We start from the raw sequence: 72,089 nt of genomic DNA on the forward strand, positions 1-72,089 counted from the left end.
TAAGTGTTATCCTAAATAATGTTTTGATTGCCATCTTGGAGTTTAAAAGGGAGATTTCAATAACAACATGAATATTTATATTTTTTGTCACTCACTTCAATATGAAAATGATAGCAACATTTTTGTATTGATTTCAGTAATATATTTCCAATAAATGTTAAGATTGTGTCTTATCAATGACCTGATGCAAAAAATAAAGGTTTGGAAAAATGCCATAAAATCAAAGTTACTTCACTAGTTTTTTTATTTGTCCTAGATGTGATTTAATAAGAAAAACCCAAGCCCACGTTTTGCATTAGGCAATTACGTAACTTCTGTTCCTATGTAAGATGTAAATATACATCCGCCACAAGAAATAAAGCCAATCAAAAGCGAGCCTTGGATTATTGACACATGCGTTATCCTATCAGAGAGCTGTACTTTAGGGAGTAGGCGGGACAAACACTGAAACGCTCACTGAAAACAAAGGAATGAACATCACGCTAGTAAGCTACTGAAACACTGACATCGGCTTGGTGGCGCAGCAAATACAGTGATTTACAGACAGCTGGAAACCGAGTCAGTCTGAAAGATGACTAATCGGCTTCAAAACTACTAACAGTTTTTTTTTTTGGTCCTGCTGAATGGCCTGTTATCTGAGCTCTACAGTGATACACTTGACCTTAATAAAGTCTGAGGAAGTAAATTAAGGAAACGCAAATGAGGAAATTCTTCATCAAAGATATTCTGAGAATAGTTTTAAAAATCCCCATCAAGGTAAAAACTTAACTGTGACTACAAATGCATGCATATTTAATAAGGTAATCGCTGAGTCAGTTTCTGATTGGTTGTCTGTTGCTCACCAATTGGCCGATACATTTTAGCAACCACGTCGAATACTGTACACCTTTAGCATCTTAATTCGCGGTTAAATTATAACCACAGGTTAAAAGCGGCGAGAACGTATTGGTAGCCTAATAGGCCCTAACCCGGAATTAAAAAGGTTACCACAGGGTTGTAGGTATAAATTACTATCAAAAGCTCTGCTATAAATAGTGTAACGCAAGAATGAAGCGATACCTGCAATACCTGAGCGCTGGGTACACCGTGTACGTCATGCGTGAGGGGCGGGGCTTATGAGATCTCCCAAACAGTACACTCAGGAGCTAGAGCGACGCGCGGCAGACATCCAGCGGGCTAGACCGAGCGAAAGAATATACTTTTCGTCCTGGTTGCTTTCACTGAGAATGTCTTTGGGTGACCAGCAGTGGTATCCCACTAGCGTTCAGGTAACGGTACTCAAAGCGCGAAACCTGCGGATCAAGGGCAAGAATGGCACGAACGACGCCTATGCCATCATCCAGGTGGGCAAGGACAAGTTTTCCACCTCGGTAGCGGAGAAATGCGTCTCGCCCGAATGGAAGGAGGAGGCGACCTTCGATCTGCCGCCGAACTATCAGGGGGACGCGGAGCGGTGCACGCTCTACATCATCGCCATGCACAGAGCCCTGGTGGGGCTGGACAAGTTTTTGGGACAGGCTGTCATCAATTTAGTGGACCTCCACGCCAACAGATCACGCAAAAAAACCGAGTGAGTGTCATTTTGTTCTATGGGGAGTTGGAGTTGTGTCATAAAAATATTATATTATGACTCTAAAGTGATAAGCTCCCAAACAGTTAATCATAGTATGTTTTGGTGCATTTTGCATGGACTGGTTTCAGTACTCCGCCTTTGTGAAATAATATTGAGCAAACAAAAGTATGCTTCTCCTGGGAGTTCCTTATATTATAACTAGTGATGGTGTTTAAAAACTGAGGGGGAAAATATAAAGGAGTTATTTTTAACTAAGCTTATCCTAGTTTAAAGTTATGCTTGGGAGCAGTCTCCTTTAGTTGTTTGTTTGTTTGTTTTACTTTAAGTTTTACTTTTTTTGGAAAAAAGAGAGAGTTTTTCCCACTCGGTATATTAAGCATGAATAGGGTCAGAAAAAATGAGCCAAATATGAATTTTGTAAATATTTACAAATTACTCAATTCATTGGATGAATGAATGAACACAACAGGATCGTTCCAAACGTATTTTTTCATTGAATTCACAAATACTACTGTTTTTGCTTTTCTTTACCTTATAACAAATTCTAAAAACAAAAAATATAATTTTCAATATCCGTGACATAGTAGTTGTAATTAAGGAAATGACAATTGTGATAAGATTTATCTTGATAAATAATCTAATGGCAGGAAAATCATGAAATGGTTTGTCCCATGTGTAAATAATCAGTGGCAGAAATATACACTAGTCAACATTTGAAGTGGATCAAAATCTTTCATCAAAGTTGTCTTAAAACATAATACCAAAATGCATTCTTGTCTTAGGACAACTTTTTGATCCACTTCAAATGTTGACTACTGTGTGTGTGTGTGTGTGTATATATATATATATATATATATATATATATATATATACAGTACAGACCAAAAGTTTGAAACATTACTATTTTTAATGTTTTTGAAAGAAGTTTCTTCTGCTCATCAAGCCTGCATTTATTTGATCAAAAATACAGAAAAAACGGTAATATTGTGAAATATTATTAAAACTTAAAACAATAGTTTTCTATTTGAATATACTTAAAAAAAATAATTTATTCCTGTGATGCAAAGCTGAATTTTCAGCATCATTACTCCAGCCTTCAGTGTCACATGTAACATCCAGTCTATCACATGATCATTTAGAAATTTGTTATTACAAAATATTTATATTTTAAAAACACTTCTTCTTTTTTTTTTATTCATCAAAGTATCCTTAAAAAGTATCACATGTTCTGAAAAAATATTAAGCAGCAGAACTGTTTCCAACTTTGATAATGAATCATCATATTAGAATGATTTCTAAAGGATCATGTGATAATGATCCTAAAAATTCAGCTTTGCATCACAGAAATAAATGATAATTTAAAGTATAATAAATTTAAAAACAATTATTTTAAATTGTAATAATATATCACAATATTACATTTTTTTCTGTATTTTTGATCAAATAAATGCAGGCTTGATGAGCAGAAGAAACTTCTTTCAAAAACATTAAAAATAGTAATGTTTCCAAACTTTTGGTCTGTACTGTATATTGTCATACGTGTCTCGTCAGTAAAGCTGGTTCTGTGATTAGTGGTTAATGTCCATCACCTGCTTTCAAATGGAGCCGCACTTACTACACAGACGAACTACGGCTCTGTATATGAAGTGCCGCTTCAGTTGAAAGCAGGTGATGGATTTTTAGTACTAATCACAGAACCAGCTTTACTGACGAGACCCGTATGACAATCGCATGCGTTTAATCGTACAGCCCTAATAAATACTGTTCAGATTCTTGCACAGACCGATCGTTTTGTGTCTTTACACATACTACTAGTATTTAATTTTTTTAAAACCTCTGATTCACGCAATGTCTGAACTGTTTGAACTCTACTGAGCACATCCTCTAATGCGTGTTCTCGGCAGCAGGAGCATGAGGAGTCGTCGTCTTGCGTTTTTTTATTTATTTGGTTTTGTTTTAGCCGTGATTCCCATCCACTTACATTGTAAAACTGACAGACTGCAACAGTTTGAGCTAAAAATCTCTGTTTGTGTTCTACTGGAGAAAGTAACCTACATCTCGGATACTCTGAGGATAAGCAGATAAACATCACATTTTCATTTTTGGGTGAACTATCCCTTTAATTTAGAAGTTGCTTGAGCTTAATTTTTCTTTAGCTCTTTGGAAATGAGTGCTGCTCATATTCCAAAACAGAAGGGGTGTGAGTTTCACTTGATTTGCATATCAGGCCGGCTTGCTGTTTTGTCCAGTCGACTTTCTGTTCTGGCCTTAGAGAGAATGAAAGGAAAGTGTAAAAGCTGTGTTTTTGCTTTGGGTTTGGTCATGGGGCATTTTGCGGTTTGCCAGCTGTGGCCATCAGTGTTCAAGGTTCTGCCGTTTGTCCTTGTTGTGTGGCATTGCTGCTTCATATTGTTGGGCCAGTTTGATTCATTGATCCACCAGGGTCTACGTGTTTGGACTTTTTTATTGTTCCACTCATACTCATTCTGTTTGGGCTAGTGGATCACACACATGACTTGACCATGACCATGTTTGGTTTACTTGTTTTGCATTTGAATGCTTTGAAAAGCCCCCTCAAGAACCGAAATAGTTCAGTATAAAATAACCTGTTGTTTTATTAGAATTATCGTTGCTGTTGTTTTTACTATTATTACCTGAATCACAAGACCCATCGTGGTCATGTGATTTAAAAAATGCCAGCATTGATGAGCGTGAGTTTAACTTCATGCATTTTTTTTTCTTAATCTAGGATTAATACTATCATAATTAGGCTGAGATAAAAATATGTCCCATGAGCCCTTTTAAGTCATTATAGTTTTATTTATAACTGCTGCAGAACAATTATTAAAATCAGGAGCAACTGGTTATTAACTTCATCAGATGATCCTTTACTTTTTCTCGTGTCAGTTCATGTTTTTTTTCCTCAGATGTGTTCTGACTACTAGAGTAAAACGGTCCAGCACAATCTCACATAACCAGTCTAACTGTATTACAAATAATGATGTTTTTACATTCCTCTCCACCCATCCCAGCCCAGTGTAACAAAACTTTGCTAGTCACTAACTGACACGCATGAGTGACACAAGGTTTGGCAAATGGTGTGTAACTATGTACATTAGTGTTTACTTTCCATAACCTATAAGAATAATATGTGTGTGTGTGTGTGTGTGTGTGTGAGAAAGAGAGAGTACACCATGTTCTTTTTCCTTTGGTAGATCGGGTTTATGCAGTTTAGTATCTGAAATCGCAGTTAACACTGAAGATTAAGGCTGCACGATTAATCGCATGCTACACGAGCTACGCAATATCGCGTTCATAACCAAATGCGATTAATCTGTGAACTACTGCTCTGTATGTTAAGTGCCGCTCCATTTGAAAGCAGGTGATGGATATTTAGTAATCACAGAACCAGCTTTACTAAAGAGACACGCATGACAATCACATGCGATTAATCGTGCAGTCCTAATTAAGATACAAGTCAACTCGCCTTTATTTATTTTGTGTTTTTTAGAAGTGCTTTTAACCGTACAGATTGTGTCAAAGCAGCTTCACAGTATTTAATAGAATATTAGAAAATAATGTGTCAAAGGCAGTTCATCATTGAATTCAGTTCATAAACAGTTAGCCAAATTAAAACCAAAAGCATATTATGTCCTCTTGCAAAGAAAAGGTGTTCAAAATAATTGTTTAAATGAAGCTTGTTTCCACTACCGAATGAAAAATCAAAACGGTAATTGCGACTTTTTAACGGAAAATTCTGAGTTTATATCTTGCAATTCTTAAAACAAAAAAAAATTGTGAAAAAATAGAATTGTGAGATATAAACTCAGTTGCGAGGACAAAAAGAGTCAGAGTGCTTGGAACATAAAATCTCAAATTATACATTATTATTTTTCATAGCTTTGCAGTGTATAAGAGTGAGTAAATAATGATAGAAATTTGTAACAACTGTATGAAAAATCCAATGTTCAAAATAATAATGCATTAACGTATTATGATAAGATATTATATATTCTTTTTTTTTTTACGAAATTTTTTTTTTGTGTTTGTACTCCAATGAAAATGAGGGCTGCTCTTTATTCAAATACAGAGCTTATTATTTGCCTTTTAGTTTGACTTCCTATTATGGTTCAGAACAGAGAGAGAAAGCGACATGTAATACCTGTCTATTTGCCTTGGGTTTGCCCCAGTTTTCATGGTTGTCATTTCAAGCAGGTGTGTACTGTGCTCGAGACTCACGTAATTGAGAAGTATGTTAATGGTTATGACGTGACTTTAAACCTATTTGGATACACTCAAAGAAAGTAAAAGTGGAATGCAGAGCTTCCTTATGTAATGGTATAATGTAAATAATGAATGGGATTATGGGATTAATGCAAACACTTAATATGAGTGATTATTTCAAGCAGGTGTTTTTTGATTCAGATCTTTGCTTAAGTATCGCTGAATGACTTGGTTTATTATCTCCCACAGGTCTGATCAGACTATCAGTAATGTGTTAGTGCTTGTGTGTCCTGAAGGTTTTGTTCTTTCTTTTCCTGCTGTTTCTGTCTGTCTTTGTGATCCAAACTAAATTTCTCAAATATGCATACAAAGAAGTAAACATAATGTATATTTGCCGTTTTATTTTCATGAAGACCAATATCTATGGTGGTAATAGGTATGTATGTGAATTTTGAATTGTGCTTGAGAGGCTTAAAGTTCAGCCAAAAATGCAAATTTGCTGAAAATGTACTCCCCTTCAGGCCATCCAGTATGTAGATGAGTTTGTTTTTCCTTTGGAACAGATTTGAAGAAATTTAGCATAACATCACATGCTCACCAATGGATCCTCTGCAGTGAATGGGTGCCGTCAGAATGAGAGTCCAAACAGCTGATAAAAAACCTCAAAATAATCCACAAGTAACCACTTAAGCTCTTGTTTGACTTTAAACTGTCACTTTTGGTCAAAATTTGAGTCAGTAATCCATGATAATGTTTCCTCCAGTGAAAAGTCCATCCCCTGTTGTCCTCTCACGTCAAAATCCACTGACATATTCGTTTAGAACTGTTTTCATGTAAGCAGCCCTTGATTTGTGCTGATTTTTCTCCTGATTCAGGCAAGAAGACTTTTTCACTGGAGAAAGGTCTTATTTTTGAAGGTTTGAAGTAAAAAAAAAATAAAAAAAATTGTGTCGTTGTCTGGATTATTGTTATGTTTTTATCAGCTGTTTGGAATCTTATTCTGATGGCACCCATTCAATGCATAGGAGCAAATGTGATGATGTATTGCTAATTTTCTCCAAATCTGAGAGTGAGTACATTTTAAGCAAATAAGTATTTTTGTGTGAACTGTTACTTTAAAAAGTACCTAGGTATCAGATAATACTGACAGTCTGAATCATTATAATATTGTGCACTGCAAGCAGTTTGTAATGTTTTGCACATAAAACAAAAGGCATGTCTCTGTCTTTGTCGTTCTTTCTCCCTCTCATATACGTTGACACGAGGGATTGAATTTTGCCTCCTTTTTTCTTCGAGCTTGCTGGTGTCATGTTACTGTCCTACTTCAGGGTAATGGTGATATGGCAGCTTTGACACTGAGCTGGGGGCCAGCTGATCACTGTCTCCAGTAAAGGAGTTTAATAGAGTATTAATAGAAATACTATATTATCCTAAGGCTGTCACGTTTTTGCACCTCTCCAGTGTTCGACTCTCTGATATCAGTTACTGAACCCATATTTTTTCGTGTTAGTCCAGGTCCATGTGGACTAAGGTGTGGTTAATTTCTGTACCTCTGTGGATCAGTTTTCTAATTATTTAGCTGTGCCTTTATCTAGGCCGACTTTTCCCATGTCATATGACCTCTAAATCCATTTATTAAATCAATTGTTATCCCATAAATAAAAGAGCAGATGAAACTTACTGCACCAGTTTGTTTTGCAGCCTCCGAGTGGCTGGGTCCGTGGTTTAGTGTTTCTCTGTAAAAATGGGTTTGAGTTAGAGCCCGACCGATATATCGGCCGGCCGATATTATCGGCCGATATAAGCTAATTGCATTTAAATCGGCATCTGCATTTATAACGGCCGATGAAACATGAGAAACAGAGTCTCATGCTTCACTCATGTTATGAGTGTTGCATAGTGTGCCCACCAGAGGGAGCTCTGCAGCTCCAGAGTTAACAACAGCGCCAGAAGTCCACTACAGAAGAAAGCGATCAACTGTTTTGACGGTGAGTCTGTCGTTCGTCATGTGAAATGATTGTAGATTTAGTTCATACCCTGTATATAAAAACTGTGTGGTAGTTCTAGCTAACGGTCCTATCATTATTACTTCTAAATATTCTGTAACATCACTTACAGCCGCTAATGCATTGCTATATTAGATTAGCCACAAAGCTAATACCATGTTTATCAGTGGAAGAGCGCGAACGTTAATAGGAGGTCAAACTATAACGTTAGCGTTTCACTTATTCTTATTCTATTGCGGTGTGTTTCCCACATAATGACCGCGTAATTGGGCCTTTCACACAGTACGCGGTATGCACGGCGCTTGCCGCTGGGCTCAGCGTTGCCCTTCAGATACAACGCGATTTGCGCTGCCCTATGGCATAGGCGGAGTTTTAAAAACGTTTAGCGGGAACTCTTTCATAGTCTGTTCCTCCTCCTTTCGGTCAGCAGCAAACATGTACCTGTCCCGTTGTAAGAAGCGAGCGATAGCGCTAGTCCTGCTGATGAGAATTAAGAGAGAAGCAAGGAAGAAGAGGCTACCCTCAGGTCCAGAGAACAATTTGGTGAATTCAGGCTGGTTACGTTACTCTAACGCTAATAGCTTCCTTTTTAGCAGGCCCCTTAAATGCTTGCTATTAACTTGTTTGAAGGTGGTTCTTCTCAAAATTGACAGCGGTGTGTTCATGACACTAACGTTAACCATTCAACTTCGAATTGATTCCGTAATCTTCCGGTAATAGTAGGCAAGATGATGTTTTGATTCAGACTGCACAAAGAGAAGAGGAGAAGATATACGGGTGTGTTGTGAATGTGTCTGTGAGAGCAAATATAGTGTAGTTACAGTAACTACAGTAGGTGCGTCAGAAATGATTAAACCAGAGGGGACATGTAAATAAATGTGAGCTGAACAAGCGCTTTTTTTTTTTTTACATATTGTTTCAAAGCAGCTTTACAGACATAACAGGAAAATGTTGAAATAATATTGTTAAATATAAGTAGGTAATACCTATTGCTTGACAAATAAAAAAAAATATATATATTTCTCATTTTTGCCTATGTAGGAGATCCCAGTTTATTATTATTATAATTCTAATGATGACATGAGTAATGATACATGGTGATATTATTAATACACATGCTTTTTCTTTCTCTGTCTCTCTTTCTGCCTACAGATGGCTGAAAAAGGTGAATGCTGTAGCAGCAAAGTGTGGGACTACTTCTGCAAATACTTTAACTTTAGTATTATAATTTATTTACAGTAAACACACAGACTGTTAAAACCAGCTTCAACTGGAAGAAAGTAAAAGTGTTAAATGTTTAAAACCAGACTGTTTTTTGATCATTAAAAAATATATACTTTTGATGTGCAATTGTTTAGTCATTGAGACTGTAATCTAAGGCTTTTTTTTTTACATAGTCCATTCTGGAAAATGGTTTATACAGCCCACATACATAGAACAGGCAGATATTTTGCTATTGAATGTTGTGTAAATGCAGTTTATAGGAAATGGGTCTAATATCCAGATTATTTTTAAAATCAAAATATCGGCTTATAAATCGGCTCTTTTCGAGTTAATATCGGCATCGGCCCCCAAAAATCCATATCGGTCGGGCTCTAGTTTGAGTACCTGATACAAAAAAAGGAATCGGTGAGAACTAATGGTTCCTTTTAACCCCTATGTTCTCAATTCACACCCAGGTTAGGCTAGTTTAATTAATATAATAATAATAATTTAAATTTAAACCATCATTAAGTCTAAACCAATGTCATCTTTATTATAAACTGTTTTGTATTTTGTTTTTTTTTCTTCTCACAATTGAAATTTCTCACAAGTTTGCATCTCAACCTCTAATTTCTTTTCTTTTTTTTCTGCCAATGCATAAAAAAGTACAAGTTAATTGTGACTTTTTAAATCACAATAATTCATTATAAACTTGTTAGTTAAAAAATTGTATGCAACTCTGTTTGATTAATATTATACCTAAATATAAATTACATTTGGACTCTGTTAATTTTAATATTTAATAGTAATGTATGGTTTCATGTAGCTTACAGCTTTAGTTGAGAGATTTTCTTTCCTTAAGAAAAATTGAGACATACTATACCTGTTTTATATCCGAATCAATCCATATCGGAATCAAATTTAATTAAGCTTATGAATCAATCAAATTGAATGGTGAAAGCAGATATTATTTACATTTGTATTGAAACTGAATTCTGACCCCCTAGTAACCTTGCTGATAATAGATAATAGTGTTTATCTCTGAGGAGGAATAGCAGGCTGTTCCTGATGGTTCCCTTCTCTGACCGCATTAATGATTGCAGCTCAAGTCGGATTAAGAGCAGCACTTGTTTAATTTTGTTTTTCTCTGTGTGAAGAGATGAAGCCTCAAGCGTTGGCATGTGTGAGGGTGTTAGCGTAGCTCAGAGGACTGCGTAGGATGAAGCACATTCATCAAGATTTTAAATGTCGCCTCTGAGAACTCTCAGGCATGACCATTTGAATCGATTCCTGAGAGCTGTGAGAGAATGATGGATTAAAGATATTACTGCATGTCAATGTGACTATAAAATAGCTTTTACTGCAAGGTGACCTATTCAAAGATATACTGTAGGTCAAATTGTAGTTTTAGATGAGATGTTCTGTACTGAGTTTGCCAGGCGTCTGTGGTTCAAACAAACTTCAGAGCAGAAGATAATGTAAAGAGACCTGAGATATCTTGAAAGAACTTTCCTTATCTATTCCCTTGAGCTTCGATTGCTGATAGGCACGATTTCCCGTTAGTCTTCCTCCACCTTGAAACTACAGATTTGAGTTTCCTGCTGTGGTTTGAGTGTAAGGTCCACTAACAGACTGATAGTCTGTGTTTCCTGGCCTTGGGCTTCTCTAGTCTCTCCTATTTTGATGTGGTTCCAAGCATCCTAATAACAGTTTTTTTTTATTTTATTATTATTATTTTTTTTACTACAGTTAGTGCTGTTCTTTTAGAAAACTGCACTTTAAGATTGAAAATTATACCCACATTCTGGGCTCGAATTATTCATTTATAACATTTCATTTTTTGAGTGAACTATATTTGGAAATGCAACAAAATAAATGCTGCCATAAAACCAGGTTTTCATTAGGTTAAATAATATAATATATTTAAATCTAAGCTAAGTTTTGTTTTGTTCTGCAAGTTCTAAATGGCAAGTATTTATTTATTTTTGGCCAAATTAGATAAAAAAAAGATAATTAATTAATAAAAACCTTTGGAACAGATTTTACTCAGAAATTGTTACATACATATTATGTTATATTTCATTAAATGTAAATATTTTTCTTCACTTTTTCTTTACAAAGATAAAATTGTCATTCTTTACAAATAATAAAAAACAACAACATTGCAACATGCTGGAAATTATGCAGCTATAATATAACTCCATGAATTTATAAACACACTTTGGTTGGAAAATAATTGCATATAGTGCACAACCAAAGGGGGAAAATGCTTTCATGAGTTTTTCATTAAAATTGTAGTAGAAGTCTGTCCAAAAGTTTCATCTGTGGGGGTCCAAACAGAAATGCTTGGAATTCTACTGCAGCCGCTTGCTCTGATCACATTCCATGTTTAATCAGATTGGTCTGTGGGAGCCGCTGTTGGTGTCAGTGTGACCGTACACTACCCATGATCCCTGTGTTCAGGAGTCTATTATGACAACAGTGTGAGTGGATAATGGCATGTTCATGATCACACACTGAACGGAACACACTGCCGCTCTGCTGAACAAGAGGGGACAAGCAAACGCTGCTTCATCAGTAGGCAGGCTTCTGTGTTTTGTATCATTTACTGGTACAGGGTTCAGTTCCCAAGGGAAATTCCAGCCTTTCTATTCATACAGTAATTTAGTTTTGAACCTGCTACTATTTGAAACATTGAATGAAACTGCTATTGTTAAAAATGGATAGAAAATTACATCAAAGTATTGTGAAACTACAAAAGGCATCATACCCTTTACCCCTTTAATCACAGATGTGCGCATTTGGGGGAAAGTTAGATTTATGTATTACATGACTCTCCAAGAATATTTAGATCTAAACTGACAATGGCAGCATGGTGTTTTTTTTTTATGTTCTCACATAATAATCTGTTTATTTACTTGTTTGGGAAGTAGCCATGTAATAATCTACAACCAGCCAAGGATTACAGGGTTATTCAAAAAAAAATTTTAAGGTCCACAAAAATTATTTTTGTCTTTTTAAAAAATGTATGCAACATTTTTATTTAATTTTATTTTACAAAAGAAAGTTTTCTTCAAGGCATATGTGAAATGTTCCCAAAAACACTTAAATCACATTTGTGATCTAATGCAGTCAGTGTCATTTTAGTATACTTTTTTATACTGTACAGTTTTATAATGTATTTATTAATATTTTGAATTGGCTGTTTTATATTTTCAGTATTTATTTTCATTTTAGTCTGTGCTTTCTTCTTTATTATTATTTTTATTTCTATTTAGCTTTATTTACCATAGTTAGTTGCCAAAGCAACACTTTTTTTAAGAGACAGTTTTTAAAGTTTAAAATCCTCTTCTAATATTTATATTTTATTTCAGCTTTATTTCAATAAAACAGAAAACCGTTTACCGCATAAATTAATATTAAAACCGCATAAATTAATATTAAAATAATTGTGTTGAAAGTAAGGCTTTCATTATTAATTAATTAAATACGCATAAAATAAGTGATTCTCCTTATCTAATGAGAAGGTTTGGTTCTCCTTGCAGCTGGTACAAGCTTGTGGATAAGAACGGGAAACAAGAGAAGGACCGAGGGGGAGTTCTTTTGGACATTCAGTTCATGCGGAATAACCTGACAGCCAGCATGTTTGACCTCTCCATGGCAGACAAACCTCGCTCTGGCATTGGCAAACTCAAGGATAAAATTCGTGGTAAGAAGAAGGAAGGCCTGTCAGATTCTGCCTCTGCGATCGTGCCCTCTTCAGTGGGAATAGACAGTGAAGAGGAAGGAGAGGGCGGTTCAGACAATCCTAAGAAGAAATCAAAATTCAAATCCTTGTTTGGACCAAAGACAAATCTCCAAAGGAATGTGTCCCAGTCGATGTCAACCCTGGGCACCCTGCCTGAGAAGAACAGTTCACTCAGCAGCAGCAGATCATCTGGCCTTAATGTGGACTCTCCTGATGGTAAGGTCATAGGTCATCTTGTTGTAGTACAAATATTTACGATTTTAACAAATGTTTTTGAATGAGGTCTCTTATGTTCACCAAGGCTACATTCATTTGATAAAAAATACAATAAAAAAAAAAGTGATATTGTGAAATATTATTACAATTTAAAACTAATGTTTTCTAGTTTATTATATTTTAAAATTTTATTTATTTTATTTATCCTTTGAGGAAAAGCTGCATTTTCAGTTTCATTACTCCAGTCTTCAGTGTCACATGATCCTTCAGAAATCTTTCTAATATGCTGAATGGCTGCTTCATATTTTTTTGGAAACCATGATAAGATAGAAAGATAGATTGAATACTTGCGTATACATATACACATGTACCTTTACACACACACACATATATATAATATTAGGGCTATCAGTTTGACACGTTAATTAATTATGAAAAAATAACACAATTAAAATCCCAAATTCTAAGTCCCATTCATAAAGTGAGGGGGAAAAAAATAAAATAAATAAAAGATTTCACCATTTACTCAAACCTAAATGACTTACTTTTTTGTGGAACATAAAAGAAGGTATTTTGAAGACTGTTGGTAACTAAGCTCTTTCGTTTCCAATGATATCCATTGCATGAATAAAAAAAACACAGATGTTTCTCAAGTAATCTTCTTTTATGTTCAGTTGTTTATGTTAGACACTTGTAGCCTAAATGTTTGTGTAATAAATTTTATGTTGTCAAATAAAATATTTTTTTCTAAAGCTACTGTTTGTAATCTCTACTTAATACTTTCTCATTTAACACAAAAATAGCTTCAAATAATCTTCTGGGGGTATCTTCACATCCAAATGTAATTTACGATTTAATTATATCTATAATTGATAATATATAAATATTCATTTTTAAGTGCATTTTTAACATTTGTACAGATTTTTGATAAGTAGTACTAGTTATTGCTCCAGAGGGTCTGCTATGACAAGTTTTGCTTATGTATAAAAAGTATAAGAAGTAACTTAAGCTGTAGTTAATATTCACCTTGACACATCAAAAAGTCAACAAACAAAAGTCACTGAAAATCTTTTTGTTGTTGTTGTTTATAAAACAGTTAGTGCCTTAGGTTTCTGACAGTGTTCAAATATATTTTGGCCCTCATCTACATTGCAGTTTTAATACATATTGTCCTCTTCTCTTGCAGTGAAAAAGAAGTTTAAAATACTGGGACACAAGCGCACTGAGAGCTCAGATAGCAAAGTGTCTCTTGGCCCGTTTTCTCTTCTGAGCCGCTCTAAACAAAACATCCAGGAGCAGAATAACCTCTGTATCAACGGCAGCCATGTTTATGCCGAGGAGCAAGAATCTAAAGCTAATTTTGGCTCCTCACTCAGTCTAAACAGCTCAGGAAAGGGTTCAGTAGAGGATGTTCGTAAATACCACCAACGAAATACATCCGACATCTCCATCGACTCACTTAAAGGCCTGACTATCCCCTCATACAAACCTGAAGTGCAAGACAAAGCTTCTCTTGTCCCACAGCGCCCTCTAGAGGACAGGAGTCATGTAGAGGTGGAGGAGAAGGGTAAGAAACACGAAGGAAGAAGCCTGCAAGAGATGCTGGACCGACAGGAAGAACAAGAGCAGAGGAGGCAACAGGAACGAGAGAGAAAACAAGAGGAAGAGAGGAAAAGCAGGCTTGAAGAGCAGGAGAAGAAGCGCAAGGAAGAGGAAGAGCTGCAGAGGAAGCAGCGTGAGGAGGAGACGCAGCGAGCTGAGGATCAGCTGCACCAGGAGGAGACCAGAGTAACCGAACGGCTCTCTTCTCTCTTTGGCATTGGAAAGAAGGAGGAGAAGAGCGAGGAAGCTTTGAATGAACCCAAACATCTGGATGTGCCAGCCTCTACAAAACCATTCGAAGACATTCCCCTCACCCCAGATACTCCGTCTTCTATCCCAAAAGAGAGGTCCACGGACCCACAGAGGGCCGTCAGGACCACCCTCACCCCGACGCCACCCGCTAGTGCTTTCCCCAGCCGCACAGCAAAAGTGTCCGCGGTCAAGCCAAGGTGAGTGCTCTGGTGCTTGAATAAATTCCTCTATACAAGATTGCTATTTAGGGCTGGGAGATTTTTTGCATATTTACTATATTATAGGCACTGATTTTGCTAGAAATGTTGTGATTGATTTTTATCCACATTTGATTGACAAATACATCTCCTGTAGGATGTTGTAGACTAGTTTAACTAGAGTACTGCATGGGTTTTGTTTGGTAATTGCCCAACCACGCTATCTACCAGAACACCTGAGCTGTTTATCCAAAGCAACATTAAAGGAATAATTCATCCCACAATTAAAATTTGCTGTTAATTTACTCACCCTCAGACCATTCAAGATGTAGGTAGTTTGTTCTTCAGTAGAACAGTAAAGAAGATTTTTAGCTGAAACTGTGGTCCTTGGTGATTCACAAAATGCAAGTCAGTGGCTGCCGTCAATTTGAGAGTTAAAAAAGCATATCAGGAAATGCAAAATTAATACCTGGTGCTCCTGATGATATTTAGTTCTTATGAAGTGAAGCGGTCTGTGCAAGAAACTTATTTACCACATTATTACCTGTAATCTGTAACTTTAATTTAATTCTGTAGCCAACTTGTTTAAAAACACAAAGGCTGCAATCCAAACCACATCCACATTTAAAAAAAATCTAAAAACTGATATCAGCAAGGCAGTTTTGGAGCACTACTGCCAGGCTTGGCCATTATGTGGGTCATTATGGCACGCAGAAGTGACGTGTATAAAATATGAACAATGAACATTATTTGAGATTCAAAATTAGTCATGGCTGTTTAACCCTCAGTACATCTGTGTCTGTTGATTCAGTCATTGTAATAACAAATTCAGAAGCAAAAAAAAAAGGCATTAGAGCTGGTAAGTTTGATTTCATTAAAATAAATATAAGTAGATAATTCGTTTCACAACTGTGCATTATATTGGTGCCTATAAAATTATTATATATATTTGACCTTTTATTCAAGAAAATGAAAAAAACAACAATTATTATTAGAATTCTTGTATTATACACTACTGTTCAAAAGTTTGGGTCATTCATATTTATTTAAATTAATTAATGCTTTTATTCAGCGAGGATACTTGGGTATGGAGAATATATAATATGTATATGTATATATGTGATGCACTCTCGCATTTATTAAGATAATTTAATTGAGGAATTGTTTTTAAGCAAAACACTTGAATGTTTTGTCTTTTATGCTATTTTTGGAAAGATGGGACTTCCCTTCAGTTATGTATATATTGGTTTTTTCAACCAGCTCGAATGGTTCCCAAGGGAAATGTCTGAGTAATGAGCTATCCTTGAAATCCAAGTTTGTTGCTTTACTTTTAAGCATTGTAATTTTTAGCATTCTTATTCAGGATAACGCTAAAGAACTAAGGATGTAGAGGTTTGTTAGCTGCATTGTATTCAGCATAGTTCATGCTGAGGACGCATGCTAAATGATAAGTCAGGCTGCTCTGTAATGCAGTCAGCATCTTGCCACCTGAGAGCTGAGGAAAACCCAGGCTGAAACTCGACTCCTCTCACCTCTGTCTGCTCCACTGCTCTTAAAGGGGAACTCCTTTATTTATACAAAGCCTCCTTGTAAAAATAGGTGCAGCAGATAGTTAATAACAGAAGAGCTTAAATTGCAAACACTTACAGGTCAAAAGAATAAATGCACAAAAATTGTTACATTTTCCACACCGAGGTCATTACGGAAAGTGTTGCACATTCAAATCTCCATTAGCTATTAGTATATTCGTTCTCATCTCTCGGCACAACTGTATCCCATTGTGAAAATGTGTGTGTGGGATGGGGTGGAGGGGGTGTCTGTCAGGATGGGATGAGATCATTGTTTTTCTACTAGACATGGGAGTTCAGGTATCGCTTACTTTCATACCCTTGGGTGAAAGTGGAACATGTTGAATCACAGTAATTTTAGTCTGTCTTTAATGTTAAATTGGTCTGGCCATCATTTATTCACTTTTTTTAACAGCAGTTCATACCTCTTTGATTCGTAAGGGAACTTACAAATAAACTGCTCTTCTTTCAGTCTTTAGTTGAGTGTTCATAATGTGAACGAAAATAGGCAAAGTAGACAGATTGTGCAGAATTGCACCTGATCCACTTTCTTCAAATGCATATAAGATATAGCCTAATATATAAATACTTTAGGCATATATATATATATATTTTTCTTCATAAAGTGTACTCCGGATAGGTTTTATTGTATTGAATGGCTTGCATTTTGACCTTATGCAACTTACTTAACCTGTTTGGCCGAAGGCATATGATTGGTTAACGGAGGAAGGAATGTGTACTGGATCGTCAAGTGCTGATCTTCTGGTTTAGTGAAACAAGTTGTAAAAGATGATGATCTTGTAGTCTTCCAGACAGTGACTAAGCAACATTGTCTTAGGAAACAAGTCGTTGGATCACCTTTTTTGTACTGGGAGTTTTGGAACTCAGGATTTTAGGAACTTGTGTCTTATGATTAACTAATATGGTGAGTAACTCATTTTCCAAAAGCTGAGAATAAAAAGAGACCGGAATATGTTTTAGTTGTGTTTGTTTGCATAGAAGTTAAGGGTACATTTTCTTCTATCAAGCTGTGTTTAAAGACTTTTTTTTTAACAGCCTCTTTTTTTTTTTGGCACAAGATTTTAAGAAATTCTTAAAGTAACCAAGCAAAATTATGACCTTTTTGATGTAGTTTAATAGCAAGAAAGATATTGTTTCTATTATGCGATGAATGCTCAGTTGTACATATAAAGTGTGAAGGTCAGGCATTAAGTTAAGATAATATATTTAGGCTGGGGATTCATGTGCTGTTTGTGTTAAATGGGTTTTAGTTGCATGTAATGCCCAGCAGAAGTATATTGGAAAAAATATTGGTTGTAAGCTCTGTTTTAGCCGTAAATTGATCATTTTATGTTTTTGCTCTTTGGCAGATTGGCTCTGAGTGTACTGCCTGAAACCGAAAATAGCCATTTCCAATCCCCCTCAGACTCTATAGACACACAGACCACTTCTCACCTTTCCCCATCCCTCTCTACTGATCCGTTTAAGTTTTTTGGTATGTTTTCTGATCTTCATTCTTCTTTGGCACCTGCTAAACCTCCGAGAACTTTCAGTGAGTCCAGCATGGAAAACCTCTCAGCTTCCAAATCTGACAAGAAGCGAAAGGCTCCTCTTCCCCCTGGTCATCTAGGGGGCTCGTCTAAGTCTGAAAACAATCCTGATAATGGGGGACAAGTGCATACCCAAAACTCCAAAGATAGGCCTGTTCTTCCTCTCCCAGACTATGAAACCCTCTTTCCTAAGAAGAGGCATGGGGTGATGGGTCAAACACGTTGGGACCATCTTGTTGCGGAGGTAAACCAAAGAAACTGGGATTTCTCAGAAGAAATGAGTGTAGATGGACCTGAGAGGCTGATGCCAAATAAATCTTCAATCTTAAAAGACAGAACCTCTGTGAACCTTAACCAGCACCCAAAAAATCATGAGGCACCTCCCCCTGCCCCCGCAAGGCACAAAGAGGCACTCCTTCCACCCAGAGCTCCTGTGACCCCAGAACCATCGGTCGAGACAAATGACCAATATGGTCATATCAAAGAGTCTTTATATGCCACTGTCAATAAGCCTAGAAACTCTGCTTCCAAGAACTTGGAAAACCATCCAACTCAAGCTGTGCATAGTAGACATGTACCTCAGGATATGGAAGGGAAGTCTCTGACTCCAGATGCCCTTAACCATCAACTCTCCCAGTCAAAAGAGAAGCCTACACCAACTGCCAGATCCATACAAAGTATTAATTCAAAGATTGATGGTGTGGTTAAAGAGATGCCTTTAGTCAAACCCAGACAAGAGTCATTAGTGAAAAACCCAGTCAGGCAAGTCCAACCAGACAAGCAGGTAACCAATCAACCCATGACATCAGAAAACAACAAAACTGAGAAACAGCACAAGGGCCAGAATGGAAGTATTTCTACAGATGGGTTTGTTGATGTAGACCTCCTCAAAGCTGCTGAAAGTCCAGAAGAACTGCATTTGGGGAAACCGGCTACTGAATTTGAGGGGAGGGGAATGATTGCTCTTGACCCATTCCCAAGTGATAACCTGCTATCTAAAGATCCCTGGGCTTTACCAGAGCATACCACCAATGAAGATGACCTGTTCCCTAAGGGCCCAAAGCAAATGGGAAATCTTGAAGATCAGACTTCAACCTTTGATAAGAAAGATAAGTCTGCAAACAAAGGAACAAATGATCCATTCAAAAAGTCTTCAGAGAAAAGCAAATCACAGAAATCAGAGAGTGGAAACCAATCACCCAGCTTCACTGAACAAGCCAGAGCCTCATTTAAAAGAAATTTTTCGCTTAGAAAGAAAAATTCATCTCGCCAATACACAACTACTGTAAAAGCTGGTACAGAGAATACAAGTCTGGCTAGATCAGTTTCTCAGTCTTCACAAGATGCAGAAGATGTTGAGCTGACTGTAACCAGTGTTGCTCCACCCAGCAGAACTAATTCCACTGTAGTAACATCTGAATCCCCTATAGGGGGCAAGGCGACTCTTCGCGCTTGGGTCCCGCCATCAGAGGCTCAGACAGTTGCTCTGCAGAATGGTAGTGGAAGTGCAGTTTCTAAATCAAGAAGGTGAGAAACAATCTCCCGATCCCTACTAACCACTCCTTGAACTCATCTAACAGTCTGTCACCTCTGTTGTGTTAAACCCATCGGCTTTCAAATCAACAGCTGCTGTTTACCGTGAAACTACCTGAATTAATCTCTGGTATTGCTAGTTTAAAGAGATTTTTTTCTTCAAGGTTTGTTTGATTGGTTGCTTAATGGTTGGTTACTCCTTCATGGGATCTTGAGGGTCAGGATTGTAGGCTTGGGGTTTTGCTACTGATTGCTGGTCTTGGTTGTTCAAAATGTCATGGTCTTGAAGGACTAGTGTAAATGGAACAAAGGCAGTATCTCAAATAATACAGGGACTTTGTAATTGTTGGCCATATTAGATTGTCTTCACAATTTTCAAAAACTGGTTCCATATGAGAGTCTGTTGATGTGGGATTTGATGACATACACATTAGAATTTACATAAATTTGATGTATACAAGACTAGTTCCATGTTCAAGGCATGAGTGGTAGGCATGAGTTTGAGTTTGTTCCAGAGATCATGTTGTTTTGTGGGATATTTGCATTATACATGATTCTTGATTGCTTTGCCACAGGTGCTTGTGTTTGGATTTTACATTTTATTTCTCTGTTGTACTGTTATTGATCTTTTGGTTTTGTTTTGGAATTACACATTGGGTGAGTTTGGGATGGTTCATTATCTCATGCTGATGGAATGACCTCCCAATCTCAATTCGAACAGCTGAGTCTTTACTTATTTTCAAAAATACATCTAAAGACTCATCTTTTTCGCCAGCACTTAACCAATACTAGCACTTACCTTTTCTTTTCTTGTCTGTCATATTCTTGAGAAAAAAACCCCTAGCTACGTGTTCTGTGCTAGACTAACTGAGACTTGTCATGGCACTTGTATACTACTGTTTTTCTCTTGTTGGTCTGATTGCTTCTGTTGTTCTCATTTGTAAGTCGCTTTGGATCAAAGAATCCGCTAAATGATAAATGTAAATGTGATGCCAAGAACTGCTTACTGCATATCAGAAAGAATATAAAATATGCAACATTTAAAAAATAATTTAAAATACACTTCATAATATTCTACATTTGTCACATGACACATTAATTTTATCACTACATCATGTTTACATCAGCAAGAGGTGTCTAGTCATCACTCAGGTAAAATACATCGCTTTGACTTTTTTTTTTTTCACCTTAAAATGCCCTTTGGCCCTCATGGGTCAATGTAAGCTCTCCAAGTCAAACACATTATATTGTGGAATGCAGTATCCTATGCATTTTGCTCTGGTTGTATACTGTACCTTTTTCCAAATGTAGATCCAGAAATTTGCATACACCGTACTGAATTTCTAGTATGAGTTGAATAATAAGGTATGCCTTTTCAAACATACCCATGTCTCCTTAATCGAATACTATCTTCAAGGACCCTTGTTCACTTCATTTGAGCATTTTCTAATGTTTTTTTTTATTGTTAAAAGTGTGCAGTTCATCCTCCTCTTGGAATAAGGAACATACTGTTGCCAGCAGTCAAGTGTTATGTTCATTGCATTAATATACCCGTCTCTTGCTTGCCTTTCTCAGGCCTCACCCAGTGAAACCCATGAGCACCGAGAGCCAGTCTTCCAGTGTTATCGCTGTGGGGAAAGACCCAAAGACTATCACCATCAAGGAAATGGCTGAGATGTCAAAAGTACAAGTAATTTTCCTACTTATTTCCTACATTTTTTTTTGCACATTGAAGAGTTGAAAGTAAATCTACGAAGTAACACATTTTAAAATATGGGAGTAAAACGTTTTGTACATAAAATCATTTGTAGGCATAATTTATGTCTACTCTAATTTTTATGTTTTTGTCTACTCCAATTTTTAAAAACTAGTACTGACTAATATTGAATATTAGTCATGCATGCTTATTTCCTCCTATTTTTATTTTAAGATTAGATTTAGCAAGACACTTTCCAAGGCGCTTAATATGTTTTAATTATGGTAATATTCTATTAATGCTGAAAAATTGATATTCATTCATTCTACAATCAACATACTCGATACTATAATATTGTGATGCCTGCTTAGCATTTAAAAATGTATTTTAGTTTACTTTTACTGTTTTATTTTCCACTTATGTAGACAAATTGGTACAGAATTTTAATGTTGGCTCATCCATAGTTCATCCAAAGAATATGAAAAGCATCCATTAAGTGTATCCAGACTTCTCATTGGTACTGTACATGAGTTGACAACTTTTTTTCTCTCTTCCTTCATTTCACTGCATATTATCCAGAATGTAGATAGCGGTCCGTACACTCAGCTCACACAGGAGGAACTGATCACACTGGTGGTAAAGCAACAGGCCGAACTCTCCAAAAAAGATGCCAGGATCATGGAGTTAGAGGACTATATTGATAACCTGCTAGTTCGCGTCATGGAGGAGAAACCAGCCATCCTGCTTTCACTTCAATCCAAGTGTTAGGGTTTAATCCTAACATCTGAATAACTGTGCCCAGATCACTATACTGAGACGCTTCAATATTGTAGGACTTGGCTGATACAGCCAAAAGGATTGTAAACGCAATATCACATCTCATAATCAGTTGCTTTGCTTGACTATATTACGCATGTAGAGTTGCTGTGCGTTCTGATTTAATCACCAATATCATACAAAGAACGCATTTTTCCAGTGTGGATCTGTATAGTATATCGAAGCCTACAAGAATTCTGCAGTCTGTCAGATCACACACAACTGGATGCTGGGATATTGTTTTTTGTTTTGTTGGATCATGCTACAATATCCTCCTGAGAAGCTTTCCATCGTAGTTTTTGATAATCTCATAAATTTTCTGTGCATCTTTCCATTTAAGAGAAGGCTTTTTAATGCATTATTTATTGCAGTCTTAAGCTTGTATTTGAAGGTTTCCCTTCTTCCTTAAGCGATTTGTGTTTAGATCCTGACTGCTGCCTTGAGTCTTGATCAGAACGCTTCATTAGTGTTAATGCAGCCTTGTGTCTTTTGCGGCTCAAATCAAGGTAACGATCCTCTTACTTTTTAGAAATTACAACAATAAGCACTTTGTATTTGTACCGGGTGTTTCATTTATGAAAGATAGTGTTTTTATATTAAGTAATTATCTAAAATACCCTGTAGAATTTCCTCTAATGAAGAAATCTTCGCCTGTTACGCACACTTCTGCATATGTAAAGCTCTGCTGGTGTTCGAACACTGCAATTCTACTGATATTTCCCTGGTCAATATTGACTACATATTTAAATGTTTCTTTTTGCCAGCTGTTGAATCAGGCAAAATATTTTATGCTACATGTCAAACTGCATGTTTGTTTTATATTGTAGCGATTTAGACCAAGGATTATTAAGCGTTTTTTGAAGCACAATGTACATACTGTGACATTCTGAAGTTCTGTAACGAACTAGCAATAACTTTTTTGCAGGATTTTGTTTCCTGAATGGCAGGTAATGCGGTACTTTCATCAAACCGGGATCTTTTGCAACGTATCATGTAGCCTGTTGAGGTCAGTGTTTGTCTGTTGTAAAACCAAAGATCTGTGATGTAAACCTGAAGTCTTACCTGACAGTGCTCAAAACCTACTTCCGAATCCAAGCTCCATTTTTCTTCTCATTGTTTTAATCAGTGAGTAAACAATTTTGTTTAACCATTTAAATGCCTATGGGGAGAGAATAGTCTCTATGACAAGGATGGAGGAATTAACTGTATGTCTTGTTGAATCTGTTGTCAGTCTCAGTTTTCTGTGTTGCGGTTACATATTCAGTCATGAAGACCTTCAGAAGATCTTCGGCTGTGTTCATTCAAGTGTTGTCAATCAGTTTGAGTGAGTTTCACTGTCATTAGGTTCTGCAGACTCTAAACACTCCTTTATGTCTGGATTTGAATGAAAAGCTTTATTAATTATTGCTGATGCTATGCATATATGCACAAGATATATTTTCTAGACCTGTGCCTTCTCTATGACATTAAGACATGAATATATTGGTTTGTTCCTTTACTTCAATAATTACAGAAATTTAATTTTGTTTATGCCTCAATTCATTGAATAAACTTGGCTGAACCCATATACAGTAGCATGTGATCTTTATTTAATACTATGATGATTTTTTTTTGTTTGTTTGTTATAATGTTTAAAGAGACGTAGTTCATGCACAAGGCTTCATGGCAATTCTATTGTAATGTGCATTAATAGGGATAGTTCTAAATTCTGTCGTCATTTATTATGTTCCAAAATGAGTTTTGTCCAGTAGATGGCAGTAGGATCCAGCACACTATGCTCACTATTGCTAGACTGGCAGCTCAAGGGGATGTCATGGCCTTCATCATTATATGTGCGCTGTGTTGAAATGGTACATGGCTGCTATTTTAATTGACTTTTATATGCAAATAGTATGAGCCTCGTGTCATTCACAACAATTATCAAAATATCTTTAGCTAATTATATTGCCTTATTCAATGTTTAAAGGTTATGCTGTCGACAGTATCTACAGTTGGCTAATTAGTAGCTTGAAACAAGAGATAATTAGCGGGCATAAAAAACTGAGATTGACAGATTTAGTGTCCTCGGTAAATCCAAATTCAGTCAAAGTGGAGTATAATGCATGCACACTTAATGAGCAGATAATATGAAAATGCATGATCCTAGTTTCGTGCTGACATATTTATGACGTGTGAATATACGGTGCGTGCAGTGCTGTTATATTTTGTGTATAATTAAAAATTGTGTAAAACCAAAGTGATGGGGGATTATTATTATTATTTAAATGGCTGAAAATTTTATATTTTTGCATTATTTGTATAATGAATTGCTGTGATTTGGTTTTAATATTCAATTAATTTCTTCCTGAAACAACTTCCTGTAGCCTACTGTAGCTTTCAGTTTTCCAGCACAGTAGGAAGCAGCTTTAAGGGAATAACCCATGAGGATGAATACACATGAGAGCGGCAAACGTGGAGCACTGCTGCTGACCACCTCTGTCTGATTGATAATGAAAAAAGCACACTTAATAGAAAAACAATCCACACACAAAAGAGCTGCTTTCATTCCATGCTGTTATTTCAACTCACAATCAGGAATATTCTGACTTATCTGCTCTATTCTGTTGTCTATCAGCATTCACAGATTTTCAGTCAACAATTGCTTAACAATGCTTTTCTTTCAGTTTAATTCATTCAGAGATCTATTGATTTTTTTTATCTTTATCTTGCTAAATATGAAGGGGTCTTCAACAGAAGGTCTGCTATAGTGCAGGGAGTCCACTAATGATTGTTTCTCAGAAAAGTATTTCACTTTAAAAGTTAAATAATTCACTCTTAAAGTGAATGTGAAGTTATGTAATTCTGTTTGGATAAATCAGCAAGATCAAACAGTCAAGGCTGCTGTTATGAATACAGTTATTGTGGTGTTTTTTTTTTTTCTCAATTCAATGAACAGGAAATTAATAATCCGTAACTTACATTTTAGACACATTATTAATAGACTATTTTGCTCCACTAAGGACAATAGTTTCAAATTAATCAAGTAATGGTTGCATTTTGCAGTAATGGTTTCATTCCAGAATTAATTGTGTTTGCGCAAATTGGTTGAATGAATAATTCAATGAATGACTCATGAAGACAGTCACATATTTTGTTGCTAAATGAAAGCAACATACTCTTTCCGCAATTCATAAATACAGTATTATCCATTTTGGCAAATTGGTGGGTAATTTGTATGAATTTGCATGATCTACTAATGCCCCATCTGCTTATTGTTAGGTTTAACCTTCTTTCATGCTCATGTTTTTTTCTTTTTCTAAAAATGCACATCAATCACATCATACAAAATGAGCATCTTGTAAATTAGTTAACTTTTCTCATGAGATTGGGATGAATTAATTCATTTTTGAATGAACTGGTTGAATTAAAGGTGCAATAGGAGATCTTGGAAAATGCTAACATTAGCCTGATAGCACTGAAAATGAGCGTCCCACCCTCCCTGTAATCGCTGTCCAAAGCCACACCACCTGAATGCATTTATGCTCACAGACCAGAATACCAGAGACAACATTACTACAATAGGCTACATCAACGGTTCCCAATTCCAGTCCATGTTCCAAAGTGAAGTAAAGCCTTTAAAAGTACTACAATACCAGGAAGGAAGACCAGGTTGTTGATGTTTGTCTGCCATTCTAGCTCTGTCTGTACAGCGTGTGTGAATGTGCTAATGATGTATTCTGTCTGCGGGAACAGGGTGCGCAGAGGTATGCAGATACTTACGTTGACAGGCAAGTAAGCTATGACCGAGCGTTTTGATTGGATGTACAATTCTTGGTTCTACACCTTCCACAGAATTTATAAACACAGATTAATAAATTTAAACCACTTAACTTAATGATTGCTATCGGGATGTGAAGAGACTTTCAACCAGTATAACAAAAAATGTTTCTGAAGACAATCACCTGTTGCACCTTTAATGATTCAGCGACTCACTTTTCACCACCTATTGGCGATGTAACCTATAGAAAGCGATACTGAAAACCCCCCAGCGCTAATACACTATTTTACAGAGACAAGAGGTGTGATGGAAACACTGACATGTCTCATTGCTGATGCACTGTTGTAGCAGCCTGTAAATGCTGCTCAACCTGTTGAATGTGAGGACTGAAAACAATTTTGCATAATGAATTTGCCACAAATGGAAATTATTTCTTTGCAGTACACGTCATGAACCAGTGTTATTTCAATATCATTTAGATACTGTTATAATATTTTGTAATAGTTTCTTTTTATACAATTTTTTACTTAAATTTTATTTTTATTATAATAATAATTCATTACATTTATATAGCCGTTTTCTGCTGTTCTAAGCACTCAAAGCGTTCTACATAGTGAGGGTGATTCTCCTCGTCCACCAATATTATTTTAATCTTTTTTATTTATTTATTTATTTTTTCGTTTTAGTTATAATTATTTTAGTACATCAAGTCAAACTAAAAGAAAATGAGAAGAACTGGCAACTAGCTAAAGTATATATATATTTCATTTTCAAGTTTGTATGGTTTTTGTTTGAGTTACAATAACCCTGTTATGAACTCATTTTTATTCAGTGTGTAACGGGGTCTCTGCTCCATCACTTGGCCTAAAAGAAAGTTCGAAGACTCATAAAAACATCCGCTTGGTGTTGTCACTACTATTTCTCCATATAATAAACCTTGTAGCCTGGCAGACCCCTGAACATTAGAAACAAAAGATAGCTGATCAATCGAGCCATTTTCAGTCCAGGTGTAATACTGCCATGGCAGTGTGTCTGCGGACTGAGCAGCATATTCTATTATGTTTGCACAATAGATCTGAGACTTTGAGCCTAACCTGGGTCTGCAGCCTGCAGCTTGAGGAAAGTGTGTTAGTTAGTCATTTGTAGGATGCAGCTCGTTTGTCTTTCACATTTCTGTCATCCTCCTTGTGAATCACTGCTCTATTATCGAAGCTGTGTTTGTGTAGTGGCTGTCTTTGATGTATTAGGATGACAGACCGTTGAAAACATGACTATCTATCATAGAAAGAGATTTAGTGGAGAGGGGGGAGAAAGAGAAAAACTCAAACGATGTACTGAGTTGGTCACCATAGAAACGCTTTCTCCTTTTTATTGGTTTGTCTTTTGTTGCTGTAGCTCATTTTCATTTTGGGCTGTTGTGTTGAGGATATTAACATGCCCAGACCATTTCAAAGGTTACTGACTGAAGTCGTTTCATCTATTCATCAGTTTATTTTTCTACTGTCCATATACATTGATGTTTCTTTGAATTAGCGAATATACTGGTGGAATCTTAAGCAATTTGAATTAAAGTTAGCGGTAATATGATGCCGTTAACTAGATTTTAGTGGTATTTGTTTATGCAAATATTTATTTTCATGTGTTGACATGTGAAGTAATTATATAGTATTTTATATAAAGTGTGTATAAAGATGTACTTAAAGGGATAGTTCACCCAAAAATGTTTGTCATTAATTACTCACCCTCATGTCGTTCCAAACCGTTAGACCATCGTTCATTTTGGAACACAAGTTAAGATATTTCTGATAATTTCCAAAAGCCCTCTGACCCATAGACAGCAGGAATCCTACAATGTTTTAATTTTTTGGGTGAAGTATCCCTTTAAGTCCTACTTATGTGGGTGGAAAACACTCTTAATCTCGGCTATTTGCATTTAATATAAATTTTAATATATTACATTTACATATGATTGTAAATAACATGCAATTGTTTTCAAAACATTACATTCTGTGCTTCACTTCATTTACAGCACTATTAGCACAAACAGTAATATTTGGAGGTTTGTACAGATCATTAAACCAATCTTTGAGCAATAATCCTTGGTTTGGTCTTGGAAAACATAATGTTACAGAGATATTCACACTGTATGCATTTACCTGAACAACAAAGTTGAAATTGTTTTGTTTACCAAGTAATATGTCTTCGTGTATAAAAAATCCGCCAGTCCAGACACTGTTTATTAATGCAACATTATGAAACGTTTCATGAATTTATACAAAATTGTACAGCTATAATCACACGAATGAAACTTTATGTCACCTGACACATTTTGGAACTTTCAGAACAGAGAAGATACTGGATTTTTGGTTCAATAATGAACAAATTCAACTACAATACAACATCCAGAGTCATATTATTGGCTGTAAAATAAAAATGTTTTGCTTGTGCAGACAAAACCTTTTTTTGTATATAATGACGGTAAGTTTTGTATTCTTGCACTTTATTATGAGCACAAAAAACATTATAGGCCTGAAAAGTTTTAAAAATATTTAATTAGTAAAAGGTTTTAATATTTCATACAGTATTTCTAGGCCATGTGCTCTTTTTGAATATTTTATCTGTTTGATGTTAATATATATTCATTGACATCTTGTATAAACATGCAATTTAAACATTTTTAATCCTACAGTGTGAAAGGCATTAAAATAAGCTGCAATTCACTTTTAAAGCTAAAGCAGTTGCTTTCTAAAAGCTGGGTATCTGTATGTTTCTGTTGCAGTATTGTTAGGGACTGTTTCTCTGTAATGTGACCAACATGCAGCTTCCTTCCTAGAAAATCCATATCCAAATCACAGACAGCATGGTGAAATCTTGTGGCTAAATCCAACAGCTTTCTCAAATGGCTTGTACATCCAAGAAAGACCATCTGTGTCCATCTAAACCAAGATGCATGTGGGAGAACCTTACAGATGGTATAGTTCCAGCCAGGACCAATGTGAACACTTTCTCTTTTCCAAAAGTATGTAACTCAAGTGTTCTTCTAGCCTCAGTAGTCTTTGAGCTAACTCGATGCCCTCTTTTTCTGTCAGAGAACCACACTAGCAGTGGCGCAGTTGTGTGCAGGAATCCCGATGGCAATCCGTCGATGGCAGGTGAACATCTTTCGCAATTCCGCCCTGAAACGATCGTGCAGCCATGCATATAAAAACGGGTTACAACAAGAGGAACTCATTCCACACAAATGACACAATAGCTGGATCAGCAGGAAGTAGCGCTTGTCGATCAGGTCTATATCAATATCCCGAAGAACATTGAAGACACTTATCGGCAGCCAGCAGATCCCAAAAGCAGCGACGACTAAAGACACCAGACGAAACGTCTTGCGTTTCCGAGCCCGCTGGGCTTCCGCTTGGCTCTGGGTGCGATGACCTGGCACCACACAATTGCGAAGCTTCACTGAAATACACAAGTAGGAGATGCAAAGTGCGGACAGAGGAAGAACATAGGTGATGAAGAGTGTGCTGTAAGCATAGGCTAGACGCTCTTTCTCTTGACCCATCCAGAACTCCTCACAGATGGTGAAACCTTCCTCCTTGAACTCCACATGGTACGTGTGGGCCACAGCAGGAGCCACCAGACCACACGACAGAATCCAGATCCCTGACAGAAGATATGTGCAGGCCAGAACTGAGATGCGCTTCTTCAGCGGATGAACCGTAGCGTAGTATCTAGAAGTTAAAATGACAGCTTTAGGCAACAAGTTACAGTAGTGATCACACACCTGTATCAGGTAAATGTTGAGACAATTATAATTTTTGGGTGGAGTTTTTCTTTAAAATGCTTTTTGATTGAAAACTTGATTGAAAAAGGATGTCAAGGTGATACATACAGTATTAATGAAGAACAAATCTTAAAATGAGGAACTGCTAGAAAGAAAACATTAATTGCAATAAATATAGTTCTGCTAAAATGTCATTGATTACAGTCTTAGAATTTAGTCTCGATTTCATAAGGAATTGATCCTTCAATTGTGAGGGAATCGAGCACTGAAAAGAGCCATTTAGTTCGGTAGCAGCGCTAAAATGCTATTTGATCTTTCCCAAATGCTAATGAGTAACGACGAGATCTGTTAACAAAGCGCAGCTGAATGTCAAAAAGTTAAAGGTCTTCTTGATCTTATAAAAGTTAAATTTAAGATAGTCTTTTAAAAACATGTTGATCACGAAACGCTGTCAAGCCTAGCGCATGTTTACGAAACTGTAACGAGGACCATGGAAACCAAAAACACATTCTGTGTGTTAAGTCAGTTTAGTTTAAAGGATTTGATTGGTCAAGGTTTATGTACTGTCTTGCTTAAAATTATTCTCTATCTGACTGATCTATTATTATAATTGACACTATAATTTGAAATTGGTCATCTTTTTCAGCACAAAATGTACAAACTGAAAGATGGTAGTTCTAGGAAAGTGCTTCAAGCTAGGATTTTAAAAGAAGCTCTTGTATGTCATTGACCTTGGAGATGCCAGTTGACTAGTGGCCCCAATTTGAGTTTGAGAACTATGTGTTAAGATATAAAGACAACGTTATAAGCTGAAGCAAATGCAAAATTTTGCATGCTGATTTTGTAAAGATATAATCAGTGGGCTATAAGAAATTGGATCAAAACAAGACCTCTAAATGAACTCTTTTCATTCGCTTTAATGTGAGAGAAACCTTTGGGATCTTTTGATGCAAAAGCTTGCTCATCAATTGATGCACATTTCCTTGCCTCCGATCCAGCCTAGATGAATGGGTCTGCATCCAAACACCTACGATCATATCAAAAGCTTTTAAAGACAGTATTCATGTAGGCTCCATCACGTGTAAAAGCACAGGAGATGAACCACCAGACGATGTACGGGAGATGACGGCCTTCACTGTAAGGTAAATGGATTCTTAATGCACCTATTATAAACCACCAATTTTTCATTTTCTTTGACTATAGCTCAGCACCATCATCCATCACTGACTCACATGCCTACGCAAGGAGGGAAGTGTGAAGGTTAAAGGCTGTACGAAGCCACAAAGTTAAACAAAGAAGATCCACTTTGAATTTCTTTTCAGATTTGTGGATAAGAAGTCCTGGTTTATTTTTGATGTCCTTGGTATTTTACATATGGCAGTATGTTGACATTACTTTAGCCTTCCAGCTTTCTGTAGAATGTGTCGTTATACAATTGTGTCACATAATAGCATGGCTTTTTTGTGTACCATAAGAACTTACAGGCTCCTCTGGCCCCCAGAAAAAGAGCCGTTTATATTACTCTTGATTATTATTTCACTTTATCTATTTTAAAGGTGGCATATCATGGAAATGTACATTTTTCCGTGTTTAAGTGCCATAATCGGTTCCCCAGTGCACGTACCAACCCAGAAAATGTGGAAAGAATGACCCAGTAATTTTGTTTTTGGTAAGCCTTTCTCTGCAAGCTTATGAAAAGCAAGCCGCTCAGATTTCAGTCCCCCGTGATGTAGAAAAGGGAATTTAATATATTATTACCTCCCCTTAATCTGCAAGTTTCCACCCATGGCGACACCCTGTTTTAGCAGGCAATGGCGAAAATTTGAGCAACACATGCTAACAGTTACCGTTCTGTTTTATGCTGCACAGATGAGCACAGAACACTATTTAGAGTCCCAGTCTCAGAGGACACAACAGAGCAGTGGATTTATAGATTTATTTACTGTATTTTACGCTGATGCCACACAGATCTAATATAAACATGCAATTTCTTTCCCAGTGGTTTACCTTCACAGACATGACAGGCCTTTTTTGTAACTCAGGTGTGTTTTTTAACATAAACTGTTTGACAGTTTAAGTGCAATAAGAGATGAAAGAGAAATTAGAGATGAAAGAGAACTCAGTTTAGTACTGTGCATGCGCTCAGAAAACAAAAGTGTAAACTGATGGCTTTAAAATGCATGATTTCAGCAGTTTTTTTTCAAAGAAATGAATACCTTTATTCAGCAAGGATGCATTAACTTTTTTATATAAAAAATGTGATCTTACAAATGTCACAAAATATATTTTTATTTCAAATAAATTCTTTTAAAATATTTGAAAATAAAAAAAGTTATTTATTTTAATTGTAATAATATTTCACATCACATTTTTGTAATTAAATAAAATGAATATAAGAGACTTTTTGAAACTATGTGATGAATCCACTAAATCAATCTGGTACGTAACCATGCTTCACAAAAGCCCCAAAATGCTAATAAAACTTTGATGCAATGATGAATTACTCACACTGTCAAGAGACACAACGCTCGCATGCATCACTCACCTGTCCACCCCAATAGCTGTCAGTGTGAAAACCGACACGTACACAGTCACAGGCTGAATGAGGAACACCAGGTAGCACATGAATCTTCCAAAAACCCACCCGCGAGGGTTAAAAGCATATGCCAGGGTAAAGGGCACGCAGGTAGCACACATCAGCATGTCAGAAAACGCCAGGTTACCGATGAAGAAGTTGGTCACGTTGTGCATTTTTTTGGTGTGGCAGATGACGTAAAGCAGCAGGTAGTTCCCGAAAACTCCAACAAGGACCACGAGAGCGTAGCACGGGATGATGAGGGGTTTAAAAGACTGAAGGAGCTCCACACCAACAAACTGCGGATTACGTTTAGTCGTGTTCGTCGACTGCAGGACGACTTCATAGATTTGGCCCCTGCTGGAATTTTCCATGGTGAAGTTTTCCAGGCAAGACGAGGGCACTTGCGTGCTGAGCCATTCGCCACTACTGCCATCCATGCTTACGGCTGGAATACTGCTCGTAGAGACCTAAAAAGTAGCTGTTTTGGCATAATAACAAGGAAAGAGATACACTTTAGTTAGCTTTCTTCATAACTCAACTCTTTAGCTGAATTTTAAACCATTAACAGATGTTTGAAGAAGAAGCGAGCCAGTTGAGTGCGTCCTGTGGAGGCGTGTGCTACCAAACATGCAGTTGGCAATATATAGGTGCTAGGTTGTCTTGAAAGTTCAGCTGGCTCATATAATGAAGTGACTTTTTCAAACTCTAATGAGCACAGCTACAATTTTCTTCAAAGTTCCTGTTCTCTATTCCGAACCACTTTCTGCACAGCAGTACTGAACATTAGTGATGCAGGAGTCACATCGAAAAGCTCTTCATTACGGCCTTGACTTACTTTGGATGGCTGGTTTCCGTAGCAGGTTATTCATAAAAGAATCAGCTGGACTTGAGATCTGCATGTTCCTTTCTGTGTATGCTCTGTCAATCCAAACAGCAGTAAACAGAAACTTGTAAGGGCACTAATGAAAGCCAGCATGATTTGAGTCAAAGATGCGTCTCGGCTGCAATCACACATGGCCGTTGCTGTTGAAATGCAAATGAGCCTCATTCACTCGCGTCCTCTAATTAAGTAAATAAATGGTTCATAGATTTAGAATAAATGCTCTTTGGCCTTTCAGTCAGGTGTTGCAAAAGCAGTAGCAACTGCTTAATTTATTTTGTCATCATCCTTATTTTCAATCAGGGTTGTGTGTTTTTTTTTTGACATTTAAAAATACTTATTTGTCAGGTATCAGTTGTGGTCCTTGATTTTTACATGCATCAGATAAATTAAAAACCAATTGCTCTTCACAGATTACATGGTTTTTAAATTGTTTTTATGGACAACACAGTTCTAAAGATGGCCATAAGTTCAGTTCAGTTAATTTTATATAAACAGCAGGATAAGCTGAATGTCAGAGACAACTTACTTAATTAGCTCAAATCTTCCTTAAGCACATACAAAGACCAGACTGAATAAACATCCCCAGGGTGTCGACTAGGCCCTTACTGGATGAGAAATTAAATATTTACAATACATTTTCAATATCTGAATTTAATTAAATGTGATCATCACAGTAACCTGAAGTGACAGTTTAAGTTTTCTAAAGACAGTGTTAGTGTGCTAATTTTACACTCTTTCTTCTTAACTTGCAACTTGTTTGACAGTGTTGAAAAAAGTTACCATGGAGGTTTTCTTTTTTAAACCACTGTAGCAAAACTTGGGATTGCTTTGAAAAGCTTATTTTCAGTAATTAATGTCTTTTGAAGCACAGCTCCACCAATTTGCATCATTACTTATAACTGTTTACCTAGGTCTCTGCATGGCATTTTTGTAAAAATAAATAAAACCTTTGCTTTTTGCCTTGATTGTTTTTCTGACAAGAGTAAAATAAATGAATGTAGTTGTGAGATATGCATTATGAGAGACAGGGTTAACACAAAATATAATTGTGAAAAAATGTAACTATATCATCCAGCTCTTTATTGTAACTTGTTGCTGTATAATAAAATGCTTGACTTGGAATAAAGTCCAAGAATTACTTTCTAATAAATCCACAAGGAGAAACCACCAACAAAGATTCAACACTGGTCCTTGAGCTAAGGGAAACTAAGGGTTTAAATACACATGGAATGTAATAGGGGAGAAACAGAACAGGTGTGGGAACTAATTAATCAAAAACTATGGAAAATAACAAGGGAACTGAGGCAGAGACGAGGACCTGAAAGACCATGGTGGAGCTGAAGCATCTGAGGACAAAGGCAGAGCCAGAAGAAAGGAAGCAGATCTGAAGCAGATCCACACCACAGGGTGGAGCAGACTGAGGATGAGACAAGAGACAAGAGACTGAACTTGAAACAGCACTTGTGCAGACCAATCGGCGAGAATAGCGCTTGCAGGACATGGTTCTCACTGCAGAACACAAGATCCAGGGGGCGTGGTTGGATCTAGATCCACCTCCTCTCACCTTACATATACCTAAACTTACCAGTCTCCGCCTCTGATCCCTAAACCCACCCATCTCCACCCCCTAGAGTTGGATCCAAACACACCCCTGGATCTTGTGTTCTGTAGTGAGGGGCAATGGCTTGCAGTTAGGGGTGGAATTGATAATGGAGACGTCAAGTCGGACACTTTCTGCTCCTGGTAGTGACACTTTCATGATGTTTGCATACACTATCACAGATGAAGTAAATAAAATGCAGCATTTATCAAATGCATAGATGTTTAGAAATGTTTTCATGACCAACAGACACACTTTTTTATACTGTTTAATATACAACCATCTGTTCAGGAATAAAGTTCAACATAAACATATTTAAATACCAATAAAGTAGGTTTAAATTGGCTTTTATCAGTGTTTTTTGTTAAACGTGACTCAATATAACAGTGTGACTACAGTAAAAAAAAAGCTTTTACTGTTCTAAAAACACAGATTTGTGAGTATTATTGAGGATGTTAGATTAAACCAGAAACACACGTGGTCGTTGTCAAGCATTGAATCTGGCCAATCATGAAATAGCAGTGTTGTCATCAGAGCTCCTGCAGGCACTCTCTAGAAACTGTGCCGGCTGAGTCGGCCAGGTGCTCTCGGGAGGTTTATCAAGGTACTTTGATGCCACACGTGACAGTGACATGGCGTCTGTGCCGTCTCAAGACGGACAAAATTTATAATTGGCATGCGCTGTTTCAAGTCAGCCACAGATCGGTCTGTGCACCGACTGCTGTCTGACAAAACAATGCATTCTGGTTAGAATATTTGTCCGACTTTGATCGTCGCTGCAGCTGCCTTACGATTACGTGTGCCATCAAAGTACTACAAGAGCAAAACAAGACCACCAGCCTAGATCAGGCGCTGCAGTTGCTCAAAATCAGCTGTGAAAGCCTTGATGATGACACACTTTATTCTCATTGGTCAGATTCTGTGATGACAAGAACTGCATGTGTTGCATGCTTTTTCTAACATTTCAGTTCCAATAATGCTCACAAATCTGTGTTTTTATAACAGTAAAACCATTTTTTTACTGTAGTCGCACTGTTATATTGAGTCACGTTTATCAAAAAATTAAATAAAAACAACACTGATAAAAGCCACTTTACCCCCACTTTATTGGTATTTATAGTATATGTATTTGTTGAACTTTATTCATGTACAGATGGCGATGTATTAAGCAGTATATAAAAAATGTTTCTGTTGCTCATGAAAACATTTCTGAAATATCTGTGTATTTGACAAATATTGCATTTAATTCACTTTATCTGTGATAGAGTATGCAAACAACACGCGAGTGTCACTACCGGGAGCAAAGAGTGTCTAACTTGACACTTCCACTTTCACTTCCACCCCCAATTCCGGTGGCTGGCTGGTGAAGTTCATCTTTAACAAGTCTACTGACTGGAGCCATCAGAGATGAGGAATAGGCAGATTCCTGAAGAGGAGGTGGGAGAGGGAGGCTGGGTGGGGGTTCAGGGCTGGTGAAACCAATGGAGAAGAGAAACAGGGGATCAAACTCTTCCAGGATATTATAAAGAAGGCTCATAAACCAGCAACAGCTCACCCGCAGAAACCGGAATGTGGGTGGGTCTACATTCCATGCTTGTATTCTACTATAACTCCCTCTGGCACATGCAGTGTTGCTGGCTCACACACCTGGTCAGATGTGTTGTGAGGCTCTGGGGTGATGATCAGTTCAGGAACTTCCTTTTTGTTCTGGCTCTTGACTCGAGGAAGGCTCTGGCTCTCCGTCCGTCAGGGGCTCTAGCAGGGAAGGGCGAGCCACAGCTCACCAATACTCAGTCCACATAGCCAGTGAAGCTCCCTTAAGGACTGTACAAGTTGGCAAGTCTGACAGTGAAAAGTACACAGGCAGCTGTCTGGGTAATGTGTAAGGTATGCAAGATTTAAAAAATCCCTTGTGTTGTCCTTGATGGAGTGATTCCCCTGCCTGAGCAAAAAGAGTTGCACACTGGGAAAGTCCATAAAAACAGGGCGAAGAAAAACAATTCTGCAAATAATTTAGCTGTATTTGGTCCAGTATTCTGTAATTGTGTTGCTGTATAATAAAGCACACGAGGAAGGAATCGAGTCCAAGAAGTGTTAATTTGAAGTGTCCAAGAAGTGTTTAATAAATCCACAAGGAGAAACCACCCATTACAATTCAAACAACAAACAATTCTAAGCCATGAGCTGAGGGAAACTGAACACAATCAGGGAGAAAAAGAACAGGTGTGGGAACTAACTAATCAAAAAATATGCAAACTAACAAGGGAATTCAGGCAGGTGAAAAGGAACCGACAGAAAACATCTCAATTATGGATTTATTACAGTTATGCAGCTTTTCCCTATACTAGCTAATTTATGCACAATTCTGAATTGCACCCAAACTAAACAGCTTTTTTATATTTATGTAATAAGTAAACACGCATATGAGGTATGTGTTATTGTCAGCCTCCAGAATACTGTGAGTTTCTTTAAACCGGGTGGCAGAGTCCCCTTCCTGTGGGTGCTTTAATTATGCTCAGCCGGTAAAAACACAGACTAATGGAACTATTGAGGTGCTTTTTAGTGCTCACGTTAGAGCGAGAGCCCAGGTGAACAGAACTGAATCAGTGTTCCAGCTGTTAGCCGTAGAATGCTGTCAAATGTTTTTATGTATAAAATAACTCAAAACAAGCCAAAAATAGCTGAAACAACCTAAATGAAATTAGGGCTGGGCCATATACCTAAAGTTTTATATCTAAATATTTTTCCAAATTTTGATTATACATAATCGATATGTATCTTTATATTTTTCATTTACTCTAAACACATAAAAAAACATGATTTTGTTAAAACACCTATTAGTTCGAAGCACATTTTCAAAATGTTTAGTGTAAAAATAAAGTTAAAAATGTCGACCTCTTCTACTGACCACTTGCTTCTTTTAATTAAAATTTGCACATACAAATGTAACAGTATGGATAAAAGTAGTGTAAAATGGTTACAAGACATTTCTTTACAGCAATATAATTCACATACTCGATTTTACACAGTGCAGCCTTAGCTAAGAACTCAAGTCTGTCAATGGTTTCTGGTTTAAGAGATGCTCTGTGGCATGACGCTATGCTCCCACCGGCACTAAAACTCTTTCAGATGGGGAACTAGTTGATGGAACACATAAGCACTTCTTTGCTAGTTAACAGGAGTGAAATTGCCTATTGGTGCTGTCTCTGATATTCACTATCAATATTCTGTTAATTTTATATTGATTATGCAATTATTTCAATGGTATCTCTAATATTCAATATATTACCTTTCCCTAAATATAACTGCAATTAAAAAAAACAGAACTAAACAAAACACTCACACACACATAAATACAAAGCTGTTGCGAGCAATGCAGCACTAAACATGTGGTCAAATTTATTAGGAAACTTGTTCCTAATTTTGCTGATAGTAACTGTCAAAATCACAATAAACTGTGACCAATTACTGCAGCTAGAAGCTGTTTACATCAAGGTTTTTAGATGCTCTTTGAAGAGAGAGCACTATGAAACAAGAATTCTGAGGCCCTATTAAATATCTTTAATAAAATAGGGCTATAACATAAAAAATCACAACGAGAACATTTCATCAAGGTGTGATGCCTTCATTTTGCACCAGCACGTAACAGTGTTATAGCAATATTTTAATAACATTTATATATCTTAGGTAATTAGTATTTGCACACACACAAAAATGTTTACGTTTTTTTCTATCTTTTGATGGAATATGTCTGTAGGAAATATCAGTTTACATTTACAAACATTCCTCTTGCCATTAATTGAAATAATCCAGTGGGATTTTTGTTTGCACAAGGAGTCTCCACACAGAGATCTGATCTCACCATCATCCAGTCTGTCTGGAATAACATGAAGAAACAGAACCAACTGAGACAGACTCAATCCTGAAGAATTGTGGCAATGTCTCCAAGATGCTTTAATTAAGACACAACTATAGCCTAAAGCTAAAAAATCTGAGTTTGAGCCCATTATACACAATATGTCATTTCTACACAAAATCTATAGAATATAACTGCCCAAAATCCACAGACTACTTCATACTTTAGCCAGCTAGTGTTGACTACTGTTGAGTCCAGACTGGAAAGAAAGGTAGTTAACAAAGGAGGCCATTTTGCATGATTTCATACAATGTGAATAAAATGAAAACATACAAGTTTCAGGGGAAAAAATAACCCTGAAGGTCCAACCATAAATATAACTTGCCAGTGGGATGCATGAAAATTAAGTGAATTATTGGATAGCTTGTATGAATTTGTGTGATCTCATGCAATTCTCACCAATTTGTGTAAAATAGTTATGAAATGCCATGAGATTGTTATGGAAAATCTGGATAAGTCACATAGTGTATTCCAGCCTTAAAGGTGTCATGAACTGAGAAACTAAAATTCTCTTGATCTTTTGACATATAAGAGGTCATTAAAAACATCCTGTAGGTTTCAGGGGAATATATGTTGTCAAACATACACAACTGTTAGCCAATCATAGCAGTGGGCGTTTACTTCAGAGTCTACAATACGACACAGAGCGTTCTGATGAGGGGGTTAAAAACAGGACAAAAAGTCTTGATAATATTATAAGTGGACCTTAGAGAACAGTACAAAATAAAAAAACAAAGTCAGTTTACAACCCCTTTCAAATGCTTCCAAAGAAGCCCAGGAAGAAAGTGCTGTAGATCTCAAGTGTATATTGGGAGAATCCATTCCTACACATCAGTACATTAACTGGATTTCCCAGAGAATGTATTACTTGTTTCATATCAAGCACTGTGATACTGCTATACACTGAAGTCAAATGTAAAAGACAACCTACCGTCAAAAATGAGCAAGTGATATGGTTTGAAATTACATAAGCATGAGTAAATGATGACAGATCTTTTTATTGTTGTGTGAACTCTTCTTGTAACCTCTATATCATAGTTCTGACAGAGCTGTTAACACTTTCTGTGAAAACACTTTTCTTCCTAAAGTGACACCTTTCCTATAGCCTCACACACCTGCTGCACAACAGCTGCAGGAAGTGAGACATGTGTGGCCAATGATCAAATATATTACACCATGCATTATTCATGCAACAGTTCTCTTTCTCAGAATAACTTTTGTTTTCCCTTTAAATCCAAATTAAAATGATGAATCGATCTAGCGTCAGAAAATACCCTTTGTCTAGCTGAACACATTCAGATCCATTTCAACAGCACCTATTTGTCGTGAATCAGTCTTAAGGCTTTGCCTCAGAAGGGGGGAGATTAAAAACAAGAATTATTTTGTTAACCAATATGAAGTTGATTAAATGGTGTTACAATATTTTGACTTTACTCAACAAAGTGACATGTTTGGCATGCAGATATTAATCAGATGAACAAAAAACTTTGCAATGCCATTTCCCATCAAAACAGAATGCATAAATCATGTTTTTCCCCCAAATGTCTATGTGCAGTAAAGCCTTAACTCAGCCTGCTTATCTCCTATGGAAGGAGTAGAAACAGCAAAGATTAATCTCAAGAAGTCACTTAATTCAGCTGTCGATTTTGGCATTGTGTTTAATCAATTCAATTTCTTTACAAGCCACCTGCTCTCAAATGCTCTCATTAAAACATATTGTTAATCCAGGTCGGAAATCTACAATCCTTGCCCCGCAAGGTGTGAAGCTTTTCATTTGATTCATGTTCACAGGCGAACTAGCTCTCTGACACATACTCTTTCTCTCTCATAAACACACACTCACACATTTGAGTTTTAGTGATGTAGACTTCTGAATTAATTGTTCTTTTAAACTGAATATTTTTTCAATTAATGTGTTGAACTGGTTCACAAATACAGTCTAACTATTCATTTATGAATGTGGATTGAACAGAAGACTGTGTCTTTTTCTTACAAGTATTTTCAAACATATTCTTCTTAGATGTGCTAAAAATACATCATAAAACTTGTTTTGCACACTGCTCTAGGGTTTTTCACTCAGTGTTCAATAGCAAAATTTTAAATATTGGAAATATGTTTACAAAGTGCCTTAATAGTGATTTTTTTTTCTTCTTCAGCAAATTTAAATAAGTCTTAACTTACAACATATAGGCCTAATAGACAATCTTATTAATGAAACTTAATCTAGAGTAAAATAATAAACATTAATAATTACATAGGCCTGTGGCTTTTATTGGATTTTTTGAGTAGCCAATTTAATAATATGCACGCGGGGTGTCAAAAGAAGAAGAAGAAAAACAAACCCGTATAAAAGACTCGGATTTCCACAAAAACACAAAATCAAAACACAAATGCAAATGCAATCTTCTGTTCCATTAATAAGTAGAATTAAAATAGATCGAATAATAAAGTACTAATGTATGAATCAAAGTGTGTGAGCCATATACTTTTATCAATCGTAGGGGAACTGAATCCATTCAGTTGCAGGCTTGAACTAGTTAATCCAAAAATGAATTTGTATTACAATCTTGTCATTAGGCTACTTATCTCTAAGTGATGAGATTGCAGTACTCCACTTCTGAATAAAATAGGCTACATTTGTATAATATAATATTCACATACTAAAGTACTGTATTGTTAATTGTATTAACTAAACGTCTAATTACAATATTACTCATGTTTTGTTTTTGTGGATGCGTGTTAATTTTTGTCTAATTCACTACTTTAAACTGACTATAAACAGTCACAGAATCTTGAGAAATACATGAAAGAACTGAATTATTCTGAGCAATAAGACTACAAAATGAGATGACTCACCTTTCAAACAGGGATGAGGTTAGTAGACTCCTCGTGGATGCGCAGTTTCTCAATCTGAGGACTCGCGCGCGTTCGTTTATCATGAGATAAGCTACCGGACCTGAGTGAGAGCACCAGACTAGTGTTTCCCGCTGGAGAGGCGGGGTCAAGTGTGTGTGTGTGTGTGTGTGTGTGTGTGCATGTGTGTGGGGGAGAGAGAGAGAGAGAGAGAGAGAGAGCTTTTGGGTAGAGTTTATGTCACAAGGGTGCCAGAGAATATTTAATGTGTGCACTATCAGTGAGCCAGGAATGATTCAGTATAGTCCGTTTTATATATGCTTATGAATCATCATCATGTAGTGTTTTCACATTCGCACCATGTAAAGGAATATTTCGTCCAAAAAAAATCAAAAACTCTGTCTTAACTTTCTCATAGGCTATTTTGTTGAAATTAATTCTTGGAAATGAATTACAGCAGTTCATGACCTCAGCTGTCAATATCCAAAGAAGACAAAAATACAAGTGCTTCTCAATAAATTAGAATGTTGTGGAAAACGTCATTTATTTCAGTAATTCAACTCAAATTGTGAGACTCGTGTTTTAATTAAATTAAATGTACACAGATGGAAGTAAGTTTTGTCTTTGGTTCTTTTAATTGTGATTATTTTGGCTCACATTTAACAAAAAGCCACCAATACACTATCTCAACAAAATAGAATACTTCATAAGACAAAAAAAAAAAAAAACTTTCAGTGAATTGTTGGCCTTCTGGAAAGTATGTTCATTTACTGTACATTTGCTCAATACTTGGTAGGGGCACCTTTTGCTTTAATTACTGCCTCAATTCGGTGTCGCATGGAGGTGATCAGTTTGTGGCACGGCTGAGGTGGTGTGGAAGCCCAGGTTTCTTTGACAGTGGCCTTCAGCTCATCTGCATTTGTTAGTCTCTTGTTTCTCATTTTCCTCTTGACAATACCTGATAGATTCTCTATGGGGTTCAGGTCTGGTGAGTTTGTTGGCCATCAAGCACACCAACACCATTGTCATTTAACCAACTTTTGGTGCTTTTGGCAAAGTGGGCAGTTGCCAAATCATGGTAAATCATTCTTGGTAAACGGGTGCAGTGACTTTGGTTTTCCACACTTTTTCCTTCCACTCAACTTTCTGTTAACATGCTTGGATACAGCACTCTGTGAACAGCCAACTTCTTTGGGAATGAATGTTGCAGTGAAGGTTGTCAATGATTATCTTCTGGACAACTGTCAGATCAGCAGTCTTCTCCATGATTGTGTAGCCTAGTGACCCAAACTGGGAGACCATTTTGAAGGATCAGGCAACCTTTGTATGTGTTTTGAGTTGATTAGCTGATTGGCATTGTCATCATATTCTAATTTGTTGAGGTGGGTTTTTGTTAAATGTGAGCCAAAATCATCACAATTACAAGAACCAAAGACTTAAAGGGTTAGTTCACCGAAAAATTAATATTATGTCATTAATAACTCACCCTCATGTCGTTCCAAACCCGTAAGACCTCTGTTTATCTTCGGAACACAGTTTAAGATATTTTAGATTTAGCCCGAGAGCTTTCAGTCCCTCCATTAAAAAAATGTATGTACGGTATAATGTCCATGTCCAGAAAGGTAATAAAAACTTCATCAAGTAGTCCATGTGACATCAGAAGGTCAGTTAAAATTTCTTGAAGCATCAAAAAGTACATTTTGGTCCAAAAATAACAAAAACTACTTTATTCAGCATTGTCTTCTCTTCCATGTCTGTTGTGAGCACGTTCACAACACTGCAGTTTAGTGATATCCGGTTCGCGAATGAATGATTCAATTTAACCAGTTCTTTTTGAACCAGTTCACCAAATCGAACTGAATCGATTGAAATGTTTCGCGTCTCCAATAAGCATTAATCCACAAATTACTGAAGCTAATAAGATGAACAGAGGTCTTACGGGTTTGGAACGACATGAGGGTGAGTCATTAATGACATAATTTTCATTTTTCGGTGAACTAACTCTTTAAACTACTTCAGCCTGTGTGCATTGAATTTATTTAATACACGAGTTTCACAATTTGAGTTGAATTTCTGAAATAAATTAACTTTTTCACGATATTCTAATTTGAGATGCACCTGTACAAACACCATAAAAGTATTCAAGTCTCCTGAAATAGTATGATGCTTTATGTGAAGGACAGACACATGTAGGCTACTGTAATTGATTTTTTTTACTTTTGTTTTTGATGTCCATATCCAGATTCCAAAAGGCTGATCTTGTTGTAATGTAATATGGTCATGCCAATTTGAGTCTGCTTAATATAATTTTAATTCAAGGGTCTTTTGACCCATTTAGATTATAATTAAATCTAGAGTGATTTTTTTATTCGATTTTTCAGTTCTGCATATTCTAGAATTACAGGCTCCTTTTCGTTTGTCAGTCAGTCAGAATACTGACTGGTTAATTATTTTAATATAATGCATTATTGTACTGTACTGTATGTTGGGTATATTTAACATCAATGTTATTTAAGCAGTATAAAAGCTGTGCTGTAAAGGTCAAGCAATGTTGCTCTGAACAGTTACCAGTCTATCTGAAGATTTGATGTTCTGTGCTTCTGGTCTCCTGTAGTCAAGGTTAAGTATGTTTATCTGATGGTTTATTGGATGCAAACACACGCAGTGCTCTACTCTTTGACCACATCTCTCCCAAGCTGAGCTGCAGTTGGGAGACTCAGAGGTGAGCTGAACTCGGAGCTCAAAGAATAATTTAGATGAATACAGTATATTTTCTTTGATCTTTGCACTTGATCTTTTGTATTGTTCGTTTACTGCAATATTTGACTCAGGCAATTCCATTGTCCTCTTTAAATTACCAGTTAACAAGGACAAAATTGAATCAATAAGACCAGGAAGGAAAAAGAGTGGAAAAAATACATTTATTTAGCTCAAAATGACATATCTCTACAGATTATTGTAGTGCAGACTGGTGTTGAGGCATCAAGGTTGGGCTGAAGTATTCATTCTTAAGATATTATGAACATTTTTGGAGTTTGTGGTCAGTTTTGAAGGCCTTGGGATTGGAACATAAAGCAGCTTTAACTTTGTGATTAAATACTGATGCGCTGTAGACTTTCACCTGATAAATGTGGGAGGCAATCCAGTCAATCACAGCATACAAAAATCCTCTGCTGACAGAATTATTTTGACACCATAAACACACAGTCTGCTAACTTGGAAGGACCTGGTTGCTTGCCATGCAAGATAAAAATGGCCATTGATTAGAACAATTACTCTCAAAGTGATTTACACAAAAGATGGATGGACAAAGACCTTGTTATGGAGGATGGTAACTGTGGTGACAAGATTATTATGGTTTATAAAACTGCCCTTGCATGAGAGATCACTCAGTGGCAGTTCAACTTGCACTGGTGTTCAGTTGTATGGTTTATGTAACATATCTAAAGAAAAACAGAACAAATATACTTTATCTAATCGCTATAATCACTGCATGCATTTGTGAATGACTTTCTGTGCATTTGTGGATTGCTGCACACATTGGTGGATTTTGAAACATTTCTAGCATCAAGACGTGCTGACATATCCACAAACAGGTAGACTCCACCCACTGTCTTCTCAAACCAATCAGATAACAGCCAGACTTCACTGACCAATCGTAGCACGTTCTTGCTATAACCAAGCATGTTTTGTTTAACAGTCAAGGTGGAAACAGACTGATTTATTTGCACTCCAGTAAGACACTGCATTCTGTTGACACTTTGTTCAAATTGAGCTGAAATGCTGTTTGTGTGGTTAAAAAAATCTGTATTTCTTTCTCTTCAAACAATGGCAATCATTTTGCAATACTTTTAATTAATGTTTAAAAATAATATGTATAATGCTGTCTACGTGTTTAGTTCCCGTTAGATAACTGCTCATATACATAATTTAAACTACTTGACTGAAAACATGGGGAACTCTGTTGACTGTTGTGTGATGGAAATTTAATCTAGGCTATTATACAAACTCAAATGTTTATCATGAGGTTGGGTCCAGTTATTAGTGACTTATTGATTCTTTTCTTTCCATCTTGAATAACATGACGCTTCCTTAACGTGTCTGTATCCAGTATAGTGCTGTTCCCATAGCCAGGATTTAAAGAGCTGCTTCTCTGGCATTTTCAAAAGCAAGTAAAATATAATACTGTAGCTTGGTTTGACACAAAGTCTAGGTATAAAGAAATCCAATTTTAAACATCTTCTACTGTACACATTTTTATGGCCCTTATATTTCCTATTTGAGACAATGCAGATAAGCAAAGCTATTTAATGACAAGACCACCCTGAATGTAAAGCAAAACATGATTGGCTATTAGCGAGAACGTGCTATGATTGGTCAACTAAATGTGGCTGTTATCTGATTGGCTTGAGTAGACGATGGGTGGAGTCTATCTATTTGTGGATTTGTCAGCACTTGATGCTAGATATGTTTCAAAATCCACAAATGCGTGCAGTGATCCACAAATGCACAGAAAGCCATACAATAAAATGTTTGTAGAATATAAAGATATTTGTAAATGTCTTTTATTGGTAAATTCCATTTTATTTATTTGTGAATTTAGTTAATGTTTTTGAAACTTACTTGTCAGTATGTTTAATTTTTTGGAAATCTCTTTACATTTATTTGTGGATCATAAACTTTTTTTTAATCTTTTTTTTATTATGCAAGAAAGCGATTTCCATGCCTTTAGAGGTGTTTTTGTGTGATTCAACGCAAATGAATTTGCCATAAAAAAAAAAAAAAAAAACATTGGCATACACTAGACAGTATAAATATATTTTTTATTCAGGCTATGAATGGATTTACAATGTGCAGACACCCAGAAACACAAATGCATGCACATAAAATGCCCACACATTCAAAGAAAATATTTAATAAATTTGTCTCTTGGGCAACATGTACAATAACATTTTAATCGTGACCGTATTGTTATTAATTATAACTCTGGAAAAATAGAATACACAATGTTACAACCCATAAAGAAATAAATGATTCTGCAGAATGGGGAATTAATTATTCCACATAAACACATAGATATAGAAAAAAATCAGATATGTTCTGATGTGTGAGTGCTGAGACAGCTGTGGATAAATATTCATGGCCCTTCCACTAAATCCTGACTCAACAAACAGTCAGAGCTCACAGTTTGATGCCCTGCGTTTGTGTTCAGGCACTTCAGCAGTGGGAATTCACAGAATTTCTCAGCGTAAGGTTGATTTACAAGATCAGCTTATGCAAGTCAAGCAATGTCAGATTTTTACTCTCTAGATAGATAGACGGATGGATGAAGGGACAGACGGATGGACAGATAGACAGACAGGTAGGTAGATAGATAGATAGATAGATAGATAGATAGATAGATAGATAGATAGATCTGTCTGCTCTGGCTTTGACTGTATGTACTGGGGTAACAATGTGTAACGTAGGAGGCATGACAACAGATTGGGAATTCATTTGCAAGCTTTATTAAAATATAGCGAGGTCATAGAAACAGCAAACAGTTACAGCAGAGACAAGGCAAAAGAGCAATCCAGATAAACAGGTGATGTTCAGGACAAGCAGCAAATGTTCAAAAACAAGAAAATAATCCAGGATCAAAATTAAATAATCAGGAAACATGGCCAGCAAGACTTTGGAAGGCTAAACATTCGATCACCAGCAAAGTCAGAGAATGTGTGTGCTGCTTTTAAATCCCTTCTAATGTGAGACTGCAGCTGTGAACTGATGATGAGATCTGATGAAAGACAGGTGATTGCAACTGATGATGCGTCCAGGCAGAGGATTATGGGAAATTGAGCGAGTGGTAAAGGGTACAGGATGGGGTGCCCTCTAGATGGGTTCAATGATACTCCAGCAAGAGATCTTGACAATTTTTATTTTTTTATTTTTTAACACGATTCTTTAATAGTTCAGAAAAAAAGGTCTTTATTGTCACTTTTGATCAATTTAATTCATCCTTACTAAATAAAAAATTCTAATATAAAATTTAATGGTAGTATTTGAATGGCATTACAATATAATTATTTCATGAGTTAAGGCTTTTAAGGCATTTCAAAATGGTTTCTTCCACTTTGCTTCCAGCGATTATTTTATCTTTGGGGAATTACACGGTACATTTGAAGGACCATTTATATGCAAGAAATAGAGTCTGTGTGTAATTATGGGTAAACTTATATTGGTCATACACGAAAGTGTTCCACTAACAAAAAGCACTATTTTCTATCCCTGTTACTGGAGGCACAACCAACAGAACACTTTTTGGATTCATACAAAAGTTTTACTATCTGAAAAAAATCCATGTTGCTCTTTTCCATACTACGAAAGTGCAGGGTGACTAAGCTATCAAGTAAGATTTGAAAATCAAGATGAATATTCAGTCAATAATGACATGACTTCAGAAGATATGGAATATAGCAGATAAGTCATATAAACTACTGCCCATCCACTTTAATTGAAAAAGTGCACCATGAACATTGATCAAATCTTTCAAATTATTTGTTTTTCAGGACTGTAAGAACATCATACTGCTTAGGAACGACATGATGGTGACTATCCAATAGGGATAGTAAAACAAGACTACACAGAGCATAATAAAACTGGGTTATGGTGATGGAATCCCAGATATACAAAGAGAGAGAGAGATAAAAACAAGTAAAAATAGAGAGCATCACTTTGGGTGTCCAAAGGTCCAAATCTAGAAAGAAAAGGAAGGAAACATTAAAACCTTGTTGAACAACAAAATAAAAATAAAAATTATTTCACTAACTACCTAACAAAAAACAAAGCCCAAACTAGCCAGCCAAAATAAATAGGCAAGACACCCCTACTCTCCACGTTCTTAGAACATAATGTTTAAAACAAACAAACATGATCAACAGGTTTTACACTTCACTTGAGTTTAACAAATTTGATCATCGGCTGGAAGAGGGATCCAGGAGCTATCAAACCAAACATGACTAAACCAACAATGAACTCCTCGCTGAATGCCAGTGGCGTCCTTATGAAGATCACGCCTCGTCTGACCACCAAATGTCATTCATACACCGCCTCCTTGGACAACCTATCAGAGACCAGAAAGAACGAGAAGGAGAAGAAAGAACTCAACACAACACAGCAGATACCAAGGACACAGATTATAACAGTGAGTATATGATGAAAGTTTTTTTTTCTTGATAAAATACCTTTTTAGTAGAAGAAAAAGCAGACAGGAAAGACAGCACAACCCCATTATCAAAGCTCCTGTGTTCAAATGCCATCAGTCTGACCTTCTAATTACAACTGACAATGATAAATGGCATTAAAACATCTAACCTTTGTGTTATCTGAACACCCCTCTCTACTTGGAAGCACAGATGCACATTAAAACATACTCCATTTGGAACAGTAATTCTCAAAGCTTCAGACATACTGAGCCATATTGCTTATCTGGGTTTCGCAGGATCGAGTTCAGCCTGCAACATTCCACATTCCAGTTGTTTTCACTACCTGCTGTGTCTTTTGAATAAAGTAAAGAAAACAATGTCACCTTCAGCACATCAAATGCCTCGAGCCAACTTTCTCAACTCTTTTTGTGAACTCAGCTTGTTTTTCCTCAGGTCTGTCTCTCATGCAGAACCCCCCCCAATCCCATCATTGTCAAAAGCTACCTGTAGTTATCGCTAGACAAAGCAGGCAACCGCTGTGCTTTTTCTATCTGGACACCAATAACCTCTGCCTCCTTCTCAGCGTTCACTGTCCAGATAGATGGCTTCTGAGATTTCCGGTAATGAATGCCTCTGGTACAGAGGTCAGATATATATACAGTACAGACCAAAAGTTTGGAAACATTACTAGTTTTACTGTTTTTGAAAGAAGTTTCTTCTGCTCATCAAGCCTGCATTTATTTGATCAAAAATACAGAAAAAAACTGTAATATTGTGAAATATTATTACAACTTAAAATAATAGTTTTTCTATTTGAATATACTTAAAAAAAATAATTTATTCCTGTGATGCAAAGCTGAATTTTCAGCATCATTACTCGAGCCTTCAGTGTCACATGTAACATCCAGTCTATCACATGATCATTTAGAAATCATTCTAATATTCTGATTTATTATGAGTGTTGGAAACAGTTCTGCTGTCTAATATATTTGATGAATAAAAGGTTAAAAAGAACTGCATTTATTCAAAATAATAAGTTATTTTGAATAAATGCAGTATATATTAATATAAAATATATATTAATATATAAATAAAGAATTCTAATAATATATATTCTAATAATATATTTTCTTTACTATCACTTTTTATCAATTTAACACATCCTTGCTGAATAAAAGTATTGATTTTATTTGAAAAAAAGAAAGAAAAAATTTACTGACCCCAAATTACTGACCAGTAGTGTATATTGTTATTACAAAATATTTAGACTATTTTTTTTTATTCATCAAAGTATCCTAAAAAAGTATCACATGTTCTGAAAAAATATTAAGCAGCAGAACTGTTTCCAACTTTGATAATGAATCATCATATTAGAATGATTTCTAAAGGATCATGTGATAATGATCCTAAAAATTCAGCTTTGCATCACAGAAATAAATGATAATTTAAAGTATAATACATTTAAAAACAATTATTTTAAATTGTTATAATATATCACAATATTACATTTTTTTTCTGTATTTTTCATCAAATAAATGCAGGCTTGATGAGCAGAAGAAACTTCTTTCAAAAACATTAAAATAGTAATGTTTCCAAACTTTTGGTCTGTACTGTATATATACCGTATACACCCCAAAATCTTTTGAGAGGAACAGTGTGACACAAATGAAGTTCATGAGCACATGTGCAGGTTAGCAAATGCTGTTGTTTTTAATTAATATCTTGAATGTCCCATGGAGAGTTTTTTATAAATCCACTAAATGTTTCTCAGAGTTCGATTATTTAAAAAAAAAATTTCTGTATAAATGAATACCTTTCAGTCTTGACTTCAGAAAGGCTATTTTCATATTTCTACTGTTATTCACCAGAATATAGGGAGGAAACAAAATGGTTGTGTCAGTTGATGAAGAGAGAGAGAAAGAATACAAACAAACAAAAACTAACCCCAAAGGGCAGCGACAGGAAGGGTTAATGGCAGACATAGAAGGTAACTGGTATCGACTCATCTAAATTTTCCTCAAAAAGTATTATGTTGCATGTTTTATGTCTCTTTCAATGTGAAACGTCCAGTGAGTGGTATCTGAAATTAATGTGAATTAGGCTTGTCTGTTATTTGTGTAACAGCAGTTCAGAAATGAAATATCTGGTGAATTGTGCTAAAAGGTTAATGCTCTATCATTAAAATTAATGTACAACCTATAGTAAACCCTCTCCTAAACCTTACCAATAGTGTTAACCAAAGCAATCATCAGAAAACAAATGTTGTTGCTGAAGCAAGAATAACATTTTTGCTTGATTCTACAAGTCCTTGAGGTTAATTTTCAATCATAACTTGTGTTTCACTGCATTGCAAATGGGTGTACTTAACAGCAAGTTTACTGCATCCGAAAAGCCACACAAACGGAGGTGGTTGTATGATGCAAATGTCAAAATGTGTTAGTTTACAAATCATTCATATGTTATAAATGTTTTGAGGTAATAAAACAATATTGTGGAAGAGAGTGGAAGAACCACGCAAAAAGAAAAAAAAAAAAAAGAAAAAAAAAAGATTTGATATTCTGCCCTGTAATCATAATTTGTGTTAAAAGGAAGAAAAGGTGCTGCTGTTTTACTACCACAGGTGTTTATGTTAACTGGAAACTTAAACTAAAGACTGAAATTTTATAGTATTGTATAGGTACAATTTAAAAGTTTTGCAAAAATGTAGATAGAGGCAAGTTTTGAGGCTTTTTTGTGTTGTTGTTGGGGCACCTGCCAATATCATATAATAATCCTTTATAATAAATAGTTTGTTTTTCCACATATTTTGTATGTTGTCTTGAATTTATGCAATGCTAATGTGCTTAAAAAGTTTACATAAATTTATTTTAACAAAATGATTCCTACACGTGATGATTTGCAAGTCGTTTATCGGTACAAACATTAAAATTATAGTTTTTGAACTGAAACATCCTTCCACGTAGCAAACGTTTACATTACATTGAATTACATTTAGCTTTTAACCAAAGCGACTTACAAATGAGGACATTGGAAGCAATCAAAACCAACAAAAAGCAATGATATGCAAGTGCTATGACAAGTCTCAGTTAAAGCAGTACACATAGCAAGTTTTTTTAAATTATATAATACATAAAAAGAAAACAGCCAGAATAGAAAAAGAACAGCGCAAGCTAGAGTTAGAAGCCTGTTTTTTTGCTTTTAAATAAATGTATAATAAATTAAAAAGAAAACAAATCGAATAGAAAAAGAATAGAGAAGCTACTGTTGTTAATTTAGTTTTATTTTTTTAAGAAAACAAGCAGTTAGTAAATGACTAGAGCGCAATTGTGAAAGGGCCAATTTATTTATTTATTTATTTTAAGAATAATATAAGAATAGAGAGTGCTTAGAGTTAGAGTGTCAAATAAAGATGGAAGAGATGTGTTTTCAGCCAATTTGTGGAGATGGCTAAGGGCTGCTCTGATTGAGTTGTCAGGTCATTCCACCAGGAGGGAACATTAAATGTAAATGTCTGTGAAATCGATTTTGTGCCTCTTTGGGATGCACAATAAAGTGATGTTCACTTGCAGAATGCAAGCTTCTAGAGGCACATAAGTCTGAAGTAATGAATTTAGGTAAAGGGGTGAAGAGCCAGTGGTGGTTTTGTCAGAAAACATTAATGCCTTAAATTTTAATGCGAGCAGCTTTTGGTTGCCAGTGAAAATTGATAAACAGAGGTGTGATGTGCATTATTTTTGGCTTATTAAAAATAAATCTTGCTGCCGCGTTCTGGATTAATCGATAAGGTTTGATAGAACTGGCTGGAAGACCTGCCAGGAGAGCATTGCAATAGTCCAGCCTGGACAGAACAAGGAATTATAAAGCATGTTCTGAAAGAAAGGGCCTGATTTTCTTGATGTTACAAAACGCAAATCTGTACGACTGGATAGATTTAGCAATGTGGTCTGAGAAAAATCAGCTGATAATAAATCATAACTCCAAGGTTTCTGGCTGTTTTTGAAGGAGTTATGGTTGATGTGCCTAACTGGATGGTGAATTTGTAATGAAACGATGGGTTTGCTAGAACCACAAGCAGTTATGTGTTATTTTTTTCCTTGTTCTCTCATAGGTAGCAGGGGAGATGAGGATCACCTGTTCCAATTAGGAAGCGGGAGATTAAGTATTCTGGTTACCAGAATGAGAGAGAGATGGAGAAGTGACATCATCTCCACCTGCTGTTGGATTGCCTCATTGATTGGATCTGTCAGTTGCGGTTTTTCTTGGACTTTTTCAAGTTGTGGTTTGATGTTGTGGTATATTATGTAAATTCCCTAGAATTAAATTATAAATTTGGGTGTTATTCTGAGATTTTTGGTGGATGGTTCCATTGTTTGTTGCAGCCACGAGCCGGCAGTAACAGCAAGGCTGAAGTTGATGGTCCTTTATACAGCAAGAAATGACTGCAAGGCAAGCTGAGATGTGAGCAACTATCATCAGATCATCAGGATAGAATGAGAGGTAGAGTTGAGTGTCATCAACATAACAGTGGAATGAAAAGCCATGTTTCTGTAACGACTGGTGAAAGGAGTGGCAGGAAGCAAGACGCTAGACAGGGCAATATATAGGGTGGAGTAAAGAGTGACAGCTGTTGCTGATGTCAATTAGCGGAGACGCCCAAAAGAAACAATCAGTGCTGACGCGTAACACACAGATTTCACCCACATAGTGAAAAACCCAGAGATCATGGTTTATCAACCGTGACAGTTTCTGAATGACAGAACCTAATGATGCCATGCAGACAGAGAAGAGAAGTGGTCCAAGAACTGAGCCCGGAGGCACCCCAGTAGTTAGATGTTGCGACTTGGACACCTTACCTCTCCAAGATACTTTGAAGGATCTATCTGATGAGGTAAGACTCAAACCACTGGATTGCAGCTCATGAAATACCCTTTGCCAGTAGGTTTGACAGGAGCTCTAGTGGTTAACCATGCCAAAAGCACTTGATATCAAATATTTATCATTGTTATTTTTGTTGAAATGCTTTATATACTATTTTATTTCATTCAAATAACTCATGATAAGTCATAATATTGAGCAACTGTCAATATATTCCTTTGATGAGATTCTCAAGTTTGATCATCAGTGCCTTGACATGACCCTTGCCCACATGTTTCACTATTGCTCACTATCTGAAAATGTTCTGGGCTTGTCTTAAAGCTCTTAGTTACTCGACTCTTATGCAATCATATGGAGCTGATGATTGTAGTCAAATCAATGCATATTCTCCTTCTTGTAATGTGTTGTTATCATGTTGCAGCATGCCCTCTACAATATGGTCACATCAGGCTAATCATATTGCAGCAGGCTGTGAGAAATTAATAATAACATGAGTGGAATGCATAATTATTAAGGAAAGGCTTTTTGATTTTTTGTGGAAATTGTGGATCTATAATTAATTGATTTAAAGTAGCCTCTGGCACTCATTTAACTACACAGATATGGATTCAAATTGAATAGCATACTGTACATTATGAAGCTCTGTTTGAACCTGTGTATCCAAGGAAACATTAAACTGGAAATTGCACAAAAAATGCAAAACTAGCAGGACTTGCAGAAAACAGCTGGAAATTAAACCGGAAAAAAGCTATTCTTCCAAGGTAGGAACTAGAACTTGGATTGGGAAAAGCAGTAATAAATCTGACTGTGTGAACATTATGCAGCTAGTTATCTTTCTGTCTTGGATTTGTCTTTTTCAATGAATTTTTAAATACCGCATATTCTGCATGAGTTATCAGTCAATCTTTGTTACTCTGGCAAAATCAAATATGGATTTTGGCTGGATAATCTTGAATTCCAATTTTACGGGCACAGCTATAGAGAAAAAAAGCTCAAATGAAGTGAAGGCTAATCCATCTCTGACGTTCTCTCGGAAGTAACTCTCCCTTGTGTTGTTGCCTCGAGATATAGCGCATGAGACCTTTTTACAAAACGAATCATTAGCTCTCAGAGTGGGTTGACGGGTTTGAATAGTCTCTTGTTGCAAATACATAGTTTAGATACCACTAGAATAGCATGATTTCTTTATGCGTGTATATGGAAGGAACAAAATTCTATTCTTCCAGAGGCTTTCTCTTTTAATATTCACATAGATAATGCAGAAAACAAAACTACAAAAGAAATGATAACAGTTCTAAACACTTGTAACCTGATTCAGCATGTGCATGGACCCACACACAAAGGTGGACACACTCTAGATTTTATCATCAGTAAGGCTATAAACATTTCATCCATTGTTATTAAGGACATGGCACTATCTGATCACTTCTGTTTTTTCTTTGATATATTGATCTCTGCTACCACTGAATCTAGATCTGTCTCTGTCAGAAGGAGATGCATAAACGAGAACACAAGTTTACTATTTATGGAGGCTATATCTTTAACACCAAGCATTTGCAGACTCTGTTGATCCTCTCCTTGATTCCTTCAACTCAAAAGTTAAGAATGTTATTGCTCCAATAATAGTCAGTAAGAAAACAAACAGACAGAAATCAGTTGGAGAAGATCAACAGCAGTTCAATCTTTGAAAAGACAATGCAGAAAAGCTGAGTGGATGTGAAGGAAGACAAAACTTGAAATTCACTATAGCATCTATAAAGACAGCCTTCATGCTTTTAATGTTAAACTAGCCACAGCTAGACAGAATTTCTTCTCAGACCTTATAAACAGTAACTTAAACAACACTCGTACACTTTGCCACTGTTGAGAGACTGACAAACCCCCCAAGTCAGATTCCCAGTGAAATGCTCTCAGACAGCAAATGCAATGAGTTCGCTTCCTTCTTTTCTGAGAAGATCATCAATATCAGGAAGGCGACTGGCACATCCTCAAGCAATGCAGAGGTCAGACAGATTTGGCCACAATATCAAAAAGATATGTCTACTTTTGAAGCGATCGATAGCAAAATTTTGGAAGAAATAGTGCCGCACCTAAAATCGTCAACCTGCTATCTTGACACACTTCCCACATCTTTTTTCAAAAACCACACTTGTTTAGCCTGTATATGCTCCCACTAAGTCAAATAATGAGAGAAAAAAAACAACTTGCCTATCACAGCTATGCTGATGATACCCAGATTTACGTAGCCTTATCTCCAAATGACTACAGCCCCGTTGACTCCCTCTGTCAATGTATTGGGGAAATTAATAGTTGGATGTGCCAGAACATTCTTCAGTTAAACAAGGAAAAAAGTTATTGCATTTTGAAACATTGATGTTTTCAAGGTAAATGCATACCTTGACTCTAGGGGTCTAACAACTAAAAATCAAGTCAGGAATCTTGGTGTGATTCTGGAGACAGACCTTAGTTTCAGTAGTCATGTCAAAGCAGTAACTAAATCAGCATACTATCATCCAAAAAACATTGCAAGAATTAGATGTTTTGTTTCCAGTCAAGACTTGGAGAAACTTGTTTATGACTTAATCACCAGCAGGGTGGACTATTGTAGTGGGCTCCTCACCGGCCTTCCCAAAAAGACCATTAGACAGCTGCAACTCATCCAGAACGCTGCTGCCAGGATTCTGACTAGAACCAGAAAATCTGAACTTTTAAAGTACTTTTGCTCGTTTATAAATCACTCAATGACCTAGGACCGAAATATATTGCAGATATGTTCACTGAATATAAACCTAACAGACCACTCAGATCATTAGGATCGAGTCAGTTAGAAATAGGGTTCACACAAAACAAGGGGAGTCCGCCTTTTTTTTTTTTTTTTTTTTGCCTTGCCTTGCCTTGCCTTGTTTTATGCAAGAATAGAAAATCCATGATGGATAGAGTTTACAAATGACATTTGTAAGTATTGGTGAATATTATTATTATTATTTTTTTTTCACTCTCAAATTAGTCCAAACATGTGTGCTATTACTGAATGCCTAGAACAATGGAGAAGATATTTTAGTAATGTGCTGGTTCCTTGGTTTCATATAATTATAATAAATGGGGACTGGAGCTGTCAAGCTTAAAAATTACCCAGAAAGTATATTTATTTATATTTATACTTGTGGAATATATTTCAGGTCTTCTGAAGTCATTTTATGATTTATGTCGACACAATGGGGTACATTATTTATTTATTATTTTTTTATTAATAATTTTGAAAAAAATTAAGTAATTCAGGTTTAAACTATTTTGTTTTGTTATCACATTTCATCTTTTTTGTTTTGTTATCACATCACTTGTGGAGACATCAGAAAGCATTTCAAGACTGACTCCAGATTGCCTTGTTACATGCATGTCAGAACAAAAATGTCCTTTCCTCTTTCTGTATATATATATATATATATATATATATATATATATATATATATATATATATATATATATATATATATATATATATTATACAATCCCGATTCCAAGAAAGTTGCGACACTGTACAAATTGTGAATAAAAACAAAATGTAGTGATGTGGAAGATAGATGACATATCAAATGTTTAAACTGAGAAAATGTATCATTTGAAGGGAAAAATAAGTTGATTTAAAATTTCATGGCATCAACACATCTCAAAAAAGTTGGGACAAGGCCACTGTGTGGTAGTGTTGTCAGGGTACCAAAATTTCAGTATTTGGTACCAATACTAGTGAAAATCCACAGTTCTTGGTACCAATTTCAATACCAAATCAAAACAAAAATCTGCTAATTAAAAAAAACACTTTTTATCACTAAAAAAATAAAACCAATGCCATTCTTTATACTTATTAATAATTGTGTTTAAAGTTTTTCTACAAGTAATATTATTATGAAAAACAGTAAACAAGTTTCATGCTAATTTAATTTGTCTTTTAAGTAATGAAATTTAAACATTTTATTTTTTGATAAATAAAGGGCATTTGCTGTTTAATTAAAACATCAAAGTAATATTGTGTGATTTATTTCTTTAAAAAAGTTTTATTAATTTTTTCAACAGTAGTAGCAGTATCACATACATTCTACTAAATAATAGTAATATTTCTAGCACAATGCCTTTATGTAAAAATTAACTTTTAATTTGCAACCCTCTACGTGCACCGTGGCAATATAATCGCCATTGGGCAGTACAATTTTTTGTTTACAAGCCAGACTGATATACTATTTTACACACACATATTTTACACACACACACACACACACACACACACACACACACACACACACACACACACACACACACACACACACACACACACACACGATTCCAATCAGCTTATCTTTGTAAAATGGCACAGCTTCTTAAATCTTAGCTTTTTAATCAGTCAGTCAAGCATTATATTATGGCATTAAGCACTATTTAATGATAGAACTTAAGTGATTAGAACTAAAACTTGATATCCATGTATGATTGCATATTTGTCATTTTAACTGAACTTAAGACTGGTGGTGATGCTTAAAATGTTTTTGGTCATTGAGGGTTTCTGAAAAAAAAAAAAAGTAATAGATCATATTAATTATTATTAAAAGATAATACTATTAGTAATTCTACTACCATATTAACAATATACAATGCACTATGGATTGATGAGCTGCTGGGTTCATGAATATTAATCACGTTGTCTGCGTTTGTTAGAACTGATTTGCAGAAATCAAAACAGGGATGGTAATAGATTAGTGGCAGCCAATGAAATTGCCATCTGCGCATTAGCTCCGCCCACTACTGGAGAAACCGGCATATCTTCTGCTTGTTTGAAAAAGTTGAATAATTCTAAATGAACTCCATTATTTTGAAAGGAGAAGACAACAAATAATATAGTTTACATGTAGCATGTCAATTCAGCGTGGTAAGACTCTCGCTCTCTCTCTTTGCATGTGTGAGAAACAGCGCTGTCAGTAAAGCGACAGTGAGTCGTGCGGCCTCCACACAGAGTTTACAGAGCGTCAAATACAGGTGTACTGTGTTTCCATTGAGATGAACTGAAAAGTGCAGATCGCTTGATGGAGAGAGAACTCTGAAGCGCTCAGTCAGTGTTCAGCAAGTGAAAATGTGCTAATCTTATAATAGCCTTGAACACACACATTGGCTAGTAAAATCTAAGAATTTATTAGCCAATGGCTAACAATAGACATAATTTAGTCGCCCACAGTAAAATTTTGTCGCAGATGCGAGTGATTGACTCGCAATGTAGAGGGTTGTTTTGACAAGTTGCCGTGAATACCTTTACATTGACAGTGGTTTTACTCAAATGAAATGGTAAAATGCTTGTGAAGTGACTCAGAACAGTTCTGGTGATGTTGTTTATGTATTTATGTCCTTATTGAGACGGCAGATGCTAAAGTTACTGCAAGCGTCACAAGCTTCAGTCTATGAAGTAAACAAACCCGCATGTCTCTACCATTCATTCATTCACACAGAGACGCGCAGAACATGCAGGATTCATATTTCAACCAACTTTTGCAGCTTAACATTTACAGATACTGGTCCATATGGAGATTTGATTTGATTAATTTATGCTAACTTTTACAAATTCCGTGACTGTCCATATTAAAATGTAAGTTTCATTTTCATGACTGGATTTTGAGATTCCGTACGTGTTTTCTTCTTCACGGAAATCATAGCGCTGTATGCATCAAGAACCGGGTTGACTGGGTACTCGGTACCACCGGTACTTAAAGAAACCTGGTACCCTTGACATTTTTTTTTTTTAGTAACTACTTGGTACCGAAAGTACCAGATCTTTTGACAACACTACTGTGTGGTATCCCCTCTTCTTTTTATAACAGTCTGGAAACGTCTGGAGATTGAGGAGACAAGTTGCTTAAGTTTAGGAATAGGAATGTTGTCCCATTCTTGTATAATACAGGCTTCTAGTTGCTCAACTGTCTTAGGTCTTCTTTGTCGCATCTTCCTCTTTATGATGCATCAAATGTTTTCTATGGGTGAAAGGTCTGAACTGCAGGCTGGCCATTTCAGTACCCGGTTCCTTCTTCTATGCAGCCATGATGTTGTAATTGATGCAGTATGTGGTCTGGCATTGTCACGTTGGAAGATGCAAGGTCTTGGATATACCATTCAGCATTGATGGTGCCATGCAATGCCATCTAAGGGCCCGAAGATCATGGGCATCCAGTATGGTTTTCCGGCCTTCACCCTTACGCACAGAGATTGTTCCAGATTCTCTGAAATTTTGGATGATATTATGCACTGTAGATGATGATAACTTCAAACTCTTTGCTATTTTTTTCTCTGAGAAACTCCTTTCTGATATTGCTCCCCAATTTTTCACAGCAGCATTGGGGGAATTGGTGATCCTCTGCGGATCTTGACTTCTGAGAGACAGTGCCACTCTGAGAGGCTCTTTTTATACCCAATCATGTTGCTAATTGACCTAATAAGTTGCAAATTGGTCCTCCAGCTGTTCCTTATATGTACATTTAACTTTTCCAGCTTCTTATTGCTACCTGTGCTGACTTTTATGGAATGTGTAGCTCTCATGAAATCCAAAATGAGCCAATATTTGGCATGACATTTCAAAATGGAATCAGGTTTGTTGTTTGATTAACAATACTAAGACAGACAGGTATTTATTGAGGCAGGTGTCCTTTTAAAACCAAATGAATGTAATACTGACACATATCCGGTTAACCCACCTGTTTATGTTCACTTAACCCTCTGAGATCTAAGGTTATTTTTGGGGCCTGGAGAAGTTTTGTCATGCCCTGACATTCGTGCTTTTTTCGTTTCTTATAAACATAACCAACTGTTGGTGCATTCCAAACAGGATATATTGCCCTCCGAAGGGCACTTCGGAGTAAAAACAATCATGGCCGCCATATTGAAGAGTCGTTCCATTCCAAAGTGCTCAATACTGTCTACTTCAAAAGGCCCTTCGGAATGAAGGATTTTGAAGGGTACAACTGGTGGACACTTCAGGCTCCCATAATCCTTTGTGCAGATTCTTTGCATGTTGACTGTGCCTCTGTGTGGGCATGTGATGATGACGCAGAATGGCACTTCAAGAAACAGTTGTTTGGTCCCCTACTAGTGATGGGAAGTTCGGATGATTTTACTGACTCAGACCTTTGAGTCTTGTTCAGCTAAATGAACGAACCTTTTTTTGAGTCATTTCGTTCATTTATTTCATTTTTATCAAAATATAATTAATATGTTACATGTTACTTCCCTAACAGGTCTACTAGTACTTACACAAACTTTTATCACATTACAAACAATAAAAAACTATAATGCTATAAGAAACAGAAAAGATTAAATCATTGTTTACCTGGGTCTTCATTCTATGATTAGCTCACCTCACCTCTTATCTGACAAGTCATAGGGTTTGAGTCATTCTTTCATCACACGACAGCCCCATAAGCTTTAACCAAAGACTGTATAAAAGGCTTTAACCTATTGTTCGTTCTTTTGTCATGTGACATAACTGTCATGAGCCAGGTTTGGTTTCTCTCATTTTAGGGTGTCTTTTTCCTCCACTATTGTTTATTCTTCATTGGGTTCAGCTGTCCCCTGTTGCCGCTGGCGTACATGCAGCTGTGCACGCACCTGTTCTGTGTTTTCGTGCTGAATGCGTTGCCTACTTCTCCCTGTTCTTTGTTCTCGTCTGTGTCCGGGAATTGTTTGAGTGTGACGTGCTGCTCACTCTCTCGCTTAACGCAGTTTGTATATGTGTGTGTTAGCAGCGTTTTATCAGTATCTGAATTCCAGTTCCAGTCCCTGTCTCAGTCCCGAGCTCAACCGTGTCTCTGCTGTCCTGATCTGCCATGCCGGGTCCTCTGTCTACAGGCGAAGTTGCCGCTATCTGCCAGCCTGTACTACCTACGTCGGCTTGATTCATTCCAGTTGGACTTCCCTTCGGTAGTCAATCGGTGACTCGGGAAGCAACCGTATCATTCTAAGTTCTCCAGCTGCAGCATTTCCTCTTTACCACGCCTGGTAGTCTGTTTATGTTTATCTTTTGGGCTGAATAAGTGTGTAAACTTCCTTCGCCTCTGGGTCATCTCATGTCTCCTTGACAGGATGCAATGATTCGCTCGGCGGATGAGAACCTCGGCGGCCGCGTGTCGGATTTATCTCACCACATTCAATTTCTCTGCCATGAGTTTTCTATTCCCCGCCTCCCAGCCAAGTCTTAGAACCAAGAGTGAACAACCCACCAAGATATGCCGGTGAGCCCACTGAGTGCAAGGCCTTCCTAACTCAATGTGAAGTTGTCTTTTCTCTCCAACCCACTACTTACGCGACCGACCGTGCGAAGGCTGCATTTGTTGTCTCTCTGATAAAGGCACGAGACTGGGCCAAGGCGGTCTGGGAGGCGGAGGCTATATACTGCCAGTCCCTCGCTTTGTTTCGGGAGGAGATGGTAAAGGTCTTTCACCGCTCAGTAAGCGGTCGCAAAGTCTTGCGTCAGGGAGGGCGCTCTGTTTCGGATTTCTCCATAGAGTTCTGTACTCTTTCAGCCTCTTGTGGATGGAACGCACCCGCTATATGATTCCGGGTCTGAGGAAAATTTTATGGATGAGAAGTGGGTTCGCAAAAAGAGGATTCCTTTGTTAAAGCTCGAAGACCCCATCCCTGTGTTTTCGTTAGACGGAAGTAAACTGCCTATACTCTTTGTCACTGTACTGGTGAGTTTCACTGTCTCGGGCAACCACCAAGAGACTATTTCCTTTTCAATTCTACATTCTAGTATTGCCCCTATAGTCTTGGGTCATCCCTGGCTCGTTCAACATAATCCTCAGATTAACTGGTTAAAGGGAACTATTCAGTCATGGAATTTGTCTTGTCATGTCCAATGTATTGTGTGTGCTGTCTCCTGTCTCGTCTGTCTCTGTGATGCAGGAGGAGCCTGGTGATTTGTCAGGAGTGCCGGAGGAGTACCACGATCTGCGATTGGTTTTCAGTCGTTCCCAGGCTGCGACTCTTCCTCCTCACCGTCCTAATGAATGCAGTATAGAACTACTTCCTGGTACCGCTCCCGCAGTCGTTTATACGCTCTGTCTGCCCCTGAGCGTGAGGCTCTTGAGAAGTATTTATGTGAGGGTCTAACCGCCGGTACTATCGTTCCGTCCACCTCTCCCGCGGGCGCAGGTTTTTTTTTTTTGTTAAAAAGAAGGATGGCTCATTGCGCAACTATATTGATTACAGGGGGTTGAATGAGATAACGGTCAAGAATCGCTACCCTTTGCTTCTTATGTCATCTGCTTTTGAGATGCTTCAGGGAGCTCGGATCTTCACCAAGTTAGACCTCCGTAACGCTTATCATTTAGTGCGTATTAAGGCGGGAGATGAGTGGAAGAACGTGTTTAATACTCCCCTCGGTCACTTTGAGTATCAGGTTCTACTGTTCGGCCTAGTCAACGCGCCAGCTGTCTTTCAAGCCTTTCATGCCCAATCAGTGTCTTTTCTAGGTTCAGTAATCTCTGCTGACGGCATCAGCATGGATCCGCCTAAGATACGTGCGGTGTTAGAGTGGCCCATTCCAGACTCTAGTATTGCTCTCCAGTGTTTTCTGGGATTTGCTAATTTTAGTCACATTGCCGCGCCTCTAACCACGGTCACCTCATCTAAGAGACGTTTTGAATGGACCAAGGAGGCCCAGCGCGCTTTTATTAGACTGAAGGAACTGTTCACTTCAGCACCTATTCTTATCACTACTGATCCAACGAGGCAATTCATTGTCGAGGTTGATGCCTCGGATATCACCGTGGGCGCTGTCCTTTCCCAGCTCTCCCCGACTGATAATAAGGTCCACCCTTGCGCATTCTTCTCATACCGCCTCTCGTCTGCCGAATGTAATTACAACATCGGTAACCGTGAGCTTTTTGCCATTCGTTTGGCTTTAGGCGAGTGGCGCCTCTGGTAAAAGGGTTCCTCTGTTCCTTTCATTGTATGGACAGATCATAGGTTGGCTACACGAATGAATGCACGAAAGGATCGTTGGACGCTTTTTTTGGACATTTGTTACGGCTGGCTCGTAAACCGCAACATAAAAGAGGCAGACAACAAATTCTTTAATAATAAAGCAATTTATTATCAAACCAAATAAACAATTCAAAAGAAACCGATGTCTAGGGGAAAAATAGGACACACGCGTGTGGTTATTAAATAAAAAAATATAGCAAAGGGATGATTAATGAGAAAATAAAAATACACAAATGACAAAGTTGGGAGAAGTGAGGGGACAGCGAGCCACCTCTCATTCCAAGTCACCGGTCTTTATACTCTGGTGAGTTAGTTAAGAATTGAGTACACCTGTTGTCCAATTTACACCTGCACTGTGTAGCAGAGCCAGCAGCGGGCAAACAGGCAGGCGTAACACCTCCCCCACAAAGTATTACTTTAAGGAATGCAAAAAAATTTTTTTTTTGAATTTTTCCATTGATCCCACTCTACTTGGTTCCTGATTCCTGCTTCCTGGGCCCTAGGAGACAAGATAGAAAAGGAAGAGAGAAGGAAAAAAGGCAAGACAAAAAATTTACAAGCTCACGCTCGGGATAGGGCATCAGAAATGACATTTTCTCTGCCCCGAATGTGTTTAATGTCAAGAGAGAATGGCTGTAAGAAGAGACTCCACCGCATTATCCTCTGATTACGATCCTTCATCCGATGTAAAAACACCAAAGGATTATGATCAGTATAAACCACATTTGGACTTGGAGATGATCCCAGATAGACTTCGAAATGTTGGATAGCTTAAACAAGGGCAAGCGCCTCCTTCTCGACAACAGAATAAACACGCTCATGGACATTGAATTTTTTTTGAATAATAACAAATTGGATGTTCTACTCCATCCGGACGTTTCTGTACGAGGACAGCTCCGGCTCCAGTGTAGCTAGCATCGACAGCTAAACAAAAAGGTTGAGAGAAATCTGGTGCAACAAGCACAGGAGCACTAGCCAACAATGCTTTGGCTCCATCAAATGCCTGTTGGGAAACAGTGGTCCAGTTAAAAGATACCTTAGTACTTACAAGATCGATCAAGGGTGCTACAAAGGATGCAAAATTAGGGCGAAACCCCCGATAATACCCAGTCATTCGCAGAAACCTATGCAATTCCTTGCGATTTGAAGGCACTGGAAAAGCACAAATCGACCCAATCTTCGCTTCAATGGGGCGGACATGTCCATTTCCTACTATTTTACCCAAATAGGTAACCGTAGCTTTCCCAAATTCACATTTTGACAAATTTAAAGTTAAAGAGGCACCAGTCAAACGAACAAATAACTCCCTTATTTGGGCTAGGTGACCTGACCAAGATAAACTGTACAAAACCACATCGTCCAAATAAGCCTCACAGACAGACAATCCAGACAACACCTTGTTTATAAGGAGTTGGAAAGTAGCTGGAGCATTTCAAACACCAAACGGCATAACACAATATTGGAGAAAGTCATCAGGTGTCACGAAAGCAGACAGTTCCCTTGCTCTGGCAGTCAATGGAACCTGCCAGTACCCTTTTAGGAGATCAAATTTACTCACAAATTTCGCAGACCCCACTCTATCCACACAATCATCTATGCGGGTTAAAGGATAGCAGTCGGGCTTAGTGATGGAATTAAGCTTGCGATAGTCTGTGAAAAATCTGTAAGATCCATCGGGCTTATTTAAAAGGAGAGAAGGTGAACTCCAGGCACTAAAGCTGGGCTAAGCTAAGTTGTTGTCTAACAAGTAAGTCACCTCTTTTTTCAACAAGTCCCGTTTCATAGGGTTTACCCTATACACATGCTGTTTAATTGGTAAAGCAGACCCCACATCAATATCGTGTTCAATGATACATTGTGATACATTTCAGAATTATTCAATCGTCCTTCAATAACCCCTCGAGAAGGACCGTGAACACAATCATCCCCCATACAATTCAAGGAGGAACTCTCTGAAGAGATAATCCCCTCCCCACTCGAATGTGAAGAATCATCTGGCACAGCTGTTACTAAGCCCACAGAAGATGCATGAGAAAAATAAGGTTTGCCATATAGAACTTTTAAAACCTTATTTTTCTCATGCATCATCAACAAACGAGCAGTGGATAGGAAGTTTGAGGTTGGAGACCAACTGTTAGCTTTGTTGCCACTTGGAAGTTACCCTTTTCAAGCCCGTTTTGCAGGTTCTTATCCGGTCCTCAAATGCCTTTCTGGACAGAATTATCTTTTGAGGACCGGATAAGAACCTGCAAAACGGGCTTTGAAAGAGTTACTTCCAAGTGGCAACAAAGCTAACAGTTGGTCTCCAACCTCAAACTTCCTATCCACTGCTCGTTTGTTAAACAATTTCTTCATCTTACACTGTGACTTCCCCAGTTTTCTCTGAGCAATTGCTCTAGCCTCATACAGCCGATATCGAAAACCACTCATAAAATCCAACCCATTTTGGGAGGTTTCAGAAGGAATCAAGTTGTCAGCTAAAACTGCAGTAGGACCAGAAACTTCATGACCAAATACCAAGTCATTTGGACTAAATCCAATGCTCTCTTGAGTAACCTCTCTAACTCCCATAAGCAGCCAAGGCTGCCCCTCCTCCCAATCAGACCCAAGCTCCACACAGTATGACCGTAACAAGGACTTCAGAGTCTGATGAAATCTCTCGAGGGCCCCTTGACTCTGAGGATGGTATGCACTGGAAATATTATGACTGATTTTCAGTTTCCGCAAAGCCTTAGTAAACTGACGGCTCATAAAATTAGAGCCCTGGTCAGACTGGATGACTCTAGGAATGCCAAATGTTGACACAAAGGCAGTTAAAGCTTTGAGAATGGATTTTGTATTGATGGACCTAACAGGATATACAGCTGGATACCGGGTAGATAGACACATAACTGTGAGTAGATATAAATGACCAGATTTTGATCTAGGTAAAGGACCTACGCATCAATTTGCAAATACTCAAATGGTTTTGATATAGCTGGAATAGGTTGGAGAAGAGCCACAGGGATTTTCTGGTTTGGCTTACCAGTGAGTTGGCACATATGACAAGTTCTAATAAATTTTGCCACATCTCTTTTTAAACCAGGCCAAAAGAACCTGCGTTGCAATCGATCATACGTTTTCCTCACCCCCATATGTCCAGCCACTCCATTATGAGCTAACCCGACCACAGACTGTCTGAATTTAAGAGGAACTACCACCTGAACATAAACCTAAGTAATGGGTCTTATCCCATCTTTTAGGAAGTAGCAAAAAGGTAACTGAGTGTCAATATCTCCCTCAATACAAACCATTGAGAACAAAGGTTTTAGAGTTACATCAGCTAACTGTTCTTTGATCAGGTTCTCTCTAGAGACATGAAAAATAGATGATAAAAAGTCCTCTGATACTGCTTTCTCCCGACACAAAGAATCCTCAGAATATAAATCTGATGATTCAGAAATGGTGTTATCTGCCAAGGTCATACCAAGTGATTCTTTAACTGTCCCTCCATCAATCGGATTTGATGGAACAGTTTGCCATTGATATTAGAACTGCCCCTAATCTGTCCATTTTTAAATCTAAGTTAAAAACTTTTTTATTCGATCTGTCTTATACTATATGACGGGTGATGATGTTGTCCTGGTTTGATCTTGTGTTATTTATTTGTGATTTGTTGTTTTACTTTGTACAGCACATTGGTCAATGGTAGTTGTGTTTAATTGTGCTTTATAAATAAATTGAAATTGAAATTTAACAAAACTACACCCATCTACATCATCCTCAGACTGAACGAGTAATGGTTTCTCCCCGGTTACCTCACTGTCAGGATGTAGATAAAGTTCACCTTCACACAGTTGGTCTGCTTTAAGTTGTTTTCCTCTGGCTCGGGTGACGGCACAGGAAGGAAACACATGGGGAAATCTCTTCCCACATTCATCAGGAACGTCTGCAGACATGGGTGTGGAAACAACAACAGCAGATGGTACAGATTTTGATGTTCCCCAGACATTTCCCCGAGCAAGATCGTTCCCCAGGATAAAAGAAACCCCTGGCACAGGAAGGGAAGACCGTACTCCAACAATTACGTCACCAGTCACAAGATCAGAGGTAAGATGTACCTTGTGTAAGGGAACTTTTAAGAAAGTCATTTCTATTCCCCTAATTAACACATCCTTCCCGGTCGCAGTCTGACCGGAGAGTGGAAGAACTCCCTCTAGCAGAAATGATTGAGAAGCTCCAGTGTCTCAGAATCTTCAAAGAAACTTTTCCTTCTTGTCCTGGCAAAGACACACTACCATTAGTAATAAATGGAGCATACTCCATCAGTCAGAACAAATTCATCAGCCAACACAGCTGCATCAGCTAATGTTAGAGCCTTCTGCTCATTCAAATAAGTAGACACAGACCCTGGTACACAGTTTTTAAATTCTTCTACAAGAATTAACTCCCTTAACTGGTTAAAGGTTTCTACTTTCTGAGACTGACACCACCTTGTAAACGTAATCTCTTTTTCCCAAGCAAATTCAACATAGGTTTGTCTTTCAGGTTTTTTTATAACCACGAAATTTTTGGTGATAAGCCACCGATACTAACTCATATGCTCTCAAATTGGCTATTTGGACCCGTTTAAAATCCACACTCTCTTCTTCAGAGATAGAAGAAAACACCTCCTGAGCCTTCCCTGTCAAAACACACTGCAGAAGTAGAGACCAGTCCTCTTCTGGCCACTTTAGAGAAGAAGCAACCCTTTCAAAATGGGCAAAATACTTGTCCACATCACGTTCACAAAATGGGGGAACCATCTTAATGTTTCGACCAACGTCAAAAGAAGAATGCACAACCTGAACGGATTTTGAAGCTTCAGCTTTTTTTACTTCCAGTTCAAGTTCAAGCTTCCTCATCTCATGCTGCCTATATTCACGTTCACTCTCCCGTGCATACTCTAACTTTTTCAGTTCAAATTGTGTACGCTCATGCTCCTGTTCAAGCTCTAATTTTTTTAACTGAAGATATTTTTCCCATTCCCTATCTTCTAATGTTTAAGTACCTTCAAACTATATTCTCTCAGTTTCAAACTGTTTGTTTCTCTATAGACATTAAATTTCTCTCAAATGGATACACTACCCCACCAAAACTAGCTTAATCTCCTACTACCAGAATTCCTTTGGCTATCAACTGGCTTTTAACAGCCTTTAACAAATCCTCCTTGTGCTTCTTATCATTGCTAGTCAAAATGATCGATTGACTCGCCTCGATTTCTAAAAGTTGTTCTTTGATGCACTTGTCTAGAAAATTCTCAGAAAGTTCTACATTAAATCCCTGTATGGAAGTCATCTTGAACTTGTTTAATACAAAATGAAGATTAGTTAACAAGTTGACCACAATAAATCCAAATAATTCTGATAAAACACTTCCAAAACCAATGCCAGAAAACAGCCTAAGCACAAATGATTATTCAATTAATACCTAGCTCAATCCACTATAACACTAGAAACATCATAAAGATCAAGTGAATTAATAAGCCCAAGACATAAATCCTGCTTTTATTAATCAAATTAATCACACAGACCTTAACGTCACTGCAACAATTTCAGTGTTATAACGAGGACGATAAATGCAAAATTTTAATAGGAATATAAGCTCTGTATAACCACTCAATGCAGTGCTAATTTACTTCAGTAAACAATCGGTCATACTCATTAGGTTACAACAGCTGTTTCAAATTTATTTGCTTCATCTATCAGCTCTATTGTCCCCAACAGAAGATCGTCGTATAAACTAATTAAATTGTATATTTTAACCGGTCTACACAATCATGTATATCCTATATAAATTGGCAACTTAAACCACACGCGAAAACATGCTCTTTGTAATAAAATTAAACAAATCAGGGAGAAATATAAAGTACTCACCAGGATTTCAATCAGCTTTACATCTCCGATATACCTGCCTGTTGAAACTATATCCTAGCTAGTCTTCAAAGGACTGCCGGGCTCGAGGCGACTTGAAACGGTGAACCTCGTAACAACCGTACTCCAAATGAGTTCAGCTGCGCGAGAAGCGTACCCCCACCCAGGATTTCCTTCAGAAAACTACAAATAAAATACAAAACAAAATCAACAAAACAACAAACAGTTTTCCGATGGAAGGACCGATCACACACAGCCCAGCTGAAAACACTCTAACTAACCGGAGTGAAAACTGACTCTTACAGAACTCCTGAAGAGACAATAAACATACTCCCTCAGAAAAACACTCAAAAATATCTCGAACAAGGCCCCATTTTTATATTACGGCTGACTCGTAAACTGCAACATAAAAGAGGCAGACAACAAATTCTTTAATAATAAAGCAATTTATTATCAAACCAAATAAACAATTCAAAAGAAACCGATGTCTAGGGGAAAAATAGGACACACGCGTGTGGTTATTAAATAAACAAATATAGCAAAGGGATGATTAATGAGAAAATAAAAATATACAAATGACAAAGTTGGGAGAAGTGAGGGCGAAGCGAGCCACCTTTCATTCCAAGTCACCGGTCTATATACTCTGGTGAGTTAGTTAAGAATTGAGTACAGCTGTTGTCCAATTTACATCTGCACTGTGTAGCAGAGCCAGCAGGGGGCAAACAGGCAGGCGTAACAACGTTTTGATTTCACCATTTCTTTCTTTCACCAAACCTGATGCTCTTTCTCGACAGTTCGGCTCCGCTGGAGACGCCTCTTCCTCTGAACCTATCCTACTGGAGGGGTGCGTGGTATCAGGTGCTTCTTGGGGAATCAAGAGACAAATCAAGGCCGCTCTTACCTACTAATATTGTGCACTTATAAAATAAAGATAACACACAAGGTGTGCTGTCTGCAGCCTTTGTCTGCGCTGATCTTCATTTAGACATGCATCATTAAAATGAACTGTAACTCAGTGAATACTCAAGGAATAGACATGAGAGAGATATCTATGGAAAGCCTGACATGTCTAGTTTTAAATTAAACAAGTGCTGCTGAAAACAAATATTCTGTGACAAAGTAATCATTATGAAAACAACGCAATGTCCGTTTTTCACCTTTCCCTTCATTATCTTCTAATGCGACCATGCGGGCTATTCAGATTCTAATGTTTCACTGAAGCGCGCGGCTTGAATACACCCACACAACAGAAGACAACGCAGCGAGACTGTTCTTCAAGTTTTTTTATTTTACTGTTTGCTTCGAGATGAGAGGAATAAGACATAATTCACCCCAAAAAGATGTGATGTGGTTGAGGATTTGAGATTTGGATTTCCTCAGAAAAAAAGAATGAGTAAGTCTCTTTTTATTTATTTATATACTTGTACTAGTTTTCACATAACGTGTAAAAATTTTACTAGTTAGACTTTTTCCAAAGACTTTTTCCAAACTATAATTCCTGACTAAATGTATAATCAATTGAAATACTATGAAGTTTCAATAACAATATACAATACTTTACAATTCAAAAGCTTGATGTAAATAATATAAATGTAACAAATAAATGTAACTGTAACAAATGTAACACAATGCTGTTCTTTCAATTTATCCCCCCCAAAAAACCTGAAAAAATATTCTCAGCTCTTTTCAACATTAATAATAATAATAATAATGATAATAATACCAATAAATGTTTTTTTTTTTTGTAAAAAATAAGATTGTTAAAAGGATTTATGAAGGATTGTGTGACTGGAATAATGATGCAAAAAAATTCAGTTTCAAAGTCAGCTTTGATTGTTCCTAATAAATTGTTTAACTGCACTCCCAAGTGGATATTAAATTGTTGTGGGATAATTAAATATATTCTAAATAAACTACAAACATAAAATTATATAGATTTATTTGGTCCTCACATTCTTTCTTGTAACTCCTCGCTCTCAGTGACACACAGCTGACTGAAAGGCTCATTATGCAGCTCATTATGCAGGCCTTTGTCTTCTCAGGTGTAAATCACAATGTTCCCTTTCAGTCGGGCACTCTCGACGCCACGTCGGTGACCGACGAATATGGAATATCGCTTCGATAGACCAATCTACTTTGAGTGTAAACTAAACGAGCCAATGCACATTGGCATGCAATTATTGCATCTAGCTGCCGCTGATCACTGCGTGAGTATAAGAGAGCAGCAGGTGCAATGCATACCAGTTTTTAACTGAGGAGCCGAGCCGGGGACCCGGCAGCTCAGCGGCGGTACAGCAACCATGGCGACGGGACGTGGCGTCTCCGTTCCCTCCTTCAGGGAACGAGGGTTACCATAAGTAACCGAGACGTTCCCTTTCAGTCGGTCACTCTCGACGCCACGTCGATGACCGACGAATATGGGATCCCTATCAAATATGGGATCCCTTTCCCAGGCGCCGAGAGGGTAGGGCTCGAGTGGAATCCTCCACCGCGTCCCGAGCCCTCGCGGCTGGATGATTGGTTTCTCGGGGTGGCGCGCACTGGTTCTCAGCGCCCCACCCCAGTGCCTTTCT

At 37.1% G+C, this 72,089-nt stretch overlaps 2 protein-coding genes across 5 annotated transcripts; one reads left to right on the forward strand and one right to left on the reverse strand.

Annotated features, from left to right (window-relative positions):
- Nucleotides 1-813: 813 nt before the first annotated feature.
- Nucleotides 814-22,292, forward strand: LOC132097510 (rab11 family-interacting protein 1-like). Of its 3 annotated transcripts, XM_059503264.1 has the most exons (7): nt 814-1,570; nt 12,552-12,970; nt 14,157-15,021; nt 17,960-18,990; nt 19,021-19,666; nt 21,248-21,356; nt 21,948-22,292. In XM_059503264.1, exons 1-7 carry the CDS (start codon nt 1,116-1,118, stop codon nt 22,134-22,136), a joined length of 3,714 nt encoding a protein of 1,237 aa, XP_059359247.1. In that variant the 5' UTR covers nt 814-1,115; the 3' UTR covers nt 22,137-22,292. The 3 variants fall into 3 exon arrangements, with proteins under 3 accessions (XP_059359247.1, XP_059359246.1, XP_059359248.1); XM_059503263.1 differs by having other exon boundaries at nt 815-1,570; nt 17,960-19,666; XM_059503265.1 differs by lacking the exons at nt 17,960-18,990; nt 19,021-19,666 and having other exon boundaries at nt 823-1,570.
- A 5,694-nt stretch (nt 22,293-27,986) lies between these two features.
- Nucleotides 27,987-41,606, reverse strand: LOC132097511 (prolactin-releasing peptide receptor-like). Of its 2 annotated transcripts, XM_059503266.1 has the most exons (4): nt 41,556-41,599; nt 33,136-33,218; nt 32,268-32,778; nt 27,987-29,669 (listed from the first exon to the last, which is right to left on the reverse strand). In XM_059503266.1, the coding sequence occupies exons 3-4, from the start codon at nt 32,735-32,737 to the stop codon at nt 29,027-29,029; spliced, it is 1,113 nt and encodes a 370-aa protein (XP_059359249.1). In that variant the 5' UTR covers nt 32,738-32,778; nt 33,136-33,218; nt 41,556-41,599; the 3' UTR covers nt 27,987-29,026. The 2 variants fall into 2 exon arrangements, with proteins under 2 accessions (XP_059359249.1, XP_059359250.1); XM_059503267.1 differs by lacking the exon at nt 33,136-33,218 and having other exon boundaries at nt 41,556-41,606.
- Nucleotides 41,607-72,089: the final 30,483 nt, after the last annotated feature.

The sequence above is a fragment of the Carassius carassius genome, chromosome 21, assembly GCF_963082965.1.
Source record: "Carassius carassius chromosome 21, fCarCar2.1, whole genome shotgun sequence".
Taxonomy (NCBI): domain Eukaryota; kingdom Metazoa; phylum Chordata; class Actinopteri; order Cypriniformes; family Cyprinidae; genus Carassius; species Carassius carassius.

Bases quoted from the DNA above. Each gene is read 5' to 3' on its own strand.
- LOC132097511 (XM_059503267.1), bottom strand. From the start codon at position 32,737: ATGGATGGCAGTAGTGGCGAATGGCTCAGCACGCAAGTGCCCTCGTCT. The intron at 29,670-32,267 runs GTGAGTGATGCA...TTTAACTTCTAG, and splicing joins ACAGCTATTGGGGTGGACAG to ATACTACGCTACGGTTCATC.
- LOC132097510 (XM_059503263.1), top strand. From the start codon at position 1,116: ATGAGATCTCCCAAACAGTACACTCAGGAGCTAGAGCGACGCGCGGCA. The intron at 1,571-12,551 runs GTGAGTGTCATT...TTCTCCTTGCAG, and splicing joins AGATCACGCAAAAAAACCGA to CTGGTACAAGCTTGTGGATA. The intron at 12,971-14,156 runs GTAAGGTCATAG...CTTCTCTTGCAG, and splicing joins TAATGTGGACTCTCCTGATG to TGAAAAAGAAGTTTAAAATA.